The sequence below is a fragment of the Ostrinia furnacalis genome, unplaced genomic scaffold (assembly GCF_004193835.3).
Source record: "Ostrinia furnacalis isolate ACB-3 unplaced genomic scaffold, ASM419383v2 OfSCF4231, whole genome shotgun sequence".
Lineage (NCBI taxonomy): Eukaryota > Metazoa > Arthropoda > Insecta > Lepidoptera > Crambidae > Ostrinia > Ostrinia furnacalis.
In genome coordinates this window covers 1-62,727 of record NW_021134470.1, presented here as the reverse complement: position 1 = coordinate 62,727, position 62,727 = coordinate 1, and the positions used below count along the sequence as shown (strand labels likewise).

General features: G+C 35.8%; 2 protein-coding genes across 2 annotated transcripts; one reads left to right on the top strand and one right to left on the bottom strand.

Moving 5' to 3' along the window:
- Positions 1 to 40,106: 40,106 nt before the first annotated feature.
- Positions 40,107 to 42,692, bottom strand: temp (protein prenyltransferase alpha subunit repeat-containing protein tempura). The gene is made up of 4 exons (XM_028313331.1): positions 42,482 to 42,692; positions 41,991 to 42,385; positions 40,883 to 41,874; positions 40,107 to 40,362 (listed from the first exon to the last, which is right to left on the bottom strand). Exons 1-3 carry the CDS (start codon positions 42,559 to 42,561, stop codon positions 41,009 to 41,011), a joined length of 1,341 nt encoding a protein of 446 aa, XP_028169132.1. The 5' UTR covers positions 42,562 to 42,692; the 3' UTR covers positions 40,107 to 40,362; positions 40,883 to 41,008.
- Positions 42,693 to 44,038: 1,346 nt separating this feature from the next.
- Positions 44,039 to 44,607, top strand: ksh (transmembrane protein 167A-like protein ksh). The gene is made up of 3 exons (XM_028313328.1): positions 44,039 to 44,137; positions 44,235 to 44,344; positions 44,419 to 44,607. The coding sequence occupies exons 1-3, from the start codon at positions 44,135 to 44,137 to the stop codon at positions 44,522 to 44,524; spliced, it is 219 nt and encodes a 72-aa protein (XP_028169129.1). The 5' UTR covers positions 44,039 to 44,134; the 3' UTR covers positions 44,525 to 44,607.
- The last annotated feature ends 18,120 nt before the right edge of the window (positions 44,608 to 62,727 follow it).

The window sequence follows — 62,727 nt, the reverse complement described above, 5'->3', positions numbered from 1 at the left end:
CTCCCACCCGTCTTTAACAATCATATACTCATATGTAGGTATATTATTAAAAACACAAACCCCCATATTAGTGAAATGATAAAAAATACAAATTACTACTCCAAACTAACTGACGACGGATACCAATGTCAAATGGGATGTAAACTGAGATACCCACAAAAAAAAAAAAAAAAATATCCTCAACTAACAGTGCGTAAACTGGCATCACCGTACGTGATACTACATAGTTCTTATTTCTAATCTCTTCGGACAAAGCCCTCGCATAATTATGATAGAACTTCACTTTTTAAGTTCGTTTAATCATTAATTATACTCGTGCTTTGTCCTCGAGATTAGAAATAAGAACTATGTAGATTTTGAGAGAACTGATGTGAAATGATAATAAAAACAAAGCTGTTTATTACTTTGCAAAAATAATAAATCATTAGTAAGAATACAATGCTTGTTTTATAATTACTATTAAGTGTGACATAACTGTCATAGTTACCCGAGTGAATACTTTCGTATAATTGATAATTAAGGGTAAGTAATTAAAGGCAAGTATAATTAGCTGTTATATTAGCCATAATGTAAGTGGGAAAGTTAATTATTGTTTCCCAAATCAATTGTCAGTATTAGGTTCTTCTGTCAATTAAATGTTGATTGTTACTTCTGGACGCAATAGGCATTCTGTTAAAGAATTTGCCCAAAGTACCTATTTGAAATAACGCTCCAACCGGGGGTAATTCTGATAATCAAGATTAATTCCTAATGTATATGCTCTAGACGAGGCAGCATGCCTCGTGCTGTGAGTGGTGAATATCAAGGTGTCAATATCACAAGCCTGCAATGTTAATTGAACTAAACTTGTGACTAAACTAAGTGCTCGTTGTTAGAGCGGTAAAAAATTTCGTAAGCAACACTTTGCACAAAATGCTTGTACATGACATAAATTGTCAAGACAATACCAAGATTGATTGTTGTGCACTTGGGCGCGATGTCGTGATTAGATTGAATATTTGTATGCATAATATTTGAATGCTTATAAGGAAGGTTTGAACAATGTGTGTAATAATTACACTAACTAATGACAGTAAAATGGCTAATTTCTCAATATTTTAAATTTTTCGGAAACCATAATATCTGATTATGTTTCCAATATGACAGCCAAATGAAAAGACAAGCTTATTACAGCTATCGAAATTCACAATTTTTTATTAAAATAGTGGAATCTAATACCTCAATGAATGATAGTTATGGCAAAAGTAAAACAATTTCCTTGAAATTGTTTTGTACTGCTTGATCATCAGACAATGATGAAGATATAATATCCATAGATAGATGAAGATGTAATCTTCGTTTTATATGAGACATTTAGACACGTGTAGCGTTTTTATTTTTATTCAATTAAAGAAACAAAGCTAGATTACGTTATAAGGGTACTGCTAGTATACCCGTCGCTTGATCACATGTGATTTTTCGCAATGTATGTGTAATACAAAAAAGGAAGGAAACCGCAGAAATAAGCTTGACCTTGTTGTCTTAAAATTTTTAATTGCGTATGCATCGGGGTACCTATCTAATTTGGGGTATATAACGATAACGAATTTAGCAAAATTAACGATGCCACGTTCTCCAAATGTAAAAATGATAAAATGGTGAATTTGGTAATGTCGAGTCCATACTAATATTGAATGGACTCTTCAAGATTCGGTATCTACCATGCTATTATCTAGATAAGATAGATCATTAGATAGGACACATCATTGTGTATTGATGATTATAATGATTTTTCTAGTTTCGCATCATTGCCACAATTATTTTTATTTGTGTTAAGTGGGGGGAAACTGCACGCCACCTATGCGGTGTACAAAACTGAATTTCATTCTGAGAAACTGAAAATTTTGAAGATCCTTAGTAAATACTTTTAGGCCAAGAAAGGTCAATGTTTGGAATCTTTGCAGATTAATTCTTATATTATGTTTTTAATATTAGATAATATTAATAAAATAAAATAAATGTTGGACCATGGGTCCCCAGAAGTTTCCCCGTAACACGCCGCCCCCCATCCCGTAGTTGAGACATCGGAGTACTATATTTCATGACACTTAATATAAGTTTATGAATAGCCTGATATAATTGCAATTTTTCTATGTCGGAATATAATCATGTATTATGTGATTTATACTGACATTTATTATTGGTTGTGAGATTGAAATCACATAACTCTATCCTAGTACAACAGAGTCACTTATTACTAGTGACCACTGATGGTAAAAATTTAAAAGCCAACCGACATATTTTACGAGATTCAACTGTTGCGATTCTGAGCTGGATGCGGCTGGTGCGCTCACGAGCATGACACGTGATGACTGTTTTGAAAGTCAGGAGGTCAAGTCCTCTGTTTCCATCTGTTGTCTGCCTTTCGGGGAAGTCCCTTCAAGGTTAAATTCGTATAAGAAAGGAATTTTTTGGTGGCTGCTGATTTGATTTTGGGATTCAATTTCAGATCAGCCCCAAACTTTGAAGTTCGCTAGGCAATCTTCGGTGTTTGCATTGAAGTAATATTACTACGTAGTACATTATAACTCAATGGGTGTTTGTAATAAATAAATAAATAGATAAGTCTTTAGAGAATAGATAATTCTTTGAACAATTTCACACAGCGCCAGCTGGCCCCAAAGTGCGATTGCGATTGGCATCGATAAGAAATTCATATTAAGGTAATTGTGATGAGGCTTGTCCTACACAGGATCATCACCAATATTACAATCTCATCATGAAGGGGCGCAGCTGTTTCAGACCAACAGCGTTGCAGGTGTCGAATCTAATTGATTTCTAGTTTCAGCAGCAGCGGAAGCGGCGCAGATGGCAACGAGAGCAGCAGCGTCGGCGGCGGCAGGGTTCGAGGCTAAGGGTTCTGAGTCCAATGTTTCGATAGCTACTAATGGTTTTTCACCTGCTAACGATTTGGCATGTATCATATCACCGCCCCGTAGTGTGGATATGAACCCATCAAATCATGTCTTATTAAGACAACTCCCAATTTCTAAACAAGTAGGTATGCATTATTGCATTTTTTTTTAATGTGATAATGTACTTTTACAAGTATGGAACAGCCCTTTTGACTGCCTGCTAAAATATGTAGCGGGTAGGTAACAACTTAATACGAATTTTCTGCATGCCTAGTAATATTAACGTTTATATCAATTTAAAATTAAATATTATCGCCAAATTGTTATCACCGAAAAACTTAGACTTGAGTTTACTTGACTTGAAGAAGTAAGTAGGTAAGACAGTAAAATTACAACCCGTTGTAGTTGCCCGCAATACCGTAAGTATCGTAATATTTTTAGGATTCTGCGTCTGATTTAGAGGGTAGGTATTGTTGATAATACCGCAAACCATCATATTATAAAAATCACACAGCTCAAGCGCAGTATGGTAGTATGGGTAATTATTATTTAAAAAAATAATTAACTTCGAACATCTGATTTAGAAGTAAGGTTATTAAGCAAAGTTTTTAGTGCCGCAAACCCTTAGATATAGATAAATCATTACATTACGAACGTCTGATTTGGAGGCAAGTATTAATATCGCAAACTGTCAGACAAAAATAACCACACAAATTAAATAACGTGACAACCCGTGTACGGTTGCCCGCAATATGGTAGTATGTGTAATGATAGTATTGTATTAAGTAAATAGAATTTACTGTATTCGTCTGAATTAGAGGTAGGTAATAACTCAAACGTTAAAACGCAAATCGTCAGACAAAAACCACAACTAGCATAACGTGACAACCTGGTATGGTTGCCCGCAATATGGTAGTATGTGTAATGATAATATTGTATTAAGTAAATAGAATTTACTGTATTCGTCTGAATTAGAGGTAGGTAATAACTCAAACGTTAAAAAACGCAAATCGTCAGACAAAAACCACAATTAGCATAACGTGACAACCTGGTATGGTTGCCCGCAATATGGTAGTATGTGTAATTATAATATTGTATTAAGTAAATAGAATTTACTGTATTCGTCTGAATTAGAGGTAGGAGTAGAACTCGAACGTTAAACCGCAAACCCTCAGACAAAAAACACAACTAGCATAAGGAGACAACCCGGTATGGTTGCCCGCACCATGGTAGTATGTGTAATAATGGATAGAACTTACTGCATCTGCTTTCTTCTTCGTTTGGTTGAAGGCGATGAACTTGCGTTTTTTCTAATTGTCTGAATTAGAGGTAGGAGTAGAACTCAAACGTTAAACCGCAAACCCTCAGACAAAAAACACAACTGGCATAAAGAGACAACCCGGGATGGTTGTTCGCATTATGGTAATGTGTAATGATGATGTTCTTCTTCTTCTTCTTTTGGTTGAAGGCGATGAACTTGCGATTTTTCCAATTGTCTGAATTAGGGGTAGGAGTAGAACTCAAACGTTAAACCGCAAACCCTCAGACAAAAAACACAACTGGCATAAAGAGACAACCCGGGATGGTTGTTCGCATTATGGTAATGTGTAATGATGATGTTCTTCTTCTTCTTCTTTTGGTTGAAGGCGATGAACTTGCGATTTTTCCAATTGTCTGAATTAGGGGTAGGAGTAGAACTCAAACGTTAAACCGCAAACCCTCAGACAAAAAACACAACTGGCATAAAGAGACAACCCGGGATGGTTGTTCGCATTATGGTAATGTGTAATGATGATGTTCTTCTTCTTCTTCTTTTGGTTGAAGGCGATGAACTTGCGATTTTTCCAATTGTCTGAATTAGGGGTAGGAGTAGAACTCAAACGTTAAACCGCAAACCCTCAGACAAAAAACACAACTGGCATAAAGAGACAACCCGGGATGGTTGTTCGCATTATGGTAATGTGTAATGATGATGTTCTTCTTCTTCTTCTTTTGGTTGAAGGCGATGAACTTGCGATTTTTCCAATTGTCTGAATTAGGGGTAGGAGTAGAACTCAAACGTTAAACCGCAAACCCTCAGACAAAAAACACAACTGGCATAAAGAGACAACCCGGGATGGTTGTTCGCATTATGGTAATGTGTAATGATGATGTTCTTCTTCTTCTTCTTTTGGTTGAAGGCGATGAACTTGCGATTTTTCCAATTGTCTGAATTAGGGGTAGGAGTAGAACTCAAACGTTAAACCGCAAACCCTCAGACAAAAAACACAACTGGCATAAAGAGACAACCCGGGATGGTTGTTCGCATTATGGTAATGTGTAATGATGATGTTCTTCTTCTTCTTCTTTTGGTTGAAGGCGATGAACTTGCGATTTTTCCAATTGTCTGAATTAGGGGTAGGAGTAGAACTCAAACGTTAAACCGCAAACCCTCAGACAAAAAACACAACTGGCATAAAGAGACAACCCGGGATGGTTGTTCGCATTATGGTAATGTGTAACGATGATCTTCTGTTGAACCGCTTGAACGACGTTCAGCACCCAATATCTTCTGCTCCAATTTATTTATTTTCTTCAGCAAATGTTCCTTATCCTCATTTGACGTTTTTCGTTCGGCATTTTGACGACACAAAAACACTATTTTTAACACTGGGTACGTATTTAAGTAGAAGAAGTGCGAACTGGCAGAGCACTGAATCGTGACTGACGACGGATACCAATGTCAAATGGGATGTAAACTGAGATACCCACAAAAAAAAAAAAAAAATATCCTCAACTAACAGTGCGTAAACTGGCATCACCGTACGTGATACTACATAGTTCTTATTTCTAATCTCTTCGGACAAAGCCCTCGCATAATTATGATAGAACTTCACTTTTTAAGTTCGTTTAATCATTAAATATACTAACTGGCTGTATTTTGACATCTACAACACGAAATATACGTTTATTTTCAAAGCAAGCGGAACAACATGGGCACCATTGTCTGTGATGCGAGATTTTTATACATCCATGCACACAATTTACAATTCCTTTCTCACAATGAGAAAAAGGAACAAGGAAAGTGACGAGAAATGTTGGCAGAAAGATTCCGGCAACAGTACCCACTCGGAGCTCGAGGACGCGAAGTTTATTAATTACATCAGTCTAGGGACCACTAATTAATCTTCCTCGGATCACATCGTAAGGATTTACTTAATATTCAAGGATATTAAGAAACATAGCTCCGCCAGGAATTACTTAGCTTCTTGAAATCAGCGCTTTATGACGGACTGACCTAAATAAGGAAATGCTAGATTTTAGACCTTAATGCTCCAAATCTTTACAGTGAGTACTTATAAATCTATAGCTCACTAAGACGGGATTTTGCAAAATTCAACCACTAAGGGGGTAAAACGGGATCCACGCATACGAAGTCGCGGGCGGCCGCTAATAAGCTATAAAATATCAATCATTTTTTGCAATACTTTGAGCTTTCTACCAGAGTAAATACAAATTGTATTTACTCTGTTTCTACAAGAAGTCTATATAGGTAAATAGCTTGTGAATGTGATGAATAAAATTCACCTTTAAGTTTTTCAGTGGAAGTTTTTGACAAACTTTCAACAGAGCGATTTATTACAAAAAAGTTGCCATAACAAAAGTCAGTGAATGCCATTGTGCAAAACACAATAACAAACAAAAAAAACCAAAATCGTCATAACTACAATGAAATGATCGCGCAAACTTGACTCATATCTGGGTACCCTAAATTCCCAAATTCGCGAAGTGTGGAAAAACACAAAAGGAATTGAACAGAAAGGAGCGACCGGTTGTTTGGGGCAGTGCAACAGAAAATCGTTTCTAAACTAATGGGGGTAAGGTTGAATGTGGCGATGTTCGGTGGGCAGGAAGTTTCCGTAATATGGATGGGAGTTAATGGCGTGGTGCCAACAAGAGCAGGCTCGAGTCTCGCCGGGGCCCTGCGCTGATGAAAACTTAAATGTTATAGGCAACCTTAACCATCCGGAAGAGTGCTTCCGATCACACTACAACTATGGTTTAAAACCAGTTTTATTTATGTTAAAAAAAGATACATCTAACACTTTATTGCACAAAATGAGTTAATGTAGCGATTTAATCGCTGAAAAAGACTTCTAGACGACAGATGAGATTGAGACCCATATTATAAAACACACTCAAGAATTCGTCAACGTATGGAAATTCAACCAGTCACAGGCTCAAATATCTGGAGCCTCGATTCTTGTACATCATCATCATCATCATTTCAGCCATAGGACGTCCACTGCTGAACATAGGTCTCCCCGAATGACTTCCACATCGCACGGTTGGTAGCGGCCTGCATCCAGCGCCTTCCTGCTACCTTTATCAGATCTTCGGTCCACCTTGTGAGTGGCGTCTCACGCTGCGTTTTCCGGTACGCGGCCTCCATTCCAAAACCTTGCTGCCCCATCGGCCGATATGTGTACGTCATTGCAAATACATGCACAATGGATCTCCTCGGAATGCATCCTTTATCGAAGCCAAAAGATCTAGCAAACAAGTTCAAAAGTCGCGGTCCTGATTCGCAATTGTTTTTACCCAACCAAAAGGAAGGGTATAATTTTTTGTTGTTTATTTCGATTGAAGAGCCCGGGGCCCGAGCGCGGCCCTGTGCCAGCCAGCGGGCCTGCACGAAATTATGCTTTCATTATGCAACAGATACTGTGTAAAACTTACAATTAAGCGGAGCGCCGTTACAGTTATATTCGTGCTGTCAGGATGCGCCAGTTTGTAGCAATTAAACGTCAAGAATTTTCAGTGTAAAAAATATGCGTCAACTAGATACCCTCTATATTTGTAGAGATCTACGAGTATGAATTTTTAGGCGTTGTCTTTTGATCAAATAAAAAAGTCAAAAAGTGGTAAGAGCCCTTACACATACTCGCAGAAGGACTGTTATTTTAGGTAAAAGTAGATAGGTGTGATAATAATTCTCCAATTTTTAACGTAATAACGAACGCGACTAACAAAATGATGGCATGAATGTTGATTGAAATAATTAATGGATCACAATTCAGCATGCAATTAAGCAATTCTGTGATGCATAACGTAATGCAGTTCTTTATTAAATTAATTACAAATGAATAATTTACATATATTTGGATCACTACCAGTTTAATTATTGGCACGATTATTGCCGAAATCAAAAACATAGACACACAAAGCCAAAATGAAAAATGAAGAAACATACCCACATACATACCTATAACTGGAACGGACAAAAAAGAAAAAACACAAATCGTCTTCTTTAAAAACTTATTAAACCTTTCGCAGTAGACTCGTAAGTTCTAATGATGTAACTCCGAGTTAAGTTTGTTGGTAAGTACTGCGCGCTCGCGATCACTCGAAGAATGCTGAACGGTTTTTCCGTTTGCCTTTTGTAGTTAAACTTCGAACCTATACTCATAGCTGTCTATGTCGGTTCGTTACGTGTTTACGCCTAAATTGTCAAAACAGTTAGACTTATGCCCGTTTTCACCATCAATCCCTATTTTTAAGTGACCCCTATGCAAACAAAACTCATATTAAGTATTACCATAGGGGTCACTTAAAAATTAGGGATTGATGGTGAAAACGGGCATTAGGCTGATTTGCACCACTTAACTATAATCGTAACTGTAATGATAACCGATGCTTTTTGTATGGAGTTTGACATATTTTTGACGTTTGTTAAAGTCAAAGTACTATCAGAGTAAATACAAATGAGTAGGTCATCTTCATAGAAACGCAACGATCGCGGTTTGTATGTGAGCGCGCCAATACGTATGCGGCGCGCACGCACGCACTGACAAAATTCAGCGCACCTCACCGCTAATCCACGCTAAATTTTGTTGTAAAAAAAATTAAGAATTTACGACTGTTTTTTTTGTGTCAAATTGTTACTTTTGGTTAGTAACAATGTTTTTTATACAAAGATTAACTTTTTTTTTTTTTATTTCCTTCACCGTTCCGCTATCGTGGCTTAACTATGTACTAAGTTATCTAGAAAGATTTATTTTATTAGAGACACAGTTACAAACCAGTTACAAACCAAAATTGACGTGAACAATGCTGATATTTATTTTTCACATGTTATATAAAACTCACTCATAAAACTCTTTAAAATCAATGTGCAATTTGACACTACCAGATATCGATTGGACTTCTCAAACACAAAACTTATTGAAACTTTCTCTATAGCATCCTTCGCACGTTCTAACGATGTAACGACAATGGCCCGTATTATAGTAACAACTGCACAGCTCGATGCTACTCGTAGAAATCGCAGATGGGACCAAACGATTTCTTCCAATTGTCATTTTAAAACTGAGAAATACAATCTCAAATTATTTTAAAGTATGTTTTCAACTAGGTTAACGTTAAGACCGCCGTAATTTTGGTGGATCATTTATATTGTTCGTCATTCGTGGTGCGTATGCAAAGAATTCGCAGTAAACCATTGCTGATCCAGCAATGACCTACCATAATGTTTTTGGTACTATCAGCATTTATTGCTATGTACAGTCGCGGTATGAAAAGGTTCGTCACCTTAGTGTCGGTTTTTGCTTGCACTAGGTACTGTCAGAGTCAAACCTGCCAACATAACAGTGCAAGAAACAGTGCTGCTAACATTTAAATAAATATGACGTTTGCTAATGAATAAGGTTTTGCTTGTTTAGTTTTCTATCCCATCAGTGCAATGCAATGATGACATTGACCAATTGACAATAGTTTTTTTTTATTTAATAGAAATAATAATGGCAAGTTGTACCAACAAGAAGGTTTTAGTTTATAAATCTAATCTTCTTGACAAGATAAATCGTCAAACAACTCTGATCTGAATAATTTTGAACTTTACTGACGAACAGTTAAAGATTACTTTCTCTAACTCGAGATTATTCTGTAACATAGTTTCAAAAGGTAATATGTGCTCGCGATTCGTTGAAGGAATCAATTTGAAAACTGACGAATCTTTTCATTCCGTGACTGTACAAACATTTTCTATTTCAAATTCAAAAACAAGCGTCGAGAATTCGAGCTAGAAAAAATATTGTGGTAATCGTTAAGATGAAAAGAAGGGACTAAAATACATTTGCACGTTCTAATGCAATAACTGCGATCTCCAACCCGCCTGCCAAGCGTGGAGATTATGGCAAAACCCTCCACTATAGTGGAGGAGGCTCATAGTCCAGCAGTGGACTGTAAAGGGCTGTTGATGAATGCAATAACTGCATATCACATTTTTTACAGTTGTGAGAATTTTCACTTTACTGCATCAACTCCTTCGAGATAATCAAAATACTAATTCGAAGTAACACAAAGCAAAAACATTGCCGCAGTAAAGCCTTATATATTACACCTTTCTGAGCGAAAGCTTACCTAAATCCCGCTTTCCGCCCTGCTATGTTAATAAACGACTCATTCATTATAAGCTCAGTTGTAATTTGTTGTGTGTTGTCTGGTTAATTTTGACATGTATGATTAATAAAATGGTTAAGCAACTCACAAACATGATTTTGATTTGATTAGTTCAAACGGCCTGTTAATATCTGGCATTTTAGTCTCAAATGACTGTCCTTTACTAAATCAGTACTATAATAGCTTGTTCAATATGACTTTTAATTTAATATTTCCATGAAGTATAGTATATCGTTTTCGTAAGTGTGTATTTTGGCCAGATGTGGTGTTATTGGAACCAAATTATGTCAGTCTATACGGTGCGCGTTTATCTACGAGTATAATTGGATTCCCAGTGAGATAATAAGAAAATATTTAAATTTAGTTCAAATTGCTTGGGCTTGAAATTAGAAAATTCCTTACATGTTGGTACTATCTACATCATACGATGGGCATAGAATAGACATTTATTTTGCAACATACAATCTACTTACAACGGTATCACATCACAACAGATAACACATCTTTGATCTACCATTGTCCGTACATGTTACTGTAGGCATAAGCGGTCAAAATACGTGTCACAAAAGCTGGTAGGTAACCATTTTAATTTTATAGCAACATTATAGGTATGCGTTCTCCATTACTCTACTAAACGAAGGTAGTAATTAAGCAAGGTATACCGTATCTACTCACGAGCTCTTGGCTAACGTGCCACTAGCTACAAGTACCATCGCCTGATACTGAAAATGTACGCGAAAATTAACTACAGCCGAAACTTGATGCTAAACGGTTCAGTTAGATACTAAAGATATTCTTGTTCCTGACAAAAGCGTGCAACTTTGATAGTTAAAACACTGGGATGGAGGTGCTGAAATTCAAACGAGTATAGAATTACATATCCTGCTAATATAGATAGCTGTAGAGGTCATTTTAGCCGCCCCCAAAACTGCACGAAGGTTAACTTAAAATGCAAATGAATATAAAGTTCGCAATGTTCAAATTTTCAGCGAAATTAGAATACCCACTAACCTAAACCAAAGTTTATAAACTAATATTATAATAGCAGCTCATTAAGATTTTACAAAAGACTAACCTACGCCCGCGGCTGTTCTCTCGTATATTTCAATAGGGATGTTTTCTGGGTAAAAAGGCAAGAGTTTGAATTACTCTGTCGGTTAACTTATCAAAAAATACTCGACATGTATTTTTCATTTTTTCAAACTAACGAAAATTGTTAGAGGTAAAGCGCGTCAAAGTTCAAACGAAAAGGGCAGTGACGTCAAGGCGGGCTTAAAAGTGTAGCACTCAGTGACGTCACGCAGATCTTCAACGCATCATACACTTCGTAATTACTTGTTTAATAAATAAAAATATTCGTGTCCAGTATTTTTTAATTGACGGACTGAAAGTTATTTTTTTAGGAAACTAGCCATGGGTTTCAGTTGTGTTACGCGGATCCAAACTTTATTAACCTTGAATATTTATTTCAAAAGTACTATATAAAGTACATTTGGCATAAACATTGTATGATTGATCGTCTAGTCTCGCTTTGCTAGTGTCTTTATTTACCCAACATTGTTTACATGGATAATCTATCTTCATTTCACGTCACAAATATTTACTTGTACCTATCATTGTTCTGTCATCTGTAAACGAATGTATTACACTTACAAATGTATGTATATTCTGTTTACATATTAACTCGGTAATTTCTCTAGCGAATACATTTCCATATTATTACTGTAGTAATCTATACCAATATTGTAATAGGTGATGTTATTTCTAAGTATGTAAATGTTAAGGGAAGGTACTGAATACTGATTAGGTTATCAAGTCACATACTAGCGAAATGAATGTCGGGAACATATTAAAAGTTTCTGAGGGATTCCTGGTAAAGTTCTTTTTGTGATAAGCTGAAACACGGTAGTACGTAGAGTTTTTGGGACCACAAACAAAGACTAACTCAAAACTCTAATGAATATTCTGGATAGATTGGGTCATATAAATTGACAAATAGTAAGATATGTCGTACCTCTACATTGGTTTTTAAAAGTCTGATTAAATCAAAAATAATTTGGCTTTGACAATAGAAAATGTATTGCCAATTTTCACAGGAAGATTAAATTAACAATAAAGGCAATCTTTTGAATGTAACGCAATCATCATCATTATCATTTCAGCTACAGGACGTCCACTACTGAACATAGGCCTCCCCCAATGACTTCCACATCGCACGATTGGTTGTGGCCTGCATCCAGCACCTTCCTGCTACTTTTATCAGGTCGTCGGTCCACCTTGTGGGTGGACGTCCCACGCTGCGTTTTGTAAAAAATACTCTTATACAATGATAGTCTTGGAGGCTCGATGTTGTATTACACTATACCAATAAACCTATTAGAAATACATTATCTAAGCTCTTCAGTGAATGCGGAAGGCAATGTATTTACATTATAAATAGCGCTGCGCAGTAAAAACAAGTGCGTTGACTTAAACCCCCGGCCGTGACCTTGCGCCGAAGGTTTGGTGCCAACAGCTATACAACGAAGTTGTACGGTAGGACTCTATTTATAGGAGACCAACAGAAACCATAAGCATGGGAAGGAAATATACAGGGTGTAACCGATAGGATTCGCCATTAATTGGCTGATTAATGTGCCGTATCTATTCGTTATCATTTGTCTTTTTCGCGAGACTGAAACTGAAGTTCAGTGTTTACTTTTTTCTTCATTCCCCAGATATTTAGCAGACAACGGCAAGTCTAAATCTATTAAACTTTTATTGAACCTACCTTCGCTTTTACATTCAGTTTACAATCTATTGGAAAACTTTGTGATTGTAGTATCTCAAATAGGAGTGTATTTTCGTAAATCACATAATTCGTACTCCACTTGACAAAATTGGACATATTTTGTATGAAATGTAAAAAATCCTAGTTTTCCATGAAAAATTACACAGATTCAAACTCAATCGCATTTTTCTCTCATTAAAATTTTTCTCTATTTGTGTCTTACACCCTGTATAGCACATTTGCCTCATCACACTAACTTGAGACCCCTATAGTGGTTCTGCTACGTGTAGCTCAGTTGTAGCTCAGTGCCGATCCCGCATAACTTCGAAGGAGACGCACGTTGCGTAACGCCGGGACGTTACGTAAAACCTTGAGCTTCCAGCGAGCTTCAATTGTTTCTCTCACAGAATGCGCAACATTTTTGCGGGTTCCAAACTTCCAAATTCGAATTTTTGTTTCGCCAGTAAAAATAAAATATGGAACCGTAAATAAATCTATGGTTCTTGCAAGCAAAGTGTTAAAGAGGTTAGTAAGCAGTTTAAAAAATGCTGAATCATGAAGCCTTTTACTCGACTGCACCAGAAAAAGGATTTTTTTTTTAAATCGAAGTAATAATATTGTTAATAATATCTCATGTGCCTTTTTCATTTGCATGCGAGTGAATTAATGAAAAATGAACAAAAAAATTGCTTATGGTTAGTAAATTATTTCATAAAAGCCGCCATAAATCGTGTGTGGCAGTGCACATAACGTTAACAGTTATGACTAAGTTATAATTTTTGTAACAGTTAACCCGTTTCAGGCTCATACATATTCAGCACGTGAAATTATAGTTAGCTGGCTGTGACAGGTTATTACTTTGTGCCACTAGCGAGTATACCAGAGTATACTAATCTCGTTTCACTGGACAATCAACGGGCAAATCCCGAATCTGCGCGGGATTAAAAACGAGTAGTAATTTATGCTAACACACTTTACCGTATAATCCCGACAACGTTCGTGTCGAGTAGAGATGGGACTCGAATCATATTCGAATAACGCCAGTCTGAGCTCGATTCGAATAAGTATTTATGGGAAATCGAATCCTCTTATTTGAATTGGCTGTTTTTATTAACTTCGATGACGTAGCAAGATTACCTTAGCTGAGTTGGTAGTAACTATTCGTTAAGTTTTCCATTTCTTAAATAGTTGCCAAGTAAGTTCGTTCGTTCGTTTTAGCCGAATGACGTCCACTGCTGGATAAAGGCCTCCCCCATGGATTTCCACAACCGGTCCTGTACCGCCCGCATCCAGGCACCTTCTGCGACCTTCACCAGATCGTCGGTCCACCTAGTGGGGGGCCTGCCCAAACTACTACATCCAGCTTGTGGTCGCAACTCAAGAACTTTTCTGCCCCAGCGGCCATCAGCTCTGCGAGCTATGTATAATAATACTAAATAACTATGTAATAATAATTATCACATTAATCGATATGAACCATTGTTTCATTTGATTCGACGATTTGAACTTTATAAGAGTAATTCGAATCTACTCGATTTTTTATTCGAATCCCACCTCTAGTCACGAGTGTACCGCACTTTGTGTTGCAATCGAATTTAATGCCGTTCGTTAAAATTTCGACCAATTTGCAATCGGTTGGACGTTAAAATAACCATTTTACGTTGGATACGACCGCGATTATAAATTGGCCCGGTATTTTTAGTAGCACTAAAGTACGAAAATAAACAGGACATTTTGTTCACATTTAACCGGTATTTATTGGGTTAGTGTTAGTTAAATATACCATATAGTTTTTTAAGTTCAGATAACATTTCAGAACGTAGGTTTAAGTGAATAAATTTTACAACACATTTTTGACGCCATATTAAAGCCATTTAGTTCAAAATTGTTAGTAATTTATTATTTTAGATTTACCCTCTGAGAACTGGGGGCGTAGTGTGAGTTTACGTCAAACGTATTCGATATCAACTGCGTAAAAATTGACATTAAATGTATGACGGACCCCTAGCGGAAACTTTCGAGAACTAAAATCTTCATAATATATTTTTAACGCAGTCGATATCCAATGCGTTTGACGTAAACTCACACTACGCCTCCTGTACACGATTATCCATTCATTTCAAACGTCCGTGTCCCAATAGTTTGTACTAAAATTATAGTTGGCAAACATACTAAGCTACTCGTACTAATACTATAAGAGACACTGGCACGTGTTTGAACTCAGTGGCCTCTACGGCCACGAATTACGATACGCTCGTAACTCCACTTTTATCTTTCACCACAAATGTTCTTATAGCCTTATCGAAAACTCAAATTCAGAGTCATGGAATTGGGTATTTGATCCCATTATCCAATAATTTCAAGGTGCTTCCTTAATAACACTTAATTAGAGCAAAACAGAACTAGTTTTCTGACTGCTATTTCTCGATTTGAGATGTCTTGAAATGAATAAATCAACTGAGTAAGGCTGGATTGCACATTTGCACCATCTTACTTTAACTTTAATAAACGTCAAAAATCTGTCAAACTCCATACAAAAGACACCGGTTATCGTTAAAGTTAGTATTAAAGTTAGGTGGTGCAACTCAGCCTTAGTGAATAATAAGTTTAAATTGTCAAGTGAAATCAATGAAGCAATTTCAATATTGTGGTATCACAACATTGAAGTGAACTGGTTATTGTGACGGAAAATGTAAAACCTGTTCAGTAGGCCTAAGATGCGCGCCGTGATAACTTTTATCGACGTCAAAATGTATGGGCAAAATCGATAAAATGGCGTGATAACCGCTTATCACGGCACGCATCTTAGGCCTACTGGAAATAAACTTGCATAAACATATTTAATATTGGAGAACTCTGTTTGAATTAATTAATATAATCACCCGAGAATAGCTTTCCCTCTCTACAGACAAGTAAACAAATTAACAATTTTTCTTTGATTGATCTAATTTTGAAGAGTAGGAAGCATGGTGCTCTGAGCGCTTTAGTGAGTCTATTAATAAAAGACCAAGAGTATTTATTTATTTATTTATATTTTAATGCCACAAAATTGGTGCACAAGGTGAACTTAACGCCATTGGGCATTCTCTGCCAGTTAATCATATAAAAATTTAATAAAAACATCAAACTTTAAGCACAACCTACAAAACAAGTTATCTAGCTCTTGAAACACACTACGGCTTTCGCAAGCTTTCTTGAAGCATGTTTTAACCAAGTTGCCTGCTAAAGCAATTGGTTAACGGAATGCGACACTAAGTTCACTACGCCATTTGCCTCCACTAACATCCAAAGCATTAGCAGCTAATAAGATCACGTGACCTAAAAGCCTCCGCAGGGCAATGAGTAGGCGAATAGGCTTGGAAGCAATTACTGCAATTTTTCATTGGTAATTTCATATTATTAGGTTTAAATCTGGGGTGCAAATATTATATGGCCTTCTTTTTCTATTGTTGTGAAAGTTGCAACCACTTTGCACTACCAAAAGGGGATAACACGTAATGTGCCCTCCAAAGCAAGAAATCATCTTTTTTTAAGATGAATTGAATTCATGTAAGTCTACAAGTTGTAAATTCAAATCCCACATAAAGTAGCGTTGAGATAGTATTTTTTACATAATTTGAGCTTTTTTTGCAAATGCAAAACACCCATAAGTACAAACTATACGGTATCATTGGCAGTAGCGTATTTTTGCTTACAAGCTGGCTAGATTCTGTTTTCGTTTTCCTTGCGTAAGTATTTTCATACAACAGAACAAAAAACAAATACTGCAATCCATGCATTGTTATAGATTTATACAACAAATATGCTCGTATAATCGAAAGCAATCCAAGGATCATAAGCCTGCATTTATTCGGAAAGGTTTGTAGCAGTATTATAATTACTCGTTCAACGTTGAAGTGAAACAATAAAATATTCAATACGTTGTTCCGAACACTCGTCTGGAGGGAGTTTACGGGGAAAACATAAGTACTTCTTCGAGCTAATGAATCGCTAAGCATTTTATATTCTGCTAGCTGTGCCCGCGACTTCGTACGCGTGAAAATAGTTTGAATATTTCTCGATTTAACATTTTTCTTTACTGATCCTCCCAGGGTTTTAGGGTGATGTAGCCTAAAGCCTTCCTCGATAAATGGGCTATCCAACACAAAAAGATTTTTTCAAATCGGAGAGTACCTAGTTCCTGAGATCAACGTGTTCAACCAAACTAACAAACTCTTTAGATTTATATTAAGTATAGATTGCATAACGTAGGTGAGAGTTTTTAAAAAGATAAAATCTTATCGAGCTTTTTTGATGCAAATTAATTTAAAATAAAAATATGATATCTAACCCTTTCGGACCGCTCCAATACAATTGTGCGGGTTACAAAATCGAGATTATCTCATTAGTTTTACATCGGAAGTGGATGGGCTGAGTATCGTACGATTGTGCGAGATGCGCTCTTTCACCTCCCGTGCAAATTTTGTACGAAGCGCAGTTGGTGAGCAGGTTACAACCTGTACAGTTCATGACTGATTGCGCTCCCCGACTTGGCGAAAGAAAGTACATACTATGGTTTTATTTTTTAATTGTAGTAATATACAAGTTATTGATTAGACAAATAGTTAAAAATAGCATCTTTTTGTGATAACAGTGACTACTTGTAAGCAAAGGCTTTGGCGTAACGGCTTAACGAACTTTACTGACACAATTGTATCGACGTGGGCCCTACAATACCTTATGCGTATTTTAAGTTTCTCGTAATTATTAATTTTGCATGGTTTCCGCACCATGTTTCCGATTTTAAACGACGCTACTATGGCAGAGATGCTCAATGCATCTGGGGATGAGAGCGATGACAACGACAAAAGCTAGTTTCGAATACTTCAGATGAACTACTCCTCTTCTTCTGATGAAGGCTCAGACATTCATGATGATACATACCTCTGAGTATGCAAGCGGTATAGCAGACGAAGCCCTTCAATCGTCAACATCTTCCAGGAGATGCTGTTCATGATCCAGGAGATATTAAAACTCCATAGGAATATTTCGAGCGCTATATTTACTGTTGAGCTCATGGAACAGCTGGTTTTGCCCACAAATCAATATTAAATAGCAAATACTGGTATAAAAATTAAACCTGTTTATTCCTTACTGGTTATAAATACGTTTTTCGGAATACATGCCATTGATAAAATTTCCAAAACCCTTACAATTTTGACCCTCACAATTGTACGTAGGAAGTGAAGGGCCCCGTTTGATACAATTGTTGGTATATGAATTTTCCAAGATGGCGGCGGAAAATCTGGAAAATTATAGCAGATTCGTAATCTGCGGCCCCAAATTACCTAAAATTCATGTTCAAAATTACAAATTTCTTTCTAGTTTAAGCGCGGGTCCGAAAGGGCTAAAAAGATTTTTTTTTAATTTGTCAATTTATTTAGAGAAAATACTGAGTTTATTTTTTCTTTTCAAACTAGTGCAAAAATAGGTATCTCAGGAAAAGCACTACCTACTGTGAAAATTCACCTCGTTGCTTGCTGAAGTTGATCTACTTTCACAAAAATAAGACAAATCTTCAAATTTTGTTCTTGTTGAAACATGTATTAGGTAGAAAAGGATGTTGTGCTCGAATATACTCCAAACTTCTCAGTCTTTTTCTGACAGAAAATATAGAAGGTTTATTCAGATACCTATTTTTCAGATATTTTTTTTAATTCCGCGCTACCTATATGTTTAAATAACAAATTACTTATGGCAGTTCAACAACCTTATAAATCCAAAACAAATGTGGGCCCAAAAAACAAGAAAAGTCACCCCACGACTACCCTAGATAGTATAACGAGATAGTAGAAGTGCCAACTCCAGTGAAACATCTATAGAGTTTTATGTTTACAATTGTTTGTCAACAAGATAGCGATACGATAGTGTTTACGACTGTTCACTTCACAAAAAGGTTACGAGAAAACAAGTTGGATGTTTATACAGCGCTGGCACTGAATTTTGTTCAGACTAAACTTTTTAGTGGAAAACATAACAGAATTTCTTACAAGGACATGAAACGGAAGTGTATTTTTCATTTTTTTTTAATTAAGAAAGAAACATTATATGCTATAGATCGTTTCATCCATGAAGACGCGCCCAGAAGCACCATTCTTCCACTAATGTTTGAGTATTATCAGTACATGCTAAATTATCCATGAGTGCACACGCACACTACAATAATGACACTCGGATTGCTCGGATCAAACTCCCTGCACCCGCGCTTACCTCGACCAAAAATTGGTGGGGCGCGTCTTCGTGGATGAAACGAACTATACTGGATGTTATGAAAACCCTCATTTCCATCCACTCCCATTCCTACCATAACATTGCTTTGTATCTCGTAGTAACATCACGTAGCTAATCGTAGCACGCGTGCTACGCCGTAGCACCGTAGTTTAATATGTATCAGCGAACACTGTGTAAAAAGAGAAACTAACTATGGACAATGCCTTCCTTTACGTAAATAGTCGTGTTGTACCGCCTTTTTCTATTTAATATACCATGTCCGTTCCCTAAGATGGGAAAAGGGTACCAATAGGGTTACCAACATGCTTTTATTACTACTATACTCCTTATTGCAATATTTTTAAGCAGATTTTTATACTATTTTCAAAGTTAAAAAAGGATCACTTTTAGTCCCAAATATTCTAGCTAGATTATCCTTATAGTATGTTATAATTTTGTTGTGTAAGTAGGTACGTACATATTTCGTCATGTTATAGTTCTGTGTGCCGGAACCACATCATTGCTTCCTTTATTTATTATTTATTATATTATATTAATAAGTTTCATATCTATTTTCCATCAAGGACTAGTCTCAAGTACGCGTTCACAACTTGCATCGCATTATCGCTCAAGTGCGCTTAGATCGAGTTATTAGTGCTCGTGTTGCTAATAAACGTTGATTATACCTAACCGAGACTTTTCTTTTAATAACCGCTTTCAAGGGTAACCTTAGGTTGCCGTGGAAGCCAGTAATAACAATATTACGGACGTTGTAGGTATGTCGGAAAATAGAAAATCATGTCATACAATGGTTCTCAATTTATTACGGAACTATTCCCACCTCTCGTTCCCACCGCTGCGACTCCTGTTTCCCCAGGATCTACATCTTGACCGCTAATAAAAACCCCAACCAGTGAAGGCCAAGTTTGTCCCGGGGGAAAGTTAAACTGTCATTGGACCCGCAACGAAAGCTCAATCTCTTAGTATACTATGTAGCCACACTTGAACAATCAACAGTAAAATAACTGACCACAAAATGTCATAAATAAAATAAATTACGTTAGACACCTATCAAAAAGTCGTTCGTTTCCTCTTTCGCGAGACGCCATAAGAAGCAACAAACAACAACTTGCGCTCACAAATGGCAAAACAAAAATGATGGCCAAACTAAAATAATATCTACGAGACAACGTTGGTCATGTGGTTTTGACTCGAACCGGTGAAGTAAACGTATGTTTTTGGTGCAGAAGAGGGGTGCAGTTGATTTTCATGACATAAATAAATATTCAGATGAGGGTAATATAAAAGTAGTCTAAACAGGATCCGGTTTTAGAGCACGCAAATATAAAAAGGAACTAAAGTTTGTAAGTAAAAAAAGTCAATTTAATAAACCATTATACGCTACATAATTATAATATCATCGATGTAGTAGAAGCCTTTATGTGACTTTATATTTTTATTTCTCAGTATAAATGACTCACGTAAGCGGTAATCTAAAACCACCTACGACCTAGGGGCATTAACTTTTTCAGCTTGCATGTGTCATTAATAATAAAGCTTTTAAAGCAATTCCGTTGAAAGTACTTTGCAGACCGCCCACGTTTTTGAGATATCGTAGTATTGCGTAGGTATGTTGATAACACGCTTTCGGCCAATTTTCATTACTTTGAGGATGATCTTTTGCACATAAACGTACGAGTATAAATATAAATAGCATTTCTCGCTTCTGTGTAGCTTTTTTCGTAATATTTTTTTTTATTATAAGTAGCTTTAGATTTTTTAAGGCTTCTGCCATTTTCAATTTTTTTATAATCCATCAGACATTTTGTCACGTTATGAAAGAGATATTTGGAGACATATTGTTATTTATGTAAATACTCTAGTAACCTAATTTACTTAATCAAAAGGTATCATTATTATAAACGTTAGAAATAAAGGCACTTGCTGTTTTAGCGACATCTTTGAGCCAACCGGTCGGCCTTTGTTTAGCGAGCTCTAATATGGAATCCGGTATAAAATTAGATTTCGATTTGAATAATTGGCATCGACAATAGAAGATGAACAAAGCATTGAGATCCAGTATTGTTCGCGTTTATCCAGGGTTCACGGTAATTATTAGGTATCTTAATATGCTGAGTTGCCCATTAGGGTTAATGTGGCAGACATCTTGCCTACTTTTGTACTGAATATCGTCTCGTCCAATTATTTTTATTCTTATAGAATAGTTAAAAATGTCTATAGTTCTTGCAACTCACGAGTGAGCTTTACATGTGTGTGTACGTGTACGTGCACATGTAATGATAGTGTAATGTCTATCAAAACTTTTAAAAACTAACAATAGCGAGCCACCACACATGTAAAGCTCACTCGCCGTCGTGAATTGCAACAACTGTAAGTATTAATATTACACATTTTTCATGAATGTGTCTACTTTTCATTAGCAAATTAAGTAGTTAAATAAAAAACAGACTGCTTAACAAGCGAACTAAACGTTGGAGACGAACTTTAATGATGTAAGAGCATTGAATTCATGGTTACTTCACAGATGTTAAGCATAGTAATACGTAACAGATGATATACCCCATGAATGTTAAAATCCACTAGGCAAGATAATTACGTCAAAGACAAAGACAGTCTCTATTTCTTCACCAGTCGGATAAAAACAATTGAACGAACTACATAATTAATCAAACGTCATAAAGTGGCCAGTTACATCTTGACGAAGACAGAACTCGCGTCATTAATATTACACGAGTGTGTGCCATACACGCTTGAGCCACAGACTCCGATCGTTTTTCCTTTAGGGTCTGCGTAAAAAGTATCTTCGGATAATCAAATTCTCCGAGACTTCGGCGCTTATTAACCCCCAAAACGACTTTCTTTCCCTAAGTTGCCACGTAGAGACCCGACTAGTGTTGCCAAGTGTATTTTCGTAGTCTCAATTTTCAGGGGTTAGTGGACATGCTCTAATTTACTCTTGATGGATGCGATCGAACGCCAGTTAAAAAAGTTACTTCGTTTACGCTTTATAGGTGTTTCAAATATATCTATACAAAACTTTTCGTGTAGTAATCGCTATACATATTCACGTCAACATTGATTGAATTTCTAGGGTTTCATTACATGGAAGAAATTATTATGGTAACCTGACAACCGAATCCTGTCGCCACTAGACTATTGAGGTGAATCCACTCATAACACAATTAACATACCTATTTACTTAATGCGAGGGGTTAACCGGACTAGTAGTAATTTGTAATATTTACTAATTGTCCACATTCCACCAGCACGCACCAAGTGTTTTGATAACTCTTTTATAATGCGAACAGCTAGGGAGTGAAATTCGCTGCCTGCTGCTGTCTTTCCTGAACACATAAACCAGGCCTTTTCAAGGCGAGAGTGAATAGGCACTTACAGGGCAGATATCTACCATCCTATGCTTTACACCAGGTGCAATTGCGGTCAAATAAATAATTAATAAATATTTATTGGAACCAATTTAAATTAAACAGTTTGTTGGGGAAATCCCTTTAAGTTTGTAAAAAACCATTATTAAGTGGAATCCGCTCGATCGTTAATACTTACATTATTAATACAATATATCATTACATCATTCATTAAATAAACATTATTACATTACATTATTACATTTCTAATTCATATAATACCTGCCTTGTCTTGCATAAAAAAAATCTTAAATAAAACAATTACAAAAATAAAAAGATCACTAGCAATATCCGCATAAAGTCGCGGACCTCTAAAGCGCACTCCAGCACGCCCAATATTGATAACCGTGATATCAGCCCTCTCGGCGTGCCTAACAGCCAGGACGTGACTCGCCAAAGGCTGCCCGACCTCTAAAAGAACCTAATGTGATTATAATGCCTATAATGCCATGGAAAAAGACCTAATGCTCTCCACACAAGGGTCGTGGTAATAATGTTAATCAAAGCGAGATTGTATGGAACTAGGAACATGATTTTGTTTTTTGTACAAAAAATTAATAAGCCTAAAAGTGAATTAAAATCAGACTGTTTTCAACAAGTATTAGGTAAGTAGGTCAAAATGTTAGACTCATGATCACGATGAATAATGTCGGTTTGTATTGTTTTGTATAAATAAGTAAACTCTGCAATTAATTTTTCTGTCATTTTATACCATGAGATGGGAAACATCGCACCTCACTTTTACAACAACATCGCAGCGATTTTATCCCTAAGTATAAAAAAATCTGCACATTATCCGAGTATTACTCACTCACATTAATACGCATTACAGCATATTACAGGCGATCAACGGTATAATCTAATACATTATTGTCCTGCCGCGAAGATTAATGCTCTACACCGGTTTGATTTTCCGATGAATAAGTCACGTGGTGGAACTCACACCAGAAACGTCTCAAAAATCGCTTATAAAATAAATCACGAATCGAATTCGCACGCGACAGACGAAGAATATCGTCCGTCTTTTGTTTTTTATTCGATTGACGATTCCAACTTCAAATTTTAATGTTGCTCTCGCGAGACATCTTGAAAGGATTCAATTCAATGATTGTAAGTGACAGAAAAGTAAGAAAAACATAATGATCATAAATAACCCTGGGAGTATAGAATTAAGATAATTATAGTTACCTAGAACTTCGTAATAATTATCTACAGAACTTGAGACTTTTTTCTAATTTAAGGTTAATTTCAAAACTTTTAGTAATAATATGTTAATTTACAGCCCATATGAGGTAAAGGACAAAGAGGATGTGTTCCAAAAACGCTTAGCCTGCGGGCGACCCCACTTGGGACAAATACCTCAACTTAAATGAGACTAAAGTAAATAAAAGTTAGAAATATAAAATAGATATCAAACGAAAGATCATTTGCTGACATCTATCTAAAATTCTAATACAAAATAACCTGTAGTAACACTGGCCACAAAAGATGCAGTTTTTTTCTTTACTTTTTTTATAAAACAATCGTAATCTACAAAAACAAAAGAAAACGTCACAGATCCAGTAACACGATATAAAGTAACAAAATTGCTCTATTAGCTGTGATAACCTTTTGCGAATTTGTCTCCGATGTCGGCAGGTAATTTGAGTGTTTTCGTTGTCAAATGGCGAATATCTGACCTTTGTTAACAGGTAAATGTCAAGTTGAAGGCGCCGGAGCCGAAAATGTACATCCAATTTTTACATTTTATCAAGTCAAGAAAATAATTATATTGGACCTTTTTCATGTAGACAACTTTTTAACTTTAGTAAAACACTTCCAATGTTTTTCTATAGTTAGAATTTTGATGTTATAATGCTGGTAACATGCTAATTTATTTAAATTATTGTAAAAGTATTCCATACAATTACTTAATTACAGTCCTACTATAGCTAAATACAATAAGTACAAACATACAAATAATTTTATATTTATCGTAACAAAAATAAGTAAATGATGATAGAGTATTTGGCCACGGTAACTACTTAAAGAAACATGTGTCTAGTTCCCAAGCCCCATATTAATCTAATAATGACCCAAAACCGATATTCGTGAGACTCTACCCCAGTTCAGGGTTACCAACTTCGGAGGTTATTCCCTGAGGGAAGAACAGCGAACATTTTACGGGTCTCTTGTATAGATACGACGAAGATAAATTAATATCTACGCGTTTAGTTGTCTGTACTGTCATCCGCTAATTCTATTATTTCACAAACTTGCGCTGTCTCGCCGAATACTAATGAGTTTTCATACTCGTATTGGATAGAAACTTTTTATTGTACCTGAATCACATTCAAACATAACTAAGCAGAGAGACACAATTTAAACGAGCGTACCGAGAGGGACCTTAAGTATAACGTTTTGTTGTGATTTTTTTGTGATTATATGCATAACTTTCGATCAACTTGTGACGTTTATGTGGAAACTGATTAGGCTACTGTACTGTTTGTATTTTTTAAGTACATATATTTTAATTCAAGCTGTTTGTTTCCTTAACCGATTGAGTCCCAGACGGCATTAAATAATGTCATAACAATTGATTATCTATTGTGTCTAGATTCGCGGAGCTTGAAGGATTAATAAAGACAAAGATACTGTTTTCCAGTTCACAAATATATGTATGTATATATTTCTTTAAATTAAACTTTATAAGCCAATTCCAAGAAGAGACTAAATGACGATGATGAGTCAGTTTAACAAATAGACTGAACGCTTTAGCATGTATAGATTAAACTCTTCCACAAAGTGGCAACCCTGCAATATAGATGTTGACTCAGCGTTTGTATTCTTCGTTCCTTTTCAGTTCTTTGTGTATTCCCGTACGCTGCCTCAAAGCCAAATGGGGCAGCCTTCGTGCACTTATTTCGACATTAATTCCGAAATATACAGCGATAGATACTAAACTTTGGCATATCCGTATAAGAAAATTGAGTGTCACAGTCTATGTTAGGTCCTTAGTGAGGTCATATTGCAAATCAAGTTTTGGTACAGCTTTTTGATAAGCCTTGTTAAGCTTTTGATTGAGGGACCAAACACTGCTATCTATTCAATATAGTTTTGATTCAGTGTCAGTATTGTTTATGTTGATGGTAATATCATACTGATATTATACATACATATTGATGGTAATACCACTGAATTTACAGCACGAAAACTTGGTGTTAGAACGCCAAAAGAGCAAATTAACATTTCTTAAAGACTTTTCAGGAATGTTTATCACGTTTCGCTTCACACCTTCAAGTATCCCAGGGAAAAACAAACATTATGCAATTTTCTAATTAACAAAATTTTCTTTTAAATGGTCCCTTCAAAGCCGTAAACAAATACGTAACACTTTCGAGTAAAAACAACAAAAAATAACTCATTTTAAAAGTCACGCGACGCGAACAATACAAGGAAACGATTTTCCGGGAACGTAAATTTGTTTTTGAGGTAAACGCTTATTTTATATGAAAACATGGTATGGTACACGGTAAGTGGCATCATATAACATTAAATGACATGATCCTATTACACCAAAGCTTAATAGAACTTGTAATACTTATAACAAGTATGTATTACTGAATACAGATAGACACAAATTGAGTTGAATCATTTCTAAGTTATTCTTAAAAGATATCTTAGTTTTAAACTCATACTTGAGGCATCAAAACAATTAAGTTGACATCAGCTTTTACTGTTAAGAGAACATGAAACTTGTATTAGAAACTAAAAATTAGAGAAACGGGTCTCAAAACACGACATGTATTGTATGTATGAGCTAATCGTACTTTCACAGCTTTACGTTTCAATTGTGGTACTACAGCTGTAGTAACAAGTAGACTGACGAAAATCCGAACGCAAAAGTTAAACCTTTTAAAGTTGTATCAATAAACCGAAGATTGGGCTTTATGTGCCTTTATACAAAGGCTCCATAGACTAAGCAGGAATTCAAAGATATCCAATATCTTCAGGGAAACAGGTTGAAGCTATCGTACCATAGAGAATCCTGCCAAGTGGCCGTCCGCCGCAACGCGTTTAAAACAGCCCATCTTGACACACTTCTCCGAGCACACCTGATGAGGTCGATCTAAGTTATAAGACATTCATTTTTGGTATGTAAAATCCCTATAATTTGCATAAAGTCAAGATTAATTCAAATAACGTAGTTTTATCTGTTTTCTTATAAAGCGAAAATTTCAAGAAAATTCAATAAAAATGAAAGGCTTATCAAAAAAGTTATAATATTACCGTAAGGCGCCTTAACGTTTTAAAATCCATTTACTCTAGAAACATTTGGCAAAACCCTACTGAAAAAAAGGGACTTCAACTGGGAACTTTAAAACCTCTTGTTACAAAAATCAATCCATGAATAGTACTGTCATGGCAGCGGATAGTACTTTATTCAAATAGCAACACGTCCTCTACATTTATAAAATAGAAAATCCCAACATTCCAGCACTTTGTGTTATTAGAGTGGATTTTGTCAAAAAGTAACTTGCAAAGTACTCCTACATATTAGGTCTAATTTTGTATCTCGTGTATTTATCATGTGGGGTAACAGTTACGACGTTATTAGGCTAACGAGGGGACGTAGGCGTCAGTCTCGTGGCTCGTACAAGATGACGTGTTAATGTTCCCAAGAGCGTCACGCAATCAGGCAATCTGCTAATAAGACAATAAGGTCGGATTAAGAATCGACCTAAACTAAGGGGACCATCGTGGGGCTGAAAAGTTGGACTTTTTTGAGCTGGGGTTTCAATTCCCAGGTTGGACAAATACATTGAAAAATCAATTATAAAATACAAACATATGTAGAATTACGCATACGCGTCACACGTGATTTCATACTATGAATGGTTGTGATTGCACAATCTTACGTAATATTCATGAAAATGCAATAAAAGTTTGGACTTTGACTTCGTGCATTTGTTTTTAGTTTATTTGTTGAATCAACCTGATTGCCCAAGAAGAAGTAAGTATCTATATGATTCTGGCTTCGGAAAGTTAAGCTGTCGATCCGATTGAGCAATATAAAATTAAATAAAAAGAAGGAACTAACATGAAGGGCAGGCCTCCTACTAGGTGGACCGACGATCTGGTAAAGGTCGCGGGAAGAGCCTGGATGCGGGCAGCGCAGGACCGTTCATTGTGGAAATCCTTGGGGGAGGCCTTTGTCCAGCAGTGGACGTCATTTGGCTGAAACGAACGAACGAACGAACATGAAGGGAAATCTTTGATAGGTAATTCGTACACCTTCTAGAAATCTAACCAAGGATCTCCAGCTGCCTCCGAGCAGTTACAATTTTTTTTCTGCAGCACAGGCAGTTTTTTTACCGCAATCGCACCTGACGTTATGTGAGATGCTGTCTAGGATGGTACAGGTGTACATATCTCTCCTGAAAGTGCTTATCCACTCTCGCCTTGAAAAAGCCCATATTATAGAAAGACAGCAGCAACGAATTCCAGTCCTTAGCTGGAAAAACTACAGAATCCACCCGCTAGCGCTCATATTTTGAGCCAGACCGAGCTGTTTGTATGTCATGCGGGCACATGCCACGTGAATGACGGCGTGCGATGTGCCGCCACTGTGAAGTGCATAGAAGCAGGCTGTATGCGGAAATTATTCTTCGATCAGACCATCCTGGGCTGAAGAAACAATTATTATCATTAAATTTTTTACCGCGTTTAGAGTAATCTTGTGAGGAATGAATAGTACGATTCTAGACAGCCTTTTCAAATATGACTAACTACATAATTATTAAAATGCACTTATAAACGGGAATGTTTTTGAAGATAGGACATGTCTATTAGGTACTTTGTCACGTAAAAACTACTATCAAATTAAATAGAATAGATTTTGATCTTAGCTTTGTTATCGAAATCTACTCGAATAAAAGTCGCGGGAAATAGATAAATAACATTACATAGCGGAACCTAGTGTTTATAGTTAAATTTTATTCAAATTCAAAAGACTGTTAACTGTTTTTTCCTGTTTATAGTAAGGCATAACGTGCTATGTTCGAGTAAGTAATTATTCCAGCGACTCTACTAATTACTTAGCTAACAAAAACTAGCACTCAAAGAATCACCAACATGCTTTTATTTTAAACAGGTCATCTACAAAATCTACGAAGGTTTTAAAACGAAACAGAATTTGTAATGCACTTGAATGCTACAAGAGAAGTGTACTAGAAAATTAGACGTTGGCGTTATAAATGAATCAAGCCAGAATAGGTTATGGCCTTAGAGTTCAGGGATCGAAAATTCACTGCTGACTTCAGTAAAAAACAAAGACCCAATTGTTGGGACAGAATTCACGGACCAAGTAATGTATTGAACAGAGTATTGCGCAACATCAGGGCAATATCTATAAATCTAATACTAAATCAAACGGTGCTTGATCACGCGATTCGGAATAAGCCGACAAGTAATCATGTTCGTGGTGAAAATCTTTAGTCTTTGACACTTTGCAGAGAAAACGTAGGTACCTAATACTTTATACCTGTTAAATTACTTTTCGGGACGTTTTTAAGAATAATTAAAGTCGCCGCTTTCTGTCGCCTGTAATAATGTTATACACGTGTAGAATAATTCATGGTAAATTTAAGCTTAAATTTTGTCAGGGATTTGCATTAAAGAAAACTAGGAAGGGCCTTTGCAAAAAGTTCTCAAAAAGGTATTGATGAAAAATATGACGTTAATAGTAAGGATGCCTATCCAAAATTAAGAAAATTAACGTTGCATGTGTTCTGTGTGTAGGTACTTAGGTCAAATTATCAAAAGCAAGTTTGATTCTGAGTCTGATAAAATTAAAACGTTAACAGTTTTTAAATATTAAACGCCAGTTTTACCCGTTACTCTATCATATCCCACGAGAAACATTGAAAAAAACTATCTAACAATAAACTTAGCAAGTCATAAGTGAAATAAAAAAGTCATTCCTTATCACGCGAACATCAATTCGGCAAAGTTGCAACATAAAGTGTACCTCAAACTGGCGAATACTCGAGATCTGTTTGAAGTTACAGCAATGAATAATTTAAGGCATATCTCCCTAAAGTTTTGTGCCTACGCAGGTACATGCCTTTGAGGCTCTCCTGTGGGCAGGACAAGGAAATGCCAAGGGGTTGCATGCGACAAGGAGATCGTGGATACTTTTGAGTAGGTAGATACAATTTCAAAAATAAATCACACAAACATGTTACACGTTTGATCGTTTTGTGACGTTTATGAAAGATAATATGTTTGAAGTCTATGAATTTTTCCTCCATTTCTCTGTGATTCTGACGGATGAAATGCTTTTCTCACCTAGCGAAAGTATCATTTAACATACCTACATAATTACATGGCCAATACTACTGAATATAGAATCTCTTTTTTATGATGATCTATACTTATAATAAATCTGTAGAGAGGTCAATTCTGTACATGAAATATATTTTCAAAATAACTATCAGGGGGTGATTAGTGATCGATACTGATACCAAAAATGCAATCAGTAAAATTTTTGTCTGTCTGTCTGTCTGTCTGTCTGTCTGTCTGTATGTTCCTTATAGAAACAAAAACTACTCGACGGATTTTAACGAAACTTGGTACCATTATTCTTCAAACTCCTGGGCAGGTTATAGTATACTTAGGAATTCCTACGGGAACGGGAATTAGCGGGAAAATCCTTTTGTATGAAAAATCTAAACCGCTTAAGTTAGACGCTTGAAATTTGGCATGCAGGTACCTTAGTAAACTTAAAGCTTAGTTACAACAGGATATTGCAAAATTCCCACGGGAACGGGAGTTAGCGGGAAAAAACATTTGTATGATAAAATCTAAACCGCGTAAGATAGATGAAGGGGGTAAAACGGGATCCACGCGTACGAAGTCGCGGGCGGCCGCTAGTAAATAAATAAAATCAAAATACCAAACTATGGTAATCTTGACTTTCGATAACACTTAAACGAGTAGGTACCTACTCCGATATTTGAAAGCTTCCGCCATTCGATCGTAGTCCAAAGCTTAAACAATTTAAGTAGTACGATGAAAGCCTCAGAATAAATAATAACCCGACCGCTTCTTTTGTTTTAATCGGCCCGATATTGTACCTCCTTGAAAAGGAAATCAATAAATAATATTTCTAAGGAGTCGCCGTACGAGTAAAGGCGGTGATACACATGCCAGTAACACAGAAAATTAGCTTGCATGCTTCTTAATGGCATGTGCATTGTGCAAGTAGCAGGCGGTATGGGGATACACTTGCATGCTATTTGCGTTCATGCCTTTAATTTCATCAAAAATAATTGAAAATAAATGATACAGTCATGCCAGTTGGCGTATACTCGTACATACAGAATGACAGTTGGTGGCTTGTGCAGGGAACTGGTATGGCAAGTATACCAGTTACTGGCAAATAGACCTAATAAATTAATTCACGACTAAAACACTATGTTATGTAAGTAAGTGTTTAGCTATAAATTGTAGTGCATAAGGTAGGTACCACTTTCTTTTATCAACGTTCTCATATAAACCGCGTTTTGAAATCTGTTCCTGAACATACCAAAAGTAAATAAATGAATGTGTATCGCCGCCTTAACCCTGGAAACTCCGATTAAAGATTCGTTTGGAGCGTTCGCTAGTGTCCGCATGCCCTAAGGTGGGCTGGCGCGGTGCCATAATCCGCTGGGTAGGAAATACGCCCCCAAAGACTGGTCTTAGGACACAAAGCCGCTGCCTCTCTGTTGGAATATTAAAGTTGATCTTTGCTATACATATCATATTCAGTTGTTCTTCATTCATAAGACACATTTTTTATTACTGCTTGTTGTATTTTGGTAGGTATTATAGTGTTTTTCAGACCATTAAAATGTGAGGCAACGTGAAAGAAGAAGAAAAAGCTATTACATTGCAGATTTTAAGGTGGTGAAGTAATTAAAGGGCAGGCCTCCCACTAGGTGGACCGACGATCTGGTGAAGGTCGCGGGAAGTACCTGGATGCAAGCGGCGCAGGACCGGTCTTTGTGGAAATCCTTGGGGGAGGCCTTTGTCCAGCAGTGGACGTCTTTCGGCTGAAGCGAGCGAGCGAAGTAATTAAAAATTTTATATACAAATGTTATTCATAGAATGGTAAAGTTTTTCGAAGGGTGTTCTTTGCAAGATGTATTTTTAATGTAGAAAGTAAAACGGTTATACTTTATAGAGATGTAGGTAAGAGATCTTCTCGCTAGACTGATGAGCATCTGTCTGGCGAGGAGAAATTAGTCCAAACTAACCAAATTACCTTCGACCCGTACATTAAGATAATGGCCGCGCTTACCTGGCCAATAGAATTTCGCGGTGTTACAATAGAACTTTCATGTTACACGAAATTAGACCTAGTGCAGCTGACATTAAATCTGCATTCGATTGGGCGATGCACGGCGATACCGCGAGCTTCCTGAGGTACGCTAATAACGCTAACGATCGGTTCGCAAATAAACAAACTGTACCGGCAGGGCATTCAACTTGATCGGACTTGTGGAAATAGCTTAGCTATTCAACAACATTTAAATAGTGCTTCATAGTTTCAGCCAGTAAATGTTTTATCGCGCTCTATCAATTGCTGATTAACGTGTGATGAAAATAGACAGTGTTTTATTAAAACCGCTGAAATTATGACACTGTTTTAGTTTTTACAAAAAACAGTACAAAAAAGAAGTAAGTAGATTTAAGATTTATTCGTTCGTTCGTTCGTTTCAGCCGAAAGATTTATTATTTTAATAAAATAAATGCTTAGGGTGTTGTTTTCCAAATTACATGCTAAAGATTCAAAATTTCTCAATTTTTATCGCTGCACTTATTTCAGCAAAACATAGGCAGTACATCAGTCTTATGGAAAATACATCTATTACAACAAAATAAGTTCGTCAAGTAATTTGACGGACTTATTTCCAACTCATCAAACGAAAACGTGCCGCCATTTGTACTCAGATTTTGAAATCTCTACTAATTTAAAGTAGGCAAAGTGTGTCGATTAGTGCGCTCCGTTTCCCGAGCACAAGCGAACGCAATCGATTGGCGCGTGAATACGAACGCGAATTGGTCAGATTCTTAGAAATAAAAACCTGAAGGCCTCGCGTTCATTTGTTTTGTTAGCCTTTTAGTTAACGCTTGCCCTAATTTCATATGCCGTGTAGCTTGCATGTCGTCTGAGGCAATAAAGATAGTCAAAGGTGCGACAAATATTTACATATCACACTACGCCATATACTTAAATGTTACAAACAGAGCTAGAATTGGTCGATTGGATTATTAAATTCTCCTTTATTCCCTCAAAGTATTATATGCTAATCCTCGTAAGTAATAATTTCATTCGCGAATGATAACAAAGTCATTTCCAATTGTTAAAAGTATTCCGAATTCGTTAAACTTTGAATCCGTCGCCAAAAATGAATTACCAAGTTTTTGATTGACATTCAAGGCAGATTGGGATATTATTTTATACAGTACTTTTTCAAACACCATTACCTAATAAATTAGTTTTCAGCAGTAGATGTAATCAATTGATTGGCAGAATTAATGTTGCTGAAAGTGTCGGACTTAATGCTACTGAAACTTCAAAATATTTTAGTAATATTGAAAAGTTTTCACTTAAAATACGGAATTTACGAGTATCTAAGAGGACTGGCTAAACGGGCGAACAATTAAATAAGAAATATAAAATTACTAAGTTTAATTTCGAGACGGAAAAAGTATTCAAAGGACGCAAAGAGGTTCGCAACAACGCTCTTAAGAGAGTATTAACATCCAAATACTTATAATTCTAACAAAGTCTTCCTCATTCTGAGTACAATTTACATAAAATAAATCCTGAAAAGAAGAGGGTCAACGCAGCAGTTTCACGAGAACAACCATAACCCGTGATATATTTATGTAGCCGCTGTTATTCTTGGCTAAAGTCTCTGTTATGGTCATAGCTCCCGCCCTAGATTTGGCATGAAATAGAGCGGAACGTGTAATAGTTATAACTACTAATAAGTAGGTGCTTACAGTGCGTGCGGTTGGCGTCTTGCGCCTGCATTCGACTTCGACGGAGCCCTGCCTACTACCAAACTAAGGTATAGGTAGGCACTAACGTAGCTACGTTTGGGCTCGCTACGGCAAAAATCAAAGACAAAGGACTCGGTAATGCTAATGCTTATTCAAAATATGTACGGTAATTAGTTGGATTATGTAATTATTATTTGTTACACTTACCTGTTTTACAATATGTAGTAATGAAAGGCATTACTTACACTTAATGAAGGTTGTTTAAATCAAAAAGGCTCTCTGTGCAAAAAGTTTCAATTCATTAAATAAAAATAGCTGTTAACTGAACTTTTTGATCATAACACCTTTTCCTGTTTGTTTACATAAACTAAGATTAACAACAAAGTTAGAAGCCAAAACAATTTGAACGATACAACATATCCGAGTGAAAATACCGAGCGCGTGCCGCTAAAATATCGCTCGACCCGAGACCTTTGTTGCGAGATCGAAAATATTGGAAATATGACTGGAATCCTTCGATATTTCCACACAAAATAAACAAACTGGGCGGGAGTTATCGAAATTGGTAATCAAACTTCACTTATCTTTTATATCTTATTGACGCATTGAACCGACTTCCCGGGAATCCGTATCATAACCTATACGCAAGTGTCGATCGTCGGTCGAAATGCATTGATATAATCTTATCTAGATTTTTATATGTTTTGCCATCGCAATACAGGCTTTTAATGCTGCCGAGCCTTTACCACCATAAATACCTGTACACTACAAGCGTCCATAACGACCAAAGCGAGGCTGTATGGGGTATCGCAGTCACTTCACAACACACCTGTGACGCTGAGTAAGGACATGGTGGGCATGGGCCTCCCGTCCCGTGGCCCGGCTGGGCTGGCCCGTCGACCGGGGCGGTCGGCGGGGCCGGCGCCTCACCGGCCGCACCGGGCGCGGGGCGCCATCTCTCGCTCGCGCCCGCCGACCGACTGGCGAGTGACGCCCGCCGGCCGCCATCGAAGCCGCGCGCCTGCGCACACCCGACTCCCTCTGACATCACCGGCACCCGGATTATTTTCGCCCGGCGAGGTAAATACCCTCACATCGATCGGTCCCGGTTAAACTTGATGCAATTATTGCACTGCCCTAGTCCTTCTGATGCAGTTTTGGTGATCGCAGCCAGCCTGGCCTCGGCGCGCCCGCCGGCGCCCCGCTCGGACTTTGTTGCGATTTCCGAGAACTTTCGGCACAAAACGTTGTACAAACAGCCTTTTGTACTTTCAGTAACTAGCTTTACTCGCTTCCTAGTCTTCGTTCCAATTTATATGTTGAAGTCTTTGTAAAGGATAACATAACTTTATTATGATGTTAATGTTTTCGAATTACTATGTGTAATAAAACAAAATAGCTACGTCTTACGAAAATCACTCTATAAAATAAAATTCTACGTATTGCGTTAGCCTCGGAAGCAATTGCATATTCCTTTCCAGCTGTCCGCATAAAGTTTAACTTTAGTGCAGCTGAATTGAAGCATAATTCGCAAACTGTAATACTAGGTCGAGCTAAACCCCATGTTGGGCGCCATTATTTCAATCTGGCGCCCAACTTGGTGTGGAGCTAATCCAGTAACCTTCTTTTCAGAATTTATAACGTGTCAACGTTACTAATATGGATGCAAGACATTCTAGCCATGATCATACTTATACCGATTTCGTATTCAGCGTGAAGTACTAAAGTCTAATAAAGAGTAATATTACCTAGTGTCAGAGATTTCTAGGCGAGCTCGGAATGTTCTCATAAGCCTTTCGCGGTCTCACACGTTCAATTCGCATCCTCAACCGCCCGCGGAGCAATCTACGAGATAAGAATCTTAAATGCCATGCCGTATAACGACTGTAATTCTTTATTGTTTCTTTATCGATAGATAAACGAATTACTAGCTCACTTTTATTCATGCGGGACATTGCTTTTTCTAAATAACATCGATGTTAACAATTGCTCTTTAAGAACTAATAACAGCTAAAAGTTTCCTGAAAAAAGATAAAAAGAATATTAGTATCATTTAAGTAGGTAGGTAATGTAATACCATTAAGTTTTCAACGGAAACAGCTTAGCGTTTGTGTGCATTGTTATGTACGTGTAAAGACTAGGTGCATAGCCAAGGTCCGCTTGTACACAGCAAGGCTTCGTTACACAAATAATCTTTGTCAATGAGTTGTACCTTGCGCCCATCATTGTTACGTAACTAGCACGTGGTGTCGCGAACCTCACGGCGCCGAGCGCGCCCGAACGCCTCCGAGCTCGCGTACGAATATCGATCTAGAACGAACCCGCGAACGCGCGACGTCCGTGACGTCACGTAGAGACACGTGCTTCAGAAAGTAACACGGATTTTGTTTCCAGAATCGAAAAGCTACCTTGAGATCCAGTCGTAAAGTTCGGAATCCAGCACAGAGTGGTTTCACGTTCGGATGTTTCTGATTTCAGGGGGATTTTTGATGGGGGCACCCCATACGAGCCTCCTGACCCACATCGGCGTAAGTTGGCCGGTGCCGATGCGTAATGCGTATGCAGCTGCGTGTACTCTGCCGTACTCAAATGTATGTCGTGGTGTCAACGTTTGCAACCTTGTAAAATGGCGGACGGGAGTTACTATGACTACGTATTTGTTTTCAATCGGGGTTAATGTTCAATTGACTGAATAGCTTTTGATTAATAGCTTTACAAGTGTTGTGATAGCTATCGCAGTATTACTATTTTTAGCGAGGTTCGTACGAGTAAACAAATACAAGTCTAATGATATACACCACTAAATTTTAATCACCGAAAAAAAAAATTCTGGGTAATGAGTTATTGATACTGATTCCATTTGTGCAAAAAAAAAAGTAAAATAAAGTGACTCAAAATATCCTCCTAAAATTGGTAATTTATTGACACACGCGTCGCTAGCACTATTTACGTACGATAATGTAACACTTATTAGAATTCAAAATGATCTAAATTAGCTATGTATGTAATAATAACACTGGAAGCGTGGTCGAGGCGTGAGCGAGACAGACAGATCGATGCAACGTGCGAGCGCGTACGACTACTCTAGCGAGCAGCGGAGTGACCATGAAGCTACAGATAAAAATGGAGGGCAAAGTTGGGAACAAAACTTGAGTCAAATACTGTGGCCCTACCTCTCTTTTTAGTGTGAACTGTAGTATTGCTATCTTCTTATTTAAATCTCCTTGTAAATTCTTCGAAATAGCCAATTCACTAACCAAATAAGAAGTTAAATAAATAAATAATTTATATTTGAAACTTAGATTACCTAGTTAAATAAAAAATCACAAAATTGTCGGCCATTTAGGCTTAATGTGTTGGCGAATCAGGGAATTACAATCCCAATTTCTGAGGTATCGGTAATGTGGCAACATCGGCCGAATCCGGCCCATCATGGCGGTTGTTTACTATGCAGTTGATTTCGTTTGAGATTTTTCAAGGGACCTTATCATTGTTTTGTCTGAAGAAATGGTGCAAAATTGTATAGTGCGTGGTTGCGGTAGTTCGTGTTGTCCTGGAAGTGATATAAAATTCCACGCGTATGTGTTTATTTCGTGATTTCTGACAGTGGATCATTGTTAACATATTTCTTTGTATTTTCACAGTAATTACTTCCTAAAACGTTTTACCAGTATTTAAACTTATTATTAAATGTTACATATGTCAAGAAAAAGAAGATTTTACATTGAGTTTCATTGACTTTGAGCAAATTTAAAATTTTTGTTTCTATAAGACATTTTGAAGTAGTATGACCATATTGAGGATATATCTGGGACTTTCTGTGGGACCTTACTTATCTAATTTTGCATAATGTTTTCTACGGCCGTTTACTGTAATCAATCCATATCCAAATCCGTCTGTCAACTGCCAAATTAAAATCTGTTTTCTATCAAATATCCACAGTTTTCGATGCCTTTACACTTTCTTAATGTTGTAATTCATCTTAAAACAAAAACATCGAAAACCTTTTTTCATAATCATATTAAGTGCACTTTATCAAGACACACTGTTTAAACGTAAATCAGTCTTTGTCGTCCTGAGAAAAATAAATAAAAGGTTACCCTACTTAGAAAGAGAGAGCCTGCCCACAGAGAGCGAGATAGTGATACATAGGTTGTGCTTCAAGTAGGTATTCTAAGTCTGGCCTCCATTTTTATCTTTAGCTTCATGGGAGTGACCCAGCTGTGACGCGTAAAATATGGACTAAAGAAAATGTAATAAAAAAATTAACTTTACGAAAAACATTTATTTTTCTTTTGCTTTAAATTTTTCACACATTTCTACATAACCTGTTAAAATTTTTTCGGTGATAAAAATTTAGTGGTGTATTACTCGTAGTAAGATAACGATTTAACATTGTAGTAACATACTATAACAATAATAAGTATGTATGTTTACAACGTTTTTATATTCTTTAAAATAAATAAATAGAATACAAAAATTAAGTAAATTATATAATAAAAATTTTAAGACTAGCTTTCGCGGCTTAACTTGCGTCAATTTATAATTCTGAAGTACAAACAATATAAAATAGGCCTACTGTAAAGTTTTAACAAAATCCGTTCAGTATTTTTTGCGTGAAAAAGCAACAAATATCCATCCATCTATCCAACAACGCTCAAACTTTCTCAAAAATAAGATTATTGGGAATTTTTTTTCAATAATATTTTTTATTGTACTAAAACTAATAAACAATAAAAACAGTCTACATAACCGATTCAAATTTCACACGAAAGGCATAATTTCTTGCTACGATTTCTTTTGTACCCGAGTAACACGTACCTACGCCATTGCCGTAGCGCCGTAGCCGTAGCATCGTAGCTGTACCCCGTAGCTATAGCACCGTAGCATCGTACCCCGTAGAGTAGCACCGTAGCACCGTAACCGAAATTAATGATTCTATGCAGTTCGCTCGTAGCACCAATAAATCACTACGAATTGCTGCGACATACTCCTTTTCATAAAATTTTGTAAGCAAGGTTGACATTAAATTTAATATTGGACATTGATAAAAAGTATTTTTGATACACACTGAAATCAAAATCAAGTTTACCGCCCTGTCATTGAACACATGAATCATAGATTTATAATTAGTGCCAATAATATCGAAAATGAGGTACCAGGGACGTAGCTACCGCTGCTGTATCAGCCGTATCAATGATACGGGGCCCCAGAGCCGGAATTTTTCGGATTAATCAGAGTACCTAAGCAAAAATGACTTTTGGATGGAGCCTCCAACAAATTTTGATATAGAGCCCGCCTAAAGCACGCTATACGTCACTATGAGGTATCCTCTGTGTTCAGCCTGAAAGCTATTGATAAAACATAATGTTCCAACGATAGAACAGTAATACCTATGTAACTTGTTTGCTACTGCTTAATTTTCTATCCTACCAATAACTTGATAAATACGGACGGCTTACAAAGACTTATGGTAATCTCAGCCTCCAACTGTAATATAGCCTGTAAGACAATAATTAACCGTTAATTAAAAAAATGCGTTAGAGCGCCTTCACATTATGTCGCAAATTGTGCGGCGGCAGCACGACTGCAGATTCAAATTAAAAATTCCGCTGCCGCGCTGTCATGTATAAGGCTGGTTTTAGAATCGCGCTGACCGCTCGCTGATCGTCGGCGCTGACAAATCAAAATGTATGTAATTGAAGAGAACGTTCCTGAGTGATTCTGATCGCTCGGCGCCGACTCTTCATAAATTTTGGCTGTGAGCGCTGACGGTCGGCTTGCGTCAGCGTGATTCTTAAACCAGCCTTACGAGTAGCACGACAGTCGCTCTGCTAAAGTCGCCTAAGACTAGGCGCAGACCACCGATTTTTAGTTGGCTGATAGTTGGTAGGCCCGATTTTAATTTGTATGAAGAATCGGCCAAATCAAATCGGTGTAATGTGCGCACTTCCATACATACCTATACCGACTAAACTATCGGCCGACGAAAAATCGATGGTCTGCGCCTAGGCTAAATGTGAAGGAGCTTATCATAGTCGCACCTCAAAAAAATATCACCGGTTCGAGCTTTGTTTTTGTTGTCAAAAGAGCCCGTGCTTTCATAACATCAAACAAACATAAAAGACACGAACATAAAATAAACGAACATAGACCACCTACCAAAACTGTTTTAAATAAAATAAGGGTTATTTAAATTGTAAATAACAAAAATGTATAATGGACAGCTTTTATTGTTATACAAAACATGTCTTTTTATGTCTATTCTGCATAAATAAATATTGGTAAAAACAAACAAAACAAATTAGATACAAACTAGCTCAACTACTTAGAATAAAGAATTTGGTGAAATCTATTTTTATACATTCTCACCTATCCTATCTAAAATCATCTAGCTCCGTCATTTATTACTTCATTCATAATGATGTGTACATTATATAAAAATGCAAATGGAAATATATTTAAAATACATAATATTACAGTACAGTTTTTTACAGACAATGCTGCTTTGGATCACTTTATTATACACTCTACAGCAAATAAATCGCACCTCCCGCGACAAGCACTTTCAAACGTATGCATCCCCACTTCCTACCAATATTGGCACCATTTAAAAGCCTAGTTCTAAACTTCATTTCATTAAAAGAAAGGTTTTTACCCCAAAAATGTGTCTTTTGAAGGATCCAGGGTCACTTCTTCAAAAAATAGGTAGTTACGCTTGAGCCAAATTTGATGGCTATAAAACTGTTAAGTTGGGATTAATCGCTATCCATCTGTTAAAGAGGACACGTGTGATCATTATTTGGTTTTATAACCATAAAATTTGGTCTAATTGACCCCAGAGGTGAGCCCAAAGTGAGGTCTTTTTTCAAGTCACATTTATGGTATATGTTAATCATTTATTAAAAAATTAAATGTGTTTTTCTTTAAGGATATTTATTGGGCTTTCAAATAACACCAATATTGTTGGGGCACCATGATTGCGTCAAAAGAAAATCTTTAAAGTTCGCGTCGCGGGAAGTGCGATTTATTTGCTGTCGAGTGTATTTGCAATCATTGTTATAGGCAGCAATATCCAAGAGTATTAAAGAGATTTTTATGAATATCTTTTTATAAATGTAGATAAACATTATTTAATTTGCATATAATTTTAAAATTTTCATTCATAAAAATCACATCACATTGTTAAGACCCTCAACAAATCTCAAGTATTTTTCATGCCTACATGCATAATTGTCGTCATCTTTCTGCCTCTCTTCAACAAACTTATTCTCAAGATTCCTTAAGATATTGAATAGAACACTGGAATAGATACGATTGCTATCATACCTTACAATCTTAGCTTGTTTTTGCCTGGATTCGTCCACACTACACACTCCACAGCTTCCCTTGACTAAAGCTCCATTCTGTCTGGCCACACCAAAGTGATCATACATTATACTCATTATTTCATGCACCACAAACCTTCTATGATACCACATTGTTTCATGATACTTATAAAACCTTAACAACTCACTATTCAACACCAACTCGTGAAATAAAATCTCTAGTTTCCTACACACCTGAACATGGTCCATAGCACAACCGCATGTCTTGCTTGTATAACAAAGAAGTAGATTGACTAAATTCTCCTCTGAATATGACAACAGGTCATCTTCAGAAGCCTGAATAGTTACATCGTTGGGGAAGTTATCTGACAGTATCCTGACAAAACTCTTCCTTAAATTACAATTGATAGTATTTTCAAAGGAATGCCATCGGTCAGAATTTATTAAAAATATATTTTTAATGCAAAACTGTCTGTAGTGAAAACAACTATAATCTGACACATGTTTGGATGTCCATCTCTCTGAAAATTCATACTCCTTGATGTAAAGGAAGTGTAAGTCAAAGTTTTTGATAGATTTGAGTTTGTTTACAACCCAGATGCGGTGATTCCAGCTGTGGTAGTTGTTGGGACTCTTGTCTGAAGCCAACTCACATATTTGAAGTTCTGTAGTTATGAGATTATCAATAAAATTGCTCTGCAATGTGTCATCTGCAACATAAAAACCAATAATTCATTCAAATAATGAAATATTGTTATAAAATGAAGTTACAAAGTAATAGCAACATCAAAATACTTTAATAATAATAAATAAATTAACACCTCACCTTTTAAAATAGCTTCCAAAATCCATCTTCGATAAGAGAAAGCATCATTGCACTTGGGTTTTCTTGAGAGTACAAGTCTAGTAAATTGTAATTCATTTGTCTTTTCTAGAAAAGATTTTAGGACCATTTCGCGTCTCTTGTTCCACAAAGATGTCAGCTCAGGGTTGATGAGTAGAGTTAGGTTAAGTAACCTAGTTAGCCTCTCACAGTTTATTGATGATGGCTTCAGGGCCTTGCGTTTTAGCTTCGCGAAGTATTTATCCATGAGCTCTGAATAGCAGTACATATACACATGCTTCACGCACCACGACTCCAGCCCCAGGCAATTATACAAATGTAGGACAGGCGATTTGTTGCAAAAATTCGCTTCGGCGGGCACAATGTCAAATGCGTATCTGGAACGGATAAACAATGATTATTAAGTTTTCTTTGTCTTGCAAACATCTAACATCTAACAGTTGGAATATAGCCCAATTTCAGTAAATATTTACAAGTCAGCATTTTTCATCATAACATTGTCCACGTCTTTTATGATTTTTTCAACCAGAGCGAATTTATCTTCGTCCATCATGTAGCCGGTTCACAACTATATTAACTTGAAACTACATCAATTATTTAGTTGAGAAACCTGTAATAAACTAATAAATTAATTAATTCCTCGATTTAATCTCGCTCAAAAATCAAAACATCTGACATTGACAACTTTTGTGACAGTGACAGACTGACTTGACAGCAGATGTGCTTTACTGCATTACTGGCAAAGATTTCTAAACTATACATTTTTTTATTGTTTTTGTTATTTTATGTAATGGATAGGGTGAGAATACTTTTAGAAATTGTAATGAAATTGTGATGATCACGTATAATTTTATCTTTTGTTTGTAACGTTCTTGTTATTTTTTTATTCTTTATATTTATCTATTCCATTGCTTTACTTCCACGTAAACAGTGGTGCTAGTAGTTTATAATTACTATTTATGTAACTTTTAGTAAATATACTGACGAAGAATATTTAATTTTCAGAAATTAAGCTTTTTAAAGTCGAGTCACTCCTGGGGGAGCTGGGTAACCAGACCGTTCTGGGGAGGGGGGTGAGCCACCCCGGCCCCCCCGTCATACATTAGTTTTGTTTAGGATTAGATCAGGAGAACGTAGAGGCATTTGGGGCCGCCCAAAGACCAGGGGCCCGGGGCGGGCTGCTTCTGCCCCCCTGTTAATCCGCCACTAGCATTCTAAGGTATTTTGCTTTAGAGCAATGTTTTATAACCTTTTTCATAAATGTATGTATGAAAAAATATTTTGCGACCCTAGTATGAAAAAATTTTTTGTGACTGCCCGACCGCTCACTTTTTTTTCCATGCATTTTATAATGTTACAAATATGTTGTGGGAATCGGATATTTAAATCCATACATCATTAAAATTTATTTTATGATTTTTACTACCTATCGCGACCCCACCTATAGAGGCTTGGCGACCCCCCAGGGGGTAGCGCGCGACCCACACACTATGGAGCGAAATTGAGATTTATGGACATAGCGTTTTTTTCACAATTTCTATTTGAAAAAAATACCTATCGATAGGTTACGTTATTCTGATGAATAAATGCTGCACAAGTTTTTCTCTAAAACCAATAGTTTGACTGGAAAAAAATATTTTCCATTTTCTTTGTATGGAATGAAACATAAAGTGGTCGATTTCGACTAAGCCTTGACAGATCTTGCTTTGAAACTACTTGAGCCTTGTTCTATGGCTTGTTAGGCTTAGTCGAAATCGACCACTTTATGTTTCATTCCATACAACGAAAATGGAAAATATTTTTTTCCAGTCAAACTATTGGTTTTAGAGAAAAACTTGTGCAGCATTTATTCATCAGAATAACGTAACCTATCGATAGGTATTTTTTTCAAATAGAAATTGTGAAAAAAATCGCTATGTCCATAAATCGCAATTTCGCTCCATAGTGCCACAGGTTGAAACACACTGCTCTAGAGTTTAAATCAGTTCATTCATATTAGTACTTTTAAGAGTTTACGCAGTATGCAACACCACACACGTCATTGTCACTTGTTGTCACTGCACAATAACAAAAAGTGTCCGAAAATTAGAATTTTCATGATAATTTAATTATTTTATATTTTCAAAATGGTAAGCATACTTTTATTTAAATTAGTATATACAGTAAGACTTGAGTTACAGTTTAAATAATCTGGCTACAATACTAAACCTGCCCCTTTTGTTACAGAGTGCAATTTTTAATTTTCAAAGTTTGCTGTCTGTTATTTTGCTATTGATCTGCACTTGTGCATATTTGAGATCATTTTTCCCAAGTCTCATGGACAGAAACAAAACTGGGTACGTAAAATTGAGTTTTTTAAATATTAGATACCTACTATCTTGCAAAAACATGTTTTTTATTTTGTTTTCAGGTTAATGGGAACATTCTGGAAGTGTGCAAGGATTGGAGAGAGGAAATCTCCGTATGTAGCTGTATCTTGTTTAGTTATGGCGTTTTCTATTCTATTCCTCACATAAAATTTATGTAAAATTAATTATGATAAGTTTTAATCACAGTTAAGTATGTACTACTATGATAATATATTTTATTGAACCATTTATCTGTTGATTGTAAACTTTTATTTAATTTCCACAATATAACAATACCTATCGGCTTGTTAAGTACCTGTGCAGTAGGAGGTACTTCACAAGCTATTAGCAATTTAGGATAGTTACTATTTCTTTGTTCATAGTAGGGAATTTAGTGCAATGATTTGTATGGAGACCCCTCCACTTTGGTATAGAAGGCTCATTTTTGCAACAGTGGTTCTTTGGGTGCTCCTGAGTGGATTTCCGTCGGTAGACATCGGGAGCCCCCCCTGTGGTAGCAGGGGGAGGGGGGGCAAGTTTCCTTCCGCCGCGCTTCACTTTAAGGCCCATATCTTCAAAACTATGGGTATTATGGCAAGTGTGGTATCATTTACGGATAATTAAAGGATGGCAAATTCATTTCTAGAACAAACTTTTTGCCTTTTCATACAAAAAAATAAAAATATTGAGTAAAATTCACAAAAACCAAAAAGTATTTTTTTAAATAAACGTCGTTTACTTTTAAACTACTGGAGATAATCTAATAAAAAAAATATGACCTGAAAGCTACATTTATCAAGATTATAAAAATATAACATTGTATGGTACTTTTTTCGCAAAAAGTAGGTGAAAAAATTTTTTTCTTCAGGACACAGCGGGCGAATTTTTGTGCGCATCGGAAAAAAATATTTATTTTATCCATGAATTCATACTATTTGGTTCATAAGCAAGCAAGGATTATTATTTTAGAATTTATTTAGAGTTGCTGGCACATCAATCTACCATAATTTGTATTTTTTCGTCAATTGATTTTGACAAAATCGTATTATACACATGGGGGTGATTTAGATAAACCTTGATGTACCTCACTGTTTTGGCCACCGTGTATATTTACTATTTATGTATTCGTCATTAGAGTGAATAGCCCAGAAAAAGAAATTAGTTTTTTTTAAAGGCCTTAATATTATGGATTTATGTAACTTTTTGGACTTTAAATAAAACCCGTCATTATTATAAGCCATTTTATTGATGTTTACCTCTAAGATTAAAGTATTTCATTTCATTAATAGGAAATTGTTGTAGTTTTTTAATATCCGGTATCCGGCCGGATAGTGAGTTACTATCCGGTATCCGGCCGGATAGTAAATTTAGGCCGGATATCCGGCCTACCGGATAGTTGCCGGATATCCGTTTCATCTCTAGTTTTTATGGTCCTGGTCAGGCTATAATATCGAATCTGTCAAAAAAAAGAAATCTGAGAAAAATCAACCCAAAAATAAGATATATATTTTTAAAGCCTACTAGGTCATAGAATTTTAAAATATCACAAAATTAACTCAATCTCCTAAACTAAGCAAAATCGTATTATACACATGGGGGTGATTTAGATAAACCTTGATGTACCTCACTGTTTTGGCCACCGTGTATATTTACTATTTATGTATTCGTCATTAGAGTGAATAGCCCAGAAAAAGAAATTAGTTTTTTTTAAAGGCCTTAATATTATGGATTTATGTAACTTTTTGGACTTTAAATAAAACCCGTCATTATTATAAGCCATTTTATTGATGTTTACCTCTAAGATTAAAGTATTTCATTTCATTAATAGGAAATTGTTGTAGTTTTTTAATATCCGGTATCCGGCCGGATAGTGAGTTACTATCCGGTATCCGGCCGGATAGTAAATTTAGGCCGGATATCCGGCCTACCGGATAGTTGCCGGATATCCGTTTCATCTCTAGTTTTTATGGTCCTGGTCAGGCTATAATATCGAATCTGTCAAAAAAAAGAAATCTGAGAAAAATCAACCCAAAAATAAGATATATATTTTTAAAGCCTACTAGGTCATAGAATTTTAAAATATCACAAAATTAACTCAATCTCCTAAACTAAGCAAAATCGTATTATACACATGGGGGTGATTTAGATAAACCTTGATGTACCTCACTGTTTTGGCCACCGTGTATATTTACTATTTATGTATTCGTCATTAGAGTGAATAGCCCAGAAAAAGAAATTAGTTTTTTTTAAAGGCCTTAATATTATGGATTTATGTAACTTTTTGGACTTTAAATAAAACCCGTCATTATTATAAGCCATTTTATTGATGTTTACCTCTAAGATTAAAGTATTTCATTTCATTAATAGGAAATTGTTGTAGTTTTTTAATATCCGGTATCCGGCCGGATAGTGAGTTACTATCCGGTATCCGGCCGGATAGTAAATTTAGGCCGGATATCCGGCCTACCGGATAGTTGCCGGATATCCGTTTCATCTCTAGTTTTTATGGTCCTGGTCAGGCTATAATATCGAATCTGTCAAAAAAAAGAAATCTGAGAAAAATCAACCCAAAAATAAGATATATATTTTTAAAGCCTACTAGGTCATAGAATTTTAAAATATCACAAAATTAACTCAATCTCCTAAACTAAGCAAAATCGTATTATACACATGGGGGTGATTTAGATAAACCTTGATGTACCTCACTGTTTTGGCCACCGTGTATATTTACTATTTATGTATTCGTCATTAGAGTGAATAGCCCAGAAAAAGAAATTAGTTTTTTTTAAAGGCCTTAATATTATGGATTTATGTAACTTTTTGGACTTTAAATAAAACCCGTCATTATTATAAGCCATTTTATTGATGTTTACCTCTAAGATTAAAGTATTTCATTTCATTAATAGGAAATTGTTGTAGTTTTTTAATATCCGGTATCCGGCCGGATAGTGAGTTACTATCCGGTATCCGGCCGGATAGTAAATTTAGGCCGGATATCCGGCCTACCGGATAGTTGCCGGATATCCGTTTCATCTCTAGTTTTTATGGTCCTGGTCAGGCTATAATATCGAATCTGTCAAAAAAAAGAAATCTGAGAAAAATCAACCCAAAAATAAGATATATATTTTTAAAGCCTACTAGGTCATAGAATTTTAAAATATCACAAAATTAACTCAATCTCCTAAACTAAGCAAAATCGTATTATACACATGGGGGTGATTTAGATAAACCTTGATGTACCTCACTGTTTTGGCCACCGTGTATATTTACTATTTATGTATTCGTCATTAGAGTGAATAGCCCAGAAAAAGAAATTAGTTTTTTTTAAAGGCCTTAATATTATGGATTTATGTAACTTTTTGGACTTTAAATAAAACCCGTCATTATTATAAGCCATTTTATTGATGTTTACCTCTAAGATTAAAGTATTTCATTTCATTAATAGGAAATTGTTGTAGTTTTTTAATATCCGGTATCCGGCCGGATAGTGAGTTACTATCCGGTATCCGGCCGGATAGTAAATTTAGGCCGGATATCCGGCCTACCGGATAGTTGCCGGATATCCGTTTCATCTCTAGTTTTTATGGTCCTGGTCAGGCTATAATATCGAATCTGTCAAAAAAAAGAAATCTGAGAAAAATCAACCCAAAAATAAGATATATATTTTTAAAGCCTACTAGGTCATAGAATTTTAAAATATCACAAAATTAACTCAATCTCCTAAACTAAGCAAAATCGTATTATACACATGGGGGTGATTTAGATAAACCTTGATGTACCTCACTGTTTTGGCCACCGTGTATATTTACTATTTATGTATTCGTCATTAGAGTGAATAGCCCAGAAAAAGAAATTAGTTTTTTTTAAAGGCCTTAATATTATGGATTTATGTAACTTTTTGGACTTTAAATAAAACCCGTCATTATTATAAGCCATTTTATTGATGTTTACCTCTAAGATTAAAGTATTTCATTTCATTAATAGGAAATTGTTGTAGTTTTTTAATATCCGGTATCCGGCCGGATAGTGAGTTACTATCCGGTATCCGGCCGGATAGTAAATTTAGGCCGGATATCCGGCCTACCGGATAGTTGCCGGATATCCGTTTCATCTCTAGTTTTTATGGTCCTGGTCAGGCTATAATATCGAATCTGTCAAAAAAAAGAAATCTGAGAAAAATCAACCCAAAAATAAGATATATATTTTTAAAGCCTACTAGGTCATAGAATTTTAAAATATCACAAAATTAACTCAATCTCCTAAACTAAGCAAAATCGTATTATACACATGGGGGTGATTTAGATAAACCTTGATGTACCTCACTGTTTTGGCCACCGTGTATATTTACTATTTATGTATTCGTCATTAGAGTGAATAGCCCAGAAAAAGAAATTAGTTTTTTTTAAAGGCCTTAATATTATGGATTTATGTAACTTTTTGGACTTTAAATAAAACCCGTCATTATTATAAGCCATTTTATTGATGTTTACCTCTAAGATTAAAGTATTTCATTTCATTAATAGGAAATTGTTGTAGTTTTTTAATATCCGGTATCCGGCCGGATAGTGAGTTACTATCCGGTATCCGGCCGGATAGTAAATTTAGGCCGGATATCCGGCCTACCGGATAGTTGCCGGATATCCGTTTCATCTCTAGTTTTTATGGTCCTGGTCAGGCTATAATATCGAATCTGTCAAAAAAAAGAAATCTGAGAAAAATCAACCCAAAAATAAGATATATATTTTTAAAGCCTACTAGGTCATAGAATTTTAAAATATCACAAAATTAACTCAATCTCCTAAACTAAGCAAAATCGTATTATACACATGGGGGTGATTTAGATAAACCTTGATGTACCTCACTGTTTTGGCCACCGTGTATATTTACTATTTATGTATTCGTCATTAGAGTGAATAGCCCAGAAAAAGAAATTAGTTTTTTTTAAAGGCCTTAATATTATGGATTTATGTAACTTTTTGGACTTTAAATAAAACCCGTCATTATTATAAGCCATTTTATTGATGTTTACCTCTAAGATTAAAGTATTTCATTTCATTAATAGGAAATTGTTGTAGTTTTTTAATATCCGGTATCCGGCCGGATAGTGAGTTACTATCCGGTATCCGGCCGGATAGTAAATTTAGGCCGGATATCCGGCCTACCGGATAGTTGCCGGATATCCGTTTCATCTCTAGTTTTTATGGTCCTGGTCAGGCTATAATATCGAATCTGTCAAAAAAAAGAAATCTGAGAAAAATCAACCCAAAAATAAGATATATATTTTTAAAGCCTACTAGGTCATAGAATTTTAAAATATCACAAAATTAACTCAATCTCCTAAACTAAGCAAAATCGTATTATACACATGGGGGTGATTTAGATAAACCTTGATGTACCTCACTGTTTTGGCCACCGTGTATATTTACTATTTATGTATTCGTCATTAGAGTGAATAGCCCAGAAAAAGAAATTAGTTTTTTTTAAAGGCCTTAATATTATGGATTTATGTAACTTTTTGGACTTTAAATAAAACCCGTCATTATTATAAGCCATTTTATTGATGTTTACCTCTAAGATTAAAGTATTTCATTTCATTAATAGGAAATTGTTGTAGTTTTTTAATATCCGGTATCCGGCCGGATAGTGAGTTACTATCCGGTATCCGGCCGGATAGTAAATTTAGGCCGGATATCCGGCCTACCGGATAGTTGCCGGATATCCGTTTCATCTCTAGTTTTTATGGTCCTGGTCAGGCTATAATATCGAATCTGTCAAAAAAAAGAAATCTGAGAAAAATCAACCCAAAAATAAGATATATATTTTTAAAGCCTACTAGGTCATAGAATTTTAAAATATCACAAAATTAACTCAATCTCCTAAACTAAGCAAAATCGTATTATACACATGGGGGTGATTTAGATAAACCTTGATGTACCTCACTGTTTTGGCCACCGTGTATATTTACTATTTATGTATTCGTCATTAGAGTGAATAGCCCAGAAAAAGAAATTAGTTTTTTTTAAAGGCCTTAATATTATGGATTTATGTAACTTTTTGGACTTTAAATAAAACCCGTCATTATTATAAGCCATTTTATTGATGTTTACCTCTAAGATTAAAGTATTTCATTTCATTAATAGGAAATTGTTGTAGTTTTTTAATATCCGGTATCCGGCCGGATAGTGAGTTACTATCCGGTATCCGGCCGGATAGTAAATTTAGGCCGGATATCCGGCCTACCGGATAGTTGCCGGATATCCGTTTCATCTCTAGTTTTTATGGTCCTGGTCAGGCTATAATATCGAATCTGTCAAAAAAAAGAAATCTGAGAAAAATCAACCCAAAAATAAGATATATATTTTTAAAGCCTACTAGGTCATAGAATTTTAAAATATCACAAAATTAACTCAATCTCCTAAACTAAGCAAAATCGTATTATACACATGGGGGTGATTTAGATAAACCTTGATGTACCTCACTGTTTTGGCCACCGTGTATATTTACTATTTATGTATTCGTCATTAGAGTGAATAGCCCAGAAAAAGAAATTAGTTTTTTTTAAAGGCCTTAATATTATGGATTTATGTAACTTTTTGGACTTTAAATAAAACCCGTCATTATTATAAGCCATTTTATTGATGTTTACCTCTAAGATTAAAGTATTTCATTTCATTAATAGGAAATTGTTGTAGTTTTTTAATATCCGGTATCCGGCCGGATAGTGAGTTACTATCCGGTATCCGGCCGGATAGTAAATTTAGGCCGGATATCCGGCCTACCGGATAGTTGCCGGATATCCGTTTCATCTCTAGTTTTTATGGTCCTGGTCAGGCTATAATATCGAATCTGTCAAAAAAAAGAAATCTGAGAAAAATCAACCCAAAAATAAGATATATATTTTTAAAGCCTACTAGGTCATAGAATTTTAAAATATCACAAAATTAACTCAATCTCCTAAACTAAGCAAAATCGTATTATACACATGGGGGTGATTTAGATAAACCTTGATGTACCTCACTGTTTTGGCCACCGTGTATATTTACTATTTATGTATTCGTCATTAGAGTGAATAGCCCAGAAAAAGAAATTAGTTTTTTTTAAAGGCCTTAATATTATGGATTTATGTAACTTTTTGGACTTTAAATAAAACCCGTCATTATTATAAGCCATTTTATTGATGTTTACCTCTAAGATTAAAGTATTTCATTTCATTAATAGGAAATTGTTGTAGTTTTTTAATATCCGGTATCCGGCCGGATAGTGAGTTACTATCCGGTATCCGGCCGGATAGTAAATTTAGGCCGGATATCCGGCCTACCGGATAGTTGCCGGATATCCGTTTCATCTCTAGTTTTTATGGTCCTGGTCAGGCTATAATATCGAATCTGTCAAAAAAAAGAAATCTGAGAAAAATCAACCCAAAAATAAGATATATATTTTTAAAGCCTACTAGGTCATAGAATTTTAAAATATCACAAAATTAACTCAATCTCCTAAACTAAGCAAAATCGTATTATACACATGGGGGTGATTTAGATAAACCTTGATGTACCTCACTGTTTTGGCCACCGTGTATATTTACTATTTATGTATTCGTCATTAGAGTGAATAGCCCAGAAAAAGAAATTAGTTTTTTTTAAAGGCCTTAATATTATGGATTTATGTAACTTTTTGGACTTTAAATAAAACCCGTCATTATTATAAGCCATTTTATTGATGTTTACCTCTAAGATTAAAGTATTTCATTTCATTAATAGGAAATTGTTGTAGTTTTTTAATATCCGGTATCNAGGTATAATTTTTAATAAACTCAAATTATTTTAAATACCCTTTTATTGGCATGTGTGCCAATAAAATGGATAAACAGATTTTACGCATACCAAATGTTGGCACACCACAAATAATTAAAAGTTGGCGGTTAAATTATAAAATAATGTTTTAAAAAGGCAGTTAATATATTCAATAATAAGACAAAATGATTATGTATAGGGACAACAAAATAGATTTGCATTTTTTTAAAAGATTATGATAGCTCTTACCTTAGTAAAAAACGAATATTTCGATTGTTTTTTTCGCACAGGTCCCGGTTTGTCAAACAAATGGTTGATGCACCGCGATGTTTGAAAAAATAAAAAACGTGTGTAGCCAGTTGAGTAATAAATGATATTACTGTACAATTTCTACTAAAAAATATAAGGTTTAGCTACAAAAAACCTTAATTTTCTTAAAAAACTGGAGCATGCCAATAAATTGGTAGAGTGCCAATGATTGGGTGGTTTACCCTACTTACAGTGGTTTCTCCCAAATATTTAGATACATTACCTAGGTACTTATTAAGTTATTGTTAAAATGACTTGAATTTTTCAGAAAAGTTTTTGCCTCAAATATGGTCTAATTATGATCGGTAGAACAAAGGCAGTAGGACACTAGGACCACGTGGCCACAGGAAAATTGCCCTTTGGTTAGGTTACTCTTATTTAATCTAAATATTGTTAGGATTACCATGATTCGTTGACGGCGCACCAATGATGAGCGTTTTGTGTTTTACTCGCGGAAGAAAAATACCTGAAACAATTAAGAATAATTAAATAAACTAACTAAGTAATTATTAAAAGCAACGAGTCTACTTACAATCGGTACTATGAAAAAACCTTGAATTGAACATTTTACAGTGCCATAGTCCCAAAGTAAGTTGTTGTAAATAAATACATTTTGTATTTGTAAACTAGCAAACCGGGTACTATGGGAACCAGAGAACATTATGCATAAAATAATGTATTTAATATTTAACTGTTCCTTAGCATAGCCTAGATAAAAGTATTAATTCGATATAATTTCTACTTCACCGCAAATACCAAGGACAGAGAAAACTGTGGTCGATTCGGACCGCGAGATGAAAGTTTAACCTAACACCAGATGAAGCGGTTTTAATTACAAAATGTATTAATTTAATAATTGTAAAATGCAGTGCCCTTATAGAGATCCCTTACTAATGACGTTAAATTAAAAATACCTACTAGAAATAGAATAGAATACTAGCACATTAAGTAGTAAGTACGTATTTAGAAATAACTTATCAGAATACTGAATAGCATATTTGATTATTAACAGCTTTATTTCTTAAAGTTAAAATAAGATGGTGCAATGGGTTACCTTAATTTCTATATTTATTCAATAGATTAAAATAATATTGCTTGTCATCCCATTGAAATACAAGTGTGATTTTCAGAAACACAAAAAGTAGACCAAATTAAACTTGTTATTTACTTAAAAAGACGAAATGTGAAGATAAATAACTCTTAAATTCATGACACAACTCAAAAATTGTTTTCTTTAATTGCAGACCATTTTAAAATCCCAAAAGAATAACATCTGTTATGGGAAAATGGAATTATAACGTCTATTTTTGGCAAATTAATAGTTTTACAAACAATAGGACATTACAATGGAATCCGACGTAACATTAATGTCTTTCTATTATGTAAGAGCATAATAAACTTGGAATAAGTAAGCTCAGTTTTTTAACGATCACTTAATTTTGGACTATTTTATGGACGACAAACTTAACCTTCACTGGTTGGGTTTTTATTGGCGGTCAAGCTGTAGATCCTGGCTACACAGGAGTTGCAGCGGTGGCTACGAGAGGTGGGAATAGTGCCGTATTTTATGGACGACTCGATTGACAGCTTGTAGCAGGTTTTTAAGAGAGATCTTCTGTCATTAATAGGCTAGTTGCCTAAAAAAATTTTTTTAGTCCGTAATGTTTAATATCAAAAAATATTGGACACGTATAATTTTATTTGAATATAATATAATAATTTTATTCGAATAATTACATAGTTATGGTGCGTTGAAGTTGCGCACGACGTCACAACGTGCGGCATTTTTAAGCAAGCGTTGACGTCACGGGCCTCTTCTTATGAACTTTGGGGCGCTTTATCTCTTTAAATTTTCATTAGTTTGAAAAAGTGAAAAATACGAGTAGAGTATTTTTTGATAAGTCAACTGACGGACTAATTAAAACTCTTGCTTTTTGACCCAGGCAACATCCCCATTATAGTTGGATTCGACGATTGACCTCCTTCTCGAAATTGGACCTACCTAGCTGGATCGTTTGTCCGAGGTAGACATACTTGTCGACAATCTCGAGAATTGAGCTCCCAACTGAAACTGGGTAGGGCGTAACATGGACATTCGACATAAGCTTCGTTTTGTCCATGTTCATCCTCAGGCCTACCTGTTGGGAAACTCGATTAAGGTCTTCGAGCATTGTGCCAAGATCTTCCAACGATTCTGCCATGACCACAATATCGTCGGCAAACCGAAGGTGAGTGATGTACTCGCCATTAATGTTTATGCCGAATCCTTTCCATTCCAGGAGTTTGAAAGCGTCTTCCAATGCAGCGGTGAACAGTTTCGGAGATATAACATCTCCCTGCCTAACGCCTCGCTGCAGTGGAATCGCCCCCGTGCTCTGCTCCTGTACTCGGACCGACATGGTGGCGTTTTTGTACAAGCACTTCAGCACCTCGATATACCGATAGTCAATACGGCACCGCTGGAGAGATTGTAACACTGCCCAAGTCTCAATCGAATCGAAGGCCTTCTCATAGTCCACGAACGCCAAGCATAGTGGCAAGTTATACTCCTCAGTCTTCTGTATAACCTGCCGCAGCGTATGGATGTGGTCTATGGTACTATAACCTTTTCGGAATCCGGCTTGTTCGGGAGGCTGGAAGTCATCGAACCTACGCGCGAGACGGTTCGTGATGACTCTCGAAAACAGTTTGTAGACATGACTCAGAAGCGAGATGGGTCTGTAATTCTTCAGCAAGGTCTTATCACCTTTCTTGAAGAAGAGCACCACCACGCTTCTGTTCCATGCCTCTGGCGTAGTTCCCTGGAGTAGGACGGAGTTAAAGAGTCTCTGAAGGACTTTCAGTATCGGTGTTCCACCCGCATTCAGAAGCTCCGATGTTATTCCGTCATCACCCGGTGCCTTGTTGTTCTTTAGCTGTTTGAGAGCCATCCTCTTACGACACGCCTCCTGTTGGCGGTGGAGAATTGTATTCTTTACGGCCGTCCCCACACGGCATCTATGAAAATAAGACAAAATATATGTTTTATAAACACTTAAGAGTCATTTACAGTAGTAAAGTTTGAAAAAAATATTGCTGTGAAGTACAGAATCACTTTCGTGGCATCAAAAAATTCAAAACGTTAAAGCTGCCAAACGAGACTCACTATTTGACTGATTTACTGAGAATACAATCTTCACATCAAGCGCTACAATTTTTGTTTACAAAAAGTTGAAATAAGATAGAAATAAAATTCGCCACGAAGGTGACGATGAGAACCGTGGCGATGAGAAATAGCCGTCTATTATTTGTGTTTTCGCGAATTTTAACACGTAACGCTTGTTTTGTTACTTTCAATTAGAAATTAGCCGAATTGTTTTCAGATGTATTCTGAAATGGCGTGGAAATGCCGTTTTTATAGCGCTTTTATCTAAGTTTTATGATATAAGATATACATATACAGGGTGTTAGGTAAATGGGTGTATGAGCCGACACTAGCCCATGTTAACATGTGCATGTAAATGGTATGGTGAAGACAGAAAATTGATATCTTCATTTTAATTATTTTAATTTTCATACAAATCGGATTTCATAAAATTTATTATGTATGAAAATTAAAAAAAATAAAATGATGATATCAAATTTCTGACTTCACCATACCATTTATATGCCCATGTTAACATGGGCTAGTGTCGGCTCATATACCCATTTACCTAACACCCTGTATAACAATCGAAAAATTAAGTAGGTATAGTAAATACACTAAAGCTGTGTTGCATAATCTTACTTCAACTTTAATAAACGTCAAAATTCCATCAAACTCCATACAAACACATCGGTTAACGAAGTTAGGTGGTGAAACTCAGCCTAAGCAAATAAGCTTTTTCCCTCAGAGTCGCTCTAATTGATTTGGACTGTCAAAGCCCCCATTCGTGAAAAAAATTTAAAAATCTTTTCAGTTCCTACTATTCCACCAAAGAATAATGATAAGTACCTACTGTTTTACTTTATTCAATGATTAATAATAGATTTTTTTCCGGGGCTCTACATTTAATGAGCTAATGAAATGGGAACAAGAATAAAACAATTACAGACCAACCGTCACCAACTGTCAAAGCCTAAGTCGTAAATTATCAGATATTGATCTACGACACGTCGCAGTTGGACTGCTAAGTATACGAGTATTTCACAAGTTTAGAAAGAAAGATACATTTATTACAAAGAACATCACACAAATACAGGCATGTCTTTCACAAGTTTACGCATCGTTATGTTTCTGTTAACTAGGAAGGTGACTGCGGTACCTAAATCAATGCGTCGAAAACGCAGTTAAACTTCCGTCGCGTGCGTTTGTCAGTGTATCGTACGACAGTTTTGTTTTAAGCCATTGATTTATAGTTTTTCGTATATCGTATGTCGGTACTTAAAAATGACACTAATATATGTAATAATGCGTATGAAAAGTAGTAAGAACAGAAGCTCCAGTGTGCAAGCAGTGAATCAAATAGGGGAAAGTCAAACTGTAAAAAAATTTTTTTTGGACTATCCCCAGTCAAAACTTAAAATGGCTTATTGTGAAACATTGCTAATTTTGTAACATATGAAGTTTAGGAAAAATCAGTGGTAAAGTGCCTTGATAAACATTCTATTTTGAGGGTTACAGTAAGTCCCACTGTGGCTTACCCCAACTGTGGGGTAGTAAGGCTACATGCTTCCTCGTTAGCCTGGTGCGGATTGGTGGAATAAGGTAGGTAACAGGACTATTCCCACCTCTCGTTCCCACCACTGCAACTCTTGTGTAGCCAGGATCTACAGCTTGACCGCCATAAAAACCCAACCAATGAAGGTCAAGTTTGTCCCGGGGGTAAGTTAAACTGTCATTGGACCCGCAACGAAATTAATCAGAAGAACATAGCAGGAGTTCGAAATTAAGGTTCGACTTCCCTCCATTGCAAAGCGGATGACAGGTGACAAACAAAGGTTTAAAGCCTCTAAGAAAAGATTATGCACCACGGACAATAAATATCAATTAATGGGCCTATCTTATGGGCAATAAGGTAGGTAAGGTAGCAAGCCAATCTTTAAGTCAGGTGTTATCTAACTATTCGACTAATAGATGTAATTAATCGGGGCCCACTTTTAACGTGCATTCCGAAAGATGCTTGCCATACCTAATTGCAAGTAAGTATGATCGGAATGGTCACCCATCCGCATCCGTCCACGGCATCGTTGCTTATCTTTGGCGATCGCGACCAAAAGCGCTGCGGGCATTGAGCTTACAAGTTCCTGATTTTGTAACAGTTAGGTAACACTATCTGCCAGATAAATTAATGGAGAGAGTATACTGTCGTTTGTTTTTATCCTGAGAGTATATTTACTCGCTTTCAATGCACAATCTCAGAGACAAATCCGTTCTTCCGGTGAAGCGTGAGACATTTTGTTCTAATAAGATACCCTTGTTAACAATAGTGTTCTAGAATACGTGAATATTGTGCTTAGGTATTATAGAATATTAGCTTTTGCCCGCGGCTTCACTCACGTGTATATTAATCTGTCTCAAAAAGACTTTATCGCACATATTCTCAAAATCCGGGATCAAAAATAATTGTCCTGGTTACAGGTCCTATGCTTAACAAATTATACCACAGCCCTTACGTATCACTCTTATTTAAATTTGGGGAAAACTCCATGAAATCCGTTCAGTAGATTTTGAGATTTTCGCAAACAGAAAGACAGACGATGAAGGACTTTGTTTTAATATAGCTATTCTTTCGTTTCTCTTCTCACCAAGTTTGTTCTATGTGACGATTACGATCTGATAACATGGTGTAAAAATAATAGTTTCTTTATTGTGATAAAAATAAACTGATGGCTCGCATTCTTACTGATTTGATAATGTTAAATTAAATTACCCTTGAAGCGATATTAAACTGCAGTTAACAATAAAATGTACTTAGGTAAATAGTTTAGTACCTATATTTATTTATGAAACAATATTCAAAGACTGATTTTATTAGTGATTTTGTTTTGCTAAAGACATTTTTTTAAATCAGTACTAACAACATCTATACCTACTTATAATAAATCTGTAGAAAGGTCAATTCTGTAAATGAAATATATTTTCAAAATAACTATCAGGGGGTGGGTGATTAGTGATCGATACTGATGCCAAAAATGCAATCAGTAAAATTTTTGTCTGTCTGTCTGTCTGTCTGTCTGTCTGTCTGTATGTTCCTTATAGAAACAAAAACTACTCGACGGATTTTAACGAAACTTGGTACAATTATTCTTCATACTCCTGGGCAGGTTATAGGATACTTAGGAATTCCCACGGGAACAGTAATTAGCGGGAAAATACTTTTGTATGAAAAATCTAAACCGCTTAAGTCAGACGCTTGAAATTTGGTATGTAGGTACCTTAGTAAACTTAAAGCTTAGTTACAACAAGGAATTCCCGAAATTCCCACGGGATCGGGAATTCGCAGAAAAATCCTTTTGTATGAAAAATCTAAACCGCTTAAGTTAGACGCTTGAAATTTGGCATGTAGGTACCTTAATAAACATAAAGCTTAGTTACAACAGGATATTGCAAAATTCCCACTGGAACGGGAGTTAGCGGGAAAAAACATTTGTATGAAAAAATCTAAACCGCGTAAGATAAATGAAGGGGGTAAAACGGGATCCACGCGTACGAAGTCGCGGGCGGCCGCTAGTTTTATAATATGATTCTAACAATACGACTTGTATGGTCGAGCAATTTCTTTTTAGTTGTAGTGTGTAAGTACCTACATGTTTGTATAATGTGAAGTGCCGTTTCCTGAAAAAATCTTCAAGTCATGAATGGGTACTTCTCATTTACACTCAAATTTGATGGTCACACAATAATAGTTCATAAACGGTATAAGTTAGAACAATAACTTTGAAATCAGATGATAAAATATCTATTTAGCTACATACAAAATAAATTTTATCGTAATAAAAGCAAAAATAATATGAAAAAATCACATGAAACGATAAAAAACGGGGTGATTTTTCGCGTTCTCATCGTGTCACACCTTCGGTTGCAATGAAACATTTGGTTACTGCATTCACAATTTTCATTCAATTTGTGTGTAGCATATACTAAAATCATCGTAATTAAATATACTTTCCACACAATAGTCAAAAAAATATCTTCTTATAATTATTTTGAATTGAGAAAGCGAAATACGTTGGTCACACGATTTTAGGTACCTAAAATTTTGGGTAATAATACAAGATTGTCGTTAAACCGAACATCAGCAACCAATCACATTCGTTCTATTCGGTTAACGTCAGTCGCGCTTCGACCATTGGGGAGGTGAGATAGGTCGATCGTCGCTCCGCGAAAAAAATACATAACTTTTTGTGACTATCCATAGACATACCGTCGCTTGCTTGAACAATATTTTCTACCTCTAAAGGACATTGGGAACTTTAATATGAGAAAATGCCCCAGGGCGGACAAAAATGAAACGTATTTTATTTCAAAGCTTTATACTTGTACTTTATATTCACTTAAAGCGCTATGTTGTGAGATATGGGAATTCTGACATATGACGAGTCTAAGTTGAAAATATATTTGTCTAAAATGATTTGATATTTTTACATGTTATGTTGTTTGGCATTGCAGAGTAACCAATAAAAGTAAATAAAATAATATAAATAAATAAAAAATATAAATAAAATAATATAAATAAAAAATATAAATAAAATAATATAAATAAATAAAATATTATAAATACTTAAATTAATATTAGTCAACAACTCATATATTACTCCAACCCAAAATAAATAGCTAAGGCATTTGTGTTATGGAAATCGGGAACGACGAACCACAACACACCCAAACCAGAGACAATGTGAAAAGATCGTTTTCTATATTGTCCCGGCCGGGAATCGAACCCGGGACCTCAGGATTGGCTCGGCACACCTTGAAAACCGGTGTGTGCGCCTCTCCGCCACTGAGGTCGTCAAAAATGTTACCTAAATGTAAAATAAAATAAAATATTAAAACTTCATTTTCTCAATATTCCCATATAAGAGAGAAAAAAAAAATGCACGCAAATTCATTGGATATTAGTATGTATCATCTGTGATAGGTTTCGTTTGTGTCCGCTACTTTTCGAAAAGTGGGGCAAAAAGTTCCCAATGTCATTTAAACAATTTAGATAATTGAAACTTTGCCATTGAAAACTTAACATGTTAGACTTATTTGTGTAGTATTCGACTTGAACAGTTAAATTCAAATTTAAGGATAATTCATAAAAAACAAAAATTTTCGTCACCTTCGTGGCATCACCTTCGTGGTGTTTTATACACGAAGGTGATTTTAGGCCACGAAAGTGATTTCTTGCTTTGGTTTATTTTAAAATATAGTGACTGGTGTTTATGTTTTTACAATATTTTAATAACTAATAAATTATACGTGGTAAGTAGAGATCAGTACATCAATAAATAAATAAGGGTATTTTTGTTATCTGTCTGAATGACTGTATGTATGTCTGTATACATATGAGTGACTGTGTATCTGTTTGTAAGATAAATGTAATCTGAAGTTTGAGTTAAAAGTTGTACAACAAAAATACGAGGCCCTCTGGCCTAAATATTTTTTTTTTTGTTGAGGGACTGAAATTATCAGTTAGAGTTCTTTTTATTGAGGTACTGATAATCCGTTTTTTGCTTCTTTAGCATTTCAAAATGCCACCAGTGTCACCCTTAAAACCAATTGCGTAGAATCTTGTAACTTAGTAGGTGACGTAATCGGTAAAATTTTATCTTGTACTTATTTAAGTAGGTAGATATTTATTAGGGTGGTCCTTATTTTTCGACTTTTGAATTATCCCCGGGGCACTTTCTCATTCGAATATACCTTTATACCTCTAAATATGCAATTAGCTTTTTTTGTTTTTTTTTGGTTAAGATTTAGAGGTCGCTACCAGCTGTCAAAATATTTACAAGTGTTTATATCACATTTTACGTGCAAATGAACATTGCATAGATAGAATAGACAATCGCTTCTTGTCCCCTTCTCCCCTCATCCCCTCTTCTGTACCGACCATGGTACCGACGCGTCGAGATACTAACAAGTCAACTCTTATATCTTAAAAATAATTGATTCAATTATGTACATTGTAGGTACATAATATCTTAGTTCATAGCAACAACAATAATTTTGTAATATTTTTATTTTTCGGCTATAAAAATAAATGAATCTAACAAATACAAATTTTGTGTTTTTACTTAAAGTTCAAACCTTGGTAGCCTAATGCCTAAATGTCTTTTAAAAAATTTAAAAAAAAATGAAAGACTCATATGGTATATTCAAATGACGTGGTGCCCCGCAAAATATAAGAAAAAAATTTTTTTTCGTAGGAATAAGGACCACCTACTATTTATATTATGTTCATCATAAACAGCCCTTTACAGTCCACTGCTGGACTATGAGCCTCCTTCACAATAGTGGAGGGTATTGCCATAATCCCCACGCTTGGCAGGCGGGTTGGAGATCGCAGTTTAAAATATTGATGTTTTTCAGAGAGCGCTGCTGCCCGTTCTCTGTTTGATGTGTAGTGTCCCTAAGTCGCCTCTTACGACACCCGCGGGAAGAGTTGGAGTTGGTGACAAATGTATTCTACTCTGCCGTCACCACACGGCGTATATTATGTTATTGCTATTTATCTATGAAAATATATGTTTTATAAACACTTAAGAGTCATCTACAGTAATAAAGTTTGAAAAAATTATTGCTGTGAAGTACAGAATCATTTTCGTGGCATCAAAAAATTCAAAACGTTAAAGCTTCCAAACGAGACTCACTATTTGACTGATTTACTGAGAATACAATCTTCACATCAAGCGCTACAATTTTTGTTTACAAAAAGTTGAAATAAGTTAGAAACAAAATTCGCCATGAAGGTGACGATGAGAACCGTGGCGATGAGAAATACCCGAATATTCCTGATAGCGTTTTCGGAATGTTTTCATTGAGTAAAAATACTGTAAAAATGTACTAGTTTGTACATAAATTAATAACTTCGCTTTCATAAACGCCTCCTATAACATGTAGTAAGTGGGTCAATTTCCCAAACACATTTTTTGAGCGGCGTAGCTGAAAATCATATGTTTTTTATGACATAGAACTTTGATTTTTTTTTACACGAAAATATACAGAGGTTCCATTTTGAGGACAACATTATTAATGAGTATTTTCTTTTACAAATTCGACAAAAAATAATTGAACTAAGCGTTTCTAATTTTGGTGCAGTGTCCACA

What these genes read in the sequence shown, in the direction of transcription:
- temp (XM_028313331.1), bottom strand. Translation starts at nt 42,561, where the DNA reads ATGATGGACGAAGATAAATTCGCTCTGGTTGAAAAAATCATAAAAGAC. An exon ending in ATGATGAAAAATGCTGACTT is followed by an intron (nt 42,386 to 42,481) that starts GTAAATATTTAC and finishes TATCCGTTCCAG; the next exon opens with ATACGCATTTGACATTGTGC. An exon ending in TTTGGAAGCTATTTTAAAAG is followed by an intron (nt 41,875 to 41,990) that starts GTGAGGTGTTAA and finishes TTTATGTTGCAG; the next exon opens with ATGACACATTGCAGAGCAAT.
- ksh (XM_028313328.1), top strand. An exon ending in ATGGACAGAAACAAAACTGG is followed by an intron (nt 44,345 to 44,418) that starts GTACGTAAAATT and finishes TTTTGTTTTCAG; the next exon opens with GTTAATGGGAACATTCTGGA.